Consider the following 60,948-nt stretch of genomic DNA (forward strand, 5'->3'; position numbering starts at 1 on the left):
TTTTTAGCGCCCACTTAGGAGGGAATGGTAATTCCCTCAATCAATTGTTATACAATAACTTGGTACACCCGACCTCAATAATTAAACAACAAATATTTTGAACAATTTATTCGATAAACATTCTTCTCTTCGTGACGTAAATTTTTGTCCTTTTTGTCATTTCAAGTTGCAAGGGATCTGTTCTATATTATACATTGTAAGTAAAGATCGACAAGATTTGGGTAGTTTACCTTTAACGGTTTAAATTTCCTGTGCAAGCAAGTATTTAAGGATAGTAGAGCTCAGATCGATTAGCAGCATCTACCTCCCCAAAAGCCTGGACCACTTGCCCCACACCAAGAGTTGAAGGGTCCGTTGTAGGGTCCAAAACAAGGATCGTAGAATCCACTCGGTCCACTTCCGCCGCAGGGACACAGGGCGGCACAAGGATAGCAAGGGAAGCTGCACATGTTGATTTACTTTGTCCTATATAAAGGTAGATTATTCTCTAGTTTTTATGACAAAAATAAAATCTATCTTACGGTACTCGCTTGGCACTGAAAAATATAAATTTAATTTTGATTATATCGTCCCGTTACCGTCCGAAGAGTTCGAATTTCAATGTTCAACTAATCTGGATATGTTGGTGGGACAGCAACGTAAAATATTTGGCTCGATTTAAATTCCAAGGCCTCCTTTTTTCTGGAGATAAATATTTTCGACACGAACTACATATTTTCATTTAGAGTACATAGTAGGCGCTGATTTAGCTGATCTATGAGTTTCGGTCGATATATGCACATTGTAAGAGAACCTTTCGTTTAGACAACATCTGTTTTGTTTTGTCTTGGATTTTTCCAAAGTTAAATTTTTGTGTAAGATGTAAAACATCAAATTTTGTGAAAATCCTAATTCCAATGATGGAAAAAATGTAAATACTATTTTTTGTTTGTTTTTAAGTTCATTCTAAATCGTCTTTTTTCAAGGATCTTCGACACACACCCAAATGGCTTGCTTGCACTCCGCGGACTTGACGATACAAAATAACAATTTACATCCGATTTGTACACCGTTTGCACAATTTGTCAGCACAACTTTAAATAAGACCCAATACTAACGACTTGTTCATACTCCCAAAATCCTGGTAAGTATTGTTTTGGCTAATCAGTTGCCATTAATTAAGTCTTTTCTTCTCAGGTTGCCCATACGTTGGAATTAGGAAATCGCCTTTATCGCATATTAATAATACAAGGCTATTACAAACTACAGTATGTTTTAGTTATACCCGAATAAGTCATATCAATTAACCAATTTTCATCGCAGCTTCAAGTTAAATAGGCCGTCTCTCCCAGTGGTATAATCTCGCGGTCACATCACTACGTGAAATACGATACAGCTTAGCGAAATGTCAATTTATTTCTAGTTTACAAATAACTAATGTGTATGTATGCAGTATCTGTTCACATTTTATTGGGTTTCAATAACACTAAATACAAACTTATTGTTAATTAAAACATTTCTGTAATATACTTAAAAATGTGTTTGATTCCAACTTTTTTCCTGAGATCTACGGGACCTACAAAAATATTTTATAGGGCAGACTATGCCTTTGGTTTGATTTAGGATTATAAATTAAAGAACATTTCCTGTTGGTATACTAAGTGTAAGTGATAGGGAAATAAATGCATAAATATGTATGATATATATTTATGTAATATATATTTAATATATATTCAGTTTTGACTATATTTGAAATGTTGACTTAGACCAGACAATTTTACTTAGTCGGCACACTTGCTTTGAATCTTAACCGTTTCAGAGAACTGGAATATCCTCGTCTTTGTATATCTAGAAAAATTCGAATGGCGCATTCTTTTTTTTCCAATTCAACAGTTTATAAATTTGTAATGTGCATGTGCAGTTCAATAGAGTTGTCCCCTCTGTTGCAAAGCAAATATGGCTGTTTAATGGACTTGAAAGTATACCATTTTCGTAATCCGGCACTTTGCGGAAATAATGGTATTGTGGTAATTTAACCATGTGCTAAAAGTCAGTGCTTTATGAAGGACAAACTGGGTGATAAAATGAACGGTGCACACGCGTATCAATTAAAGCTTCTTCAGGATTACAAAGTTGAGAACTTCCTCAGCTAAAATACTTCTCAAAACAATTAATCTCAATTATTTTCCCAGCATTTCGTATGCAGCTCGGGTGAAAGGTTGGGAATTTAAGCTCCGCATTGATGGGTTCCGTTTAGAATGTCCAGGGATTGTCAGCAAATCAGGTGCAAAACGTGATGTGCTTTCGATAAAGTGCACATAAAATAAGGAATACAAAGCAAGGATGGAAGTGAGGTAAGGAATGGTGAGGTTGGGTAAAAAAAAAAACTTTTAATGCGCTTAGGCGACGAGCGATACACGAACGCTGAATGGTAAATGTAGCAAGGTAAACAAAATCAAAGCCGCAAGAATGGTCCAGCACTTAAAGACTGCTAGCCCCACCCACATTCCTCGGGGGCTCCCTATAAAAAAAAGGCGAGCGGATGCGTGAGAAAGTTTTCCGAGTTCCGAACAACACGGCCCTCAAGGAAATCACGTCTGGGACAGTACTGATGATGATAGTCAAGGTTGGTTAAAGAATGGCAGGGACCAGACCCAAGGATTTGCTCAGTTGTCGGCCCACCCAAAATGGTTGGGGACTCTCAATAGTCGGTGTTAATAGGGTACTAATTAATGGACCCATTATTGAACCCTTTCAGCAGAGTTACACTTTTTATGTATTATTCACAAGGCAGAAGAATTTGGAACAAGTTGCCTTTGACATTGTAATTATATGCTTCAAAAGAAATGAGCGGCTAAATCTTATTTTTATTCGGAACGACACTTCGACCGGTTTAAAACATAAAAATTTATACGTAAAAAATTTTAAGTTACATTATGGCTTTGCATAAAATTGATGGTGCTGCAAATATTTCGAAACATTTAAGTCACTGGCGCAATGGTAAGTAAATGATTTTCAGTTACCACCTTCTTGAATGAGAGCCTCGTTGGTTAATGAATTACTATTAAAACTCGGGATATTTGCAACGTTTTAATAAAAATAAAGTAGTTTTATGGAAGACGGCCCTAATCAAAGATTTCTCTAACAAGAGATATGCGTTTTTTTCGTTAACTTTTATTTTTAAAGAGTTTGTTGAGGCTCAGATTCTCAGTTTTTATTGTGAGTAATTTGCACGAAGTAGATTATCGATATATGTGCGCCGGCCGCTGATGTACACTGCATGTGTTGCGCCAGCTTTTTCCTAGGCCAACTTAATGGGGGACTGCCAATAGGAGTTTTAAGTCGAGAAAAAGAGCTTGTAGAATTAAATTCCGAGATAAACTATAGGGATCGCATTATTAATTATCTTATAATAAAAGAATTTATTTTCTTTTGTAGTGGCTGTTTTCATGTGTCGACAATCAAGAAATGCTCACGTAGCTGAGCACCCTTTGACATCGGAGAAAGAAGTCCCTACCGAGACAGCCAAAAAGGTGACTGAATCTTTGGTGTGGTCGAAAAACTCGCCGGTGAGCCTGCTGGTGGAAAGTGGCCGAAAACCTCAGCACAATAGGACCCTCGAGTTGAAGAAGGCAGCTGCCCAGCTCAGCAGGAGCAATGAGACCCTCAAGGCGCACTACATAAAGAAGCGAAATGATCGTGTTGCTGAAGAACTATTGGCCAAGGAGCCGCAGACGGCCCAAAAGCTGGCCAATTTGATGAGCCTCAATATCGCAATGGTGGAGACGAAGCGCCCGAGATCTTCAAGTGCGCCACCTAGGCGTATGGAAACAAATCATTCCACGGGATCTATCGATTTCAAGCCGCAAAGCAACCAGAGTGTACGTTGGCAATATAAGAAACTCTCCAAGGAGGCCAACAGTTCCGATGAGGCGGGTTTAAAAGATGCTAAGGATCGTCAAAAATCCCCCTTGAAAAACGCTCAAAAACAGGCTGTACAGCCGCAGGTGGCTGAGCAACCAAAACAAAAAGCATCTGAGGTAGACACAAAGCCAAAGAAAACTGATAAAATTACCAGGACCGTGAATAAATTGAAAATAGGTAAGACTTGGCATTATCCTTTATGAGAAATTATCTTAAATCTTTTATTAACAGGTTCCATTACTAATCCGAACTCGGAAGACAAGCCAGATTGGCAAAAGAGTCTGCATAAACCGACAGAGGCTCCTCAAGAACCGATTCCTAAAAATTTAAATTCCCTGGCTAAGTGGAAAATAGGTAAGCTTAGTGTTAAAAGAATTGAATGATAATTAACTGATGAATTTACAGGTTCCAGATCTATCCCTCGTCTTGACTTATAGTGCTTGGATTTAATTGTTCTCCATATGTTAAATATGAAAGCGAATTTCAAATCACGTTAAGTTTTGTCCTATTCCCATTTCAAACATGTTAAGCAAACATTACGTTTTGAGAACATCATTTGACAATTAAATACACTAACAATAAACTGAAATAAAAATGAATTAAATAGAAAAGATGAGCACATCCTTGACATTTATTATTATTTGACAAATAAGGTAATAAATTGCAATGGGAATAAAATCTTCAAATTTTCTATTCGTTTTTATAAGGTCTAGTTTTTAAAAATACCACTTGCAAATTACATTGTGCATTTTGTATATTTTGATTTTGGTAAAAGAATAAATATATATATTTTTAATTACTCTATGAGCTGCCTTGTCTAATTAGTATACTTTAAGGAAATTAAATGATTTATGGTTTCTAAGCAATTAATAGGACATTAAAGTACCATGCTCCACTTATCCTTATCCAAATATTCAAGTATTTAGAGAGCACTTTTTGCCATTGTCACTGTCACACGAGTACACTTTTACCAAGGCTGGGCTAAAAATTAATTAAAACTTTACCTCGATGATCTGACAGTCAATTAAAGTTTACGCAATACACTCGACAACAAGTCAACAGCAAAAGGGGGGAGTTCATAGCCCACATCTGTCTACAAGAAGCAATGTGGACCAAATGAAATGTTAAACGCGCCATTAAACGCGACCCAAGAGAACTACTAAAGACGGCACCGAGATGGCCCGTTTATTGGCCAAAAGCAAACAAGGGTAAACAACTGGAGAGCAAATGCCAAATGCGGCGGAACAGAACACACTAGACCAGACCGACGGGACAGCACAGATAGTCCAGCGAAAACAAGAGCCATCTCAGGGCGAATAAATAATAACACACCGAGTGGGGGAGCCCTCCAAAGGCACCAGGTCCTGTGGCCAGGATGCGGACTGTTTGTCCTGGACTTGAGCAGTCGCTGGTGGCTCAGGAGCAGGAAAACAATTAACAATCTCCGTTTGTCGTAATTGACTCAAATAAGCGCAAACAATAAATAAAACAGCAACTGTGGCAGCAGCAGCAGTTGGAGTGAAGAGGAAAAGCGCTGACAGGAGCACTAAATGTCTTTGTTTGACCAAGGATAACCTGTATTCGTATATTACACTTTGTGTTAGTATGGTGGATTTAAAAACCAAGCACAATTTGGCTTTAAGAATAAGACGAACAGTTAATTAGATTATTTCCAAAGTAATCTAATTTTAAGCCATATTAGGGTGTGATATAAAAGTTAAATTTATTTAAGCATCATGAGGCTTATTAAGCTTTTGACGGCAAGAATTATCTTGCTTAAAATTGACTTTTATTTTACACCAAATAATAATACATTAATAATGGAACATTTTAATTATTATTATAATACCTTCTTTGTTTTGTTTAATGTACATAGATGGCGCCAGTGCGCGCGAGTATTATTGAAGCGAGCGCCATCTACACATTAATATACTGGCATTGACCCCACTAACCATGTTTACCTTAATTTCTTAATAACTTTTTAGGTAAATGCTGTTTTAAAAATTGTTATTAATTTCACTTTATTTTAATCAGGCCTGAATAAACTAAATCATTTTTTCTGGTATCAAAGAAAGAATAGTTATTTTAATACTAGTTGAATACGGCTTATACTTTTCGTCATCTCCTGCTCCACTTATTTCGCAGACATGCTTTTTTTGACTTTGCGTTGACGTTTGACCCCTTAGTACTTCCAGTACAGTACATACTCCTCATATCCGATACACATTTGCCTGCAGCGGAATCATCAAAGCAGCCGAGCTTCATTTTTTTGCTTATCCGCATTTCTTCTCCCTTTTCTGATGTCATGCCTTTCACTTCGATTGTTTGTCCAGCTTGTCCAGTGTCGGAGAGTCAGCTGGTCATTCCAGGATCGAAATGCGCCTCCTTCCCCAAGTAGAACTATTTTACATGCTATATATAAAAAAGAACCACCCCCTTTCAGCAAATACTTCCTCTTCAATGTTTTATTATACCCGTTACTCGTAGAGTAAAAGGGTATACTAGATTCGTCGGAAAGTATGTAACAGGCAGAAGGAAGCGTTTCCGACCCCATAAAGTATATATATTCTTGATCAGGATCACTAGCCGAGTCGATCTAGCCATGTCCGTCTGTCCGTCTGTCCGTCTGTCCGTCTGTCCGTCTGTCCGTCTGTCCGTCTGTCCGTATGAACGCTGAGATCTTGGAAACTATAAGAGTTACAATACTGGGATTAGGCATGCAGATTCCTGAGATTCCTGCGCAGCGCAAGTTTGTTTCAAAAGAGTGCCACGCCCACTCTAACGCCCACAAACCGCCCAAAACTGTGGCTCCTACAGTTTTGATGCTAGAACAAAAATTTTAACTGAAATGTATTGTTCTCATCAATACCTACCGACTGACCTAAAAAAAGTTTGCCACGCCCACTTTAACGCCCACAAACCGCCCACAAACTTCAAAAAATCGTAATTATGAACGCGGATATCTCGGAAAATATCAAAGATAGAGAAACGAGATTTCAGATTTAGATTCCGTAGGCTTGAGCGCAGCGCAAGTTTATTACGCGAATATGCCACGCCCACTCCAACGCCCACAAACCGCCCAAGTCTGTGGCGCCCACAATTTTCATGGTAGATAAAAAATTTAAACTGAAATGTATTGGTCTCGTCAATACCTATCGATTGATTTAAAAAAAACTTTGCCACGCCCACTCTAACGCCCACAACGCTTAAATCTGTCTACCGCCGGTAGGTGGCGCATTTGCTGCTTGCATATCTCCATTTTCCTTTGGTCCCTTTAGCTGAGTAACGGGTATCTGATAGTCGAGGTACTCGACTATAGCGTTCTTCCTTGTTTTTTATTACTTATGTTTTGGAGTTGGGCGGCATTGTTTGTTCACAATGATATGAGTTTAATGTAGGGTTCTTAGCCTAAGTGGAAAGTGATGGATGTCGAAAACATTTGAAGCATACAAATATATATTGGGAGAAAATGCGATTTATTGTAATGAAGTTTGTAAGGGAAGTTGAACAACCTTTGTGGTGCAACTGCATTATAATTTCTTTAACAAAAGATTATCTTTGTTAATTTTGAATATATAAATTAAAGAAAACTGAATTGATTAAATTCAGATAAGTACACAAAAATCGTCTCCTTTCGTTTTACAAGTATTTTGTGGAACTCGTAAATTTTTAAGATGGGGATAGAATTTAACCATGTTACTTTCTTTAAAGTGCGTATAAGGCACATTTAAATTGATGGATTCGCACTCAGAAAAGTAAAATAGAAACCTTGCACATTCTTTTTTAAATTCCATCAACCACATCGCTATCAAAGTTCGCGAATTTGAGATATTTTTGAGTGCAGGTCTCTCAAAGGGACAGAGCCAACTACTTGCAGAGTGATGGCGCCTGCCACTTGGTGGCTTTGGCCCTGTCCCCGGCTGAATAAATGGAGGAGAGTGTGTTTGCCGCAAATAAATTTGATTTGCATGTGCAAATGAACGTGGAATTGAATTTTCTTATGCATGAAATGTGCGCATAATTGGTCTTTGGCACTCTTCGCAGGAGCAGCTGGCATCCTTTCACGCCTAGACAAGTGCCCCAGTTTGAGGCCATGTTCCATCGTGCCTGCTTATGTATAAATTTAAATGCACGCATAATCGAATTGCATTACAAGGGGTAATATTTAGCTGATTGGTAAAAGGGGTATTACAATAGTTTTAATTAATGTTATTTTATATAACTTCAGTCAGGATATGTAAGATAAATGTTGATAAAGTTCTCAAATAGATCGTAAAATGTATTATTTTTATTTTATTTATAAAATCGATTATGGAGACGGTCAACCAATACAAATCATCTGCCTCTATAAAAAATTATTTATATAAAAAAGATAAGTATGAACTAGATTAAGAAATTTTAAAATTTAGGATAAAGAAAATATACCAACTTAACAATTTAGTATGGAACACCTTAACGATTCGGCTCAAAACCAAGATGTTAAAAAATGGAAGTGAGTGGAAAACTCTCCAAGCTGTTGATATTGTAAATCGAGTACTTTCCTTATTTTCAAATACTTAAAAGCATTTTCTGGTCGCTGCCATTTTAGTGCCGCATTTTTTCTCCATTCCAGTACTTCCGTTGAAACTCTTGGTCAAAAGCGATCATTAGCATTTCTTGGCGGGGGAATTAAGTTCCGCAGATATTGCCTCAAGTGGCCTAGCTAAATTTTCCCTTTATCTCTGGCTCCTCTCCTTTCCAAGAAACATATTTTGGGTGCCAGTTTTCTGTTTGCACACGAACTTCCACCGCAGGGCTAATGTGATTTTTATTGGATTTATAAACTTAAGGGTCAACTTCCAGTCTTGCCAACCGGAGGTGGTCTTTCAAATTTGCATACTTCATTCGTTTTAAAAGTTTGAAAATCCGTTTTAGGTTTGTGATTTAAATACTAAGTTAAACTCTGCGATGAAATTTAAGTTTATTATTTGCTTGAAGTATATATAAGATAATAAAATAATACACTATAAAATTGACCCAAATTGGGGGTGGGGGTTTCTGGGTTATACTTATGTTGTCAAAAATACCCTTATAATATTACAAAAGTAAATGTAAGCCCCGCATTTTTTCAATTTCAATGCAATAATCTTGCAATTCAAAGCAAGTCCTCGAAACTATATCCATTGACCTTGTTTGCTAGACCCCATCATCATTTGCCGCCATCAAAGGGCACGGATGACTTCCCATCCCATTTCCATAGGCACTTGGTGAAGGACTGGACCTATAGAACTAATGATGACATATCGATTGCTATGTCCACGAGTCTGACTTCAATATCCAGACATTTTTGGACTCGGCAATGGGGAGATCTAAGAAAATGTAATGAATGCCCGGGGATGCGACTTTTGCTGACGCCGATTTGTTTTGGAACGGACCACTACTGCAAACGGAAATCATTAAAAATTTCCGGCATATTTGGCAGCACCAATGATTGTTGAAAAAAAAAAGAAAAACAAGAAGTTGGAAAAAATGCAATAACCACAAAAGCTTTTCGGAGTTTCGGGTTCCTCGAACTTCTTTCGGGGCAAAGTTTTCAACTACGCGCCCGCAAACCAAATCGGTTTTAGCTCTTTACCAACTTAGGAAGCCTTGGCTGCTGTCGGTTCCCTCATACTTATCCTTATCTTTATCCCTATCCTTATTCCCACTGTTGCTGCTCTTTTGCCGTTCCGGAATCCATTCTTGTTTTGGTCTTTAGCGCGTTAGCCCGGTTAACAAAAGGGCGCTGAATATTTCCACAACTCAATCGAATTTCACCCCAACCAATTTGCACGCAAATCATTTTATCGGCCACAACGGAACTTGTAGAAGCCTCAGAGTCATCGCCACCTCCAGCATCTTGATTCGATTGATGTTTTTCTACACTGAAAGAAAAAAGTATTAAGTCCAGGGATTTCATACTCAATTTAAATATTTGTCGCTATGTTTTTCATCCATTGCTGTTTTTATTTACTTTAAATATGTTAATATTTTTATTAGATAATTTTTATAAAATTACATAATATTACATTTTTTTTTTATGACTTAAAATATTTAAAGTAAATAAGACTAACGTCACAACTTATATCTAATTCCTATTCAGATATTTTTTTTTTACTGTTCCCCTTTTTTTATGAGTGTATACTTTTCCTTCTGGGTCATAACCTTACAATGGGTATTTCGCGCTTGAAAATTTCATAGAAACAATTCGAACATATTGGCACTTTCGAGCGACGAAAGTGGATTTAATCTAAGATATATGTGTTTCTATGAAAATATAGCTTATCCTGTAATCTTAAGGATGTAGCTTGAACGCTTGACTTCTATATGATTATTTAAAGTCTGTGAATCTTGTACAGTTACGGTGAATTGGGGTGTGCCCGCTCCTGTGGAGTTTGGCAAAGCATGTATTGTTGTTTTTTTATGGCTTGACATCTTCGCTTCATTCAAACAGAAATTTGTTTTTTCTTTTTTTTTCTATTATATATTCTATAAGTAAAACAGACAAAAAAGGGGACTTGACAATTTATCATTTATGAAGATGTTACTGGCTACTTATCCGATAAGCTGCGAACTCATAAAACTTTTCCACTTTTGTGGACCATCTCTAAAAAGTCTTTTCTATGATACCATTACAGAATTTACATATTTATTTAATGCTTGATGCGTACACAGCACAGCACGAACCATTTTGACTTTGGAGTTATAAAAAGTATCTGCATTATATTTTAAATTTAGGCGCCCAAGGTTGTGTACTACAGCTACATTCAGAGAAAAAACAGTATATTAACACATTAGTTTCTCGTTATTCCTAATTATTATTTATGATCATATGATCATATAGCTGCCATCTGAATGAATTCTAATACATAATTTAATTTTAATGATTGGGGGTCCGAAATTATATCCCTTATATAATTTAATAATAATTTCTTTTTATTTCTACAAACTATTTAATGATGATAATTTTAAAATGAATGGGGATCCATGCTGTACGGAATTTTATCCCTTTACCATCTGGGTACCCCCTTGGTAATTGCCAAATACCAACTGAGCGCAGGAGTACCACATGACCCCGATTGGTGGAAAAGAATGACTGAAGAATTCGGGCACAATGACAAACAATCGAAAACTTTCGAAGCCCAGGGGGATGGAGTTGGGCCAACATGAGGGATTGATGACCACAGAACCGTCCCGATTCCATTCCAACTTTAATGACTGTGCGGTGGCGCATAAAGTACAAGGCAAAGTACAATATTGAGTGCAATCCCGCCCACACTCACATGCGATATAGGGAGGGAAAACTTTCGGCCATCGGTTGTAAAACTTCACACGCTCAGTGGGCTTCGCCGAGGCAGAAAACTTGAACTTTTAATTTGTTCTAAAGTAAATTTTACACAGAAACTCAAACTCTTATTGGTAGGTGGTCGGCTCGGCTTCTGGCCTTTTGGACACGCTCTTAGCCTGCGCGACACGCTCACATGAAATGACAACTGCCTTCACCTAGATTAGGAAGGTAAAAATATTTTCAGCAAGAAAGTACTTTAAATTTTACGAACGAACGATCTTAATTCTAAGATTTCGTCGGGCGAAGATGTCAATTTCAGTTTCTAACGTGGTCGAACTTTTTAAGGCTTTTGGAATCGGAACCTCCAGCTCTTCTCTTTTGAAAATATTTTTTAACTTTTGCCTTGAATTCCGTTCCGCTTTTTTCGAATTAAACTCTTTCGTGATTACCGGTAAAAATATTTATATTTTATTTCAAAACTATTATTTTGTAATTATAAATCTTATATTCGGATCCAAAAAATTATGGTTAATATGCCCTAATATATGTTTTCAGCTCCTGTGTCCCAAAAATAGCACAAGATGTTTAGTTTCATGCTCAGCATAAACACCGTGTCCTACTCAGCATATCCTTTAGATGCATAGCTTCAGGAAACTTTACGCACTACGCAAGTTAATGCTTACAGACGAAAAAGAGGAAAATAGTGATAAGCATATATGGGCAGATGTGCGGGATAACCCCTCACCATTGTATCCGACATTTTTACGATGTTACTGTGTAACTATGAAATACAGCCGGAGGTGAAACAAATTATAATATGGTTGTGCGTTAGATATGAATCACTTCTCAGTCCCGACCTAGCTGTGGGCACTTCGGGAGAAGATGCGCTGGGTGACCGTGTCGTATACTTGATATTTAGTGGGGAACCTCCTCATAATATTTACCCACTCGACTTTATAGTCTGGACTCTTCCATTTCTTTGCCTTGTGTTATCACTGACAATTTAGCTGAAGCAGAATTAGAAGAAAAAAATGAAAAAAAGGGACTCGAGCGCCAAACGAAGTGTAATCTGATTGCATTTGGCAGCGGCACAAAGCGAATGAGGATGAGGATGATGAGGCACATACCTATAGATGGGGTGTCGTGTCCTGGTGACTGCCAAAGGCGTTTCTCTTAATCAAACGTCGCTCTTTGTGTCAGCGCGATTTTCACGTTGCCCACTTCCAGGTGTCTATTGCTTGGTTCCACGCCTTGGGCGACACTCAATGAGTCCGTCAGTCATTTAGTCAGCGGGGCAATCGCTGAGATTGATTATGTCTGCTCTAATCTGGCAAATGTAATCAACATAATTCCGCCCTATCTGTGTATCACCTTTAGGCGCGGTAAGGAGGTACACCTACAAAAAATGAATCAGAATTCTCGTTCTTATACAATATCGTATCATTTTGAGCCTATAAAACTTTGCTATCCATTTTTAAAGGGTGAGAAATCAAGAAATAACAATATCTTTTTTACATTATTCAATGGTAACAATGATACGTGTAAATTAATCTGACAATGTAATCAACATAATTCTGTCCTATTTGTATATCACCTTTAAAGAATTAATAGATGGAAATATAAAGGAGATTCTGACATTTGTTTTCCTCTGCAGGAAAGTTTAATATTAAATATTCCTAATATCAAATTTTGGGGCAAAGAGTGATTATTAAAAATAAAATTCACGGCATTTATCCGAAACCAATTTGTTTTTTTAAAGCCTTGGTATGCATTAATTTTAGTTTAAGAAATACTATCCCGGTGCACTTCGTAACTACGTTGCCGTCCACAGTGATATAACATTCTACTTTATTCACGTTCGCATATTCTGGTAAGTTTTTGAAACGATTAAGCTTGATGAAGGTCTATTATATATTGAAGGTTACTTAAACTTAATAAAACTTACTATTTTTCTAAATTGTTCTTAAAAGAATACCTAACCTACTTTGTTTTATGACTAGTAGTTCTTTTGGTATTTTACCACAGGTGTTCATGGAAGTCGTGAGTTTTGGTCACCAAGGAAACGCGACCAAAACAAAGACCAACCCCTAGAACTGTCAATTTTTTAGAAACATATTCACTTTAATGCCGCGAACACAGAACTTTATAGGAACTGATTGATAAAAATGGCTTCAAAAAGCAGTGCCAATGAGAACCAAGGATTAGGAGAAGCTGGAGCGGATGCAGAGGCAGTTCCTCCTCCTCCTCCAACGGCTGCGGGCAGGCCCAGACCGCCCACATCGCAGCTATTTTCGGTGAGTCTAGCCTAAAATTTGATTTTTGTTCCTTTAGTATAATGAATCTAATTTAGAGGGGCAATCTGGTTAGTAGTCGGACAGGAGGAGGTGATAAATCAGGTCTGGCCAGACCATCGACAGCAGTCCGGGCTGTTGGCTATGCCGCCAATAGCGGGTCTGCTGGTCAAAGGTTTGACCAGTTTTTCCTGGAGAAGGCCAAGCAGCAAACTCTTTCCTCTGCAAACGCTGTGGATGCCGCCAAGGAAGTGAAGTAAGTATAAACCAAAATTTTACTATGAACGATTAGGTAAGTATTAATCCTTAAGAAGGTTATGTTTAACAGCCAATTGTATAAGATGTCTAAGGAGTAAAAAAGACCTAAACAAAAAATCAAATAATAATAATATTATTATTATGTTATAGAACGAATTGTACAAAGTATTACGTGGTATTTTGGTGTGGAATGACATAAAGATATATTTTTCCTTTCCCCGGATAAAAGTAGCTATCCATTCTACAAAACTTTTAAGAAGTTCCTTACGGTCATAATGAATCTGTTGTCAGCCACGGGGTTACTAAGTATCAGGGAGAATTATGGAGTTAATATTGCAGAATATAGCATTGACTCAGGATTACAGAATTGTTTTTTAGATTGTGAGCTCAGGCGGCAACCACAAGGTTTAAAAACTCTCTGACAACTTATAACTCTCTTATGATAAAAACTATATTTTCACATAATGTAACTGCTTAATAATTACAGTCCTCAGATCAAATATAAGAACCTGGAGGGCAAGATTGTGAAGCTCTTGGAATCGTCCATTGTGTTGGCCTGGCAAAGCACTGCAGCTCGATCTAGCGGAGATCTGAACTCTGAGGCAAAATCGGCATTGGCCGAGTCCTTAAATAAGGCCAAGGAAGCCTTCTCCTTAGACCGAACCCTGCATCGATTTCGGGACCAGCAGGGCGAGAATGTATACCACAACTTTGATTTGACTTATGCGGTGAGAGGGACTAAGATGATCACTTAAAATCCCAATTGAAAATGTCGATTACAGGTTTTCTTCAATCTAGCGGAGCAATACGAACGCAATGATTTGCACATCGAGGCCCTCAACACTTACAGCATCATGACCAAGAACAAGATGTTTCCGCATGTTAACCAGCTGAAGATCAATATGGGTAATATTTACTACAATATGGGTATATACCAGAAGGCGGTCAAAATGTACCGCATGGCCCTCGATTCGGTGCCAAAGAACTTAAGCCAGTTGCGGCTGAAGATCCGTGAGAACATTGGAATCCTCTTTGTCCGCATGGGTTCCTATTCGGATGCGGCTTCCAGCTTTGAATTCATCATGTCGGAGCGGGCGGACATCAAGAGTGGCATCCACCTGCTGCTTTGCTATTACGCCATGGGCGACGTGGAGAAGATTAAGACGGCCTTTCGAAGTCTTTGCGATGTCCAGCCCGGAGAAACGGAAACCGATCTGGGGAGTGAGAGCAATATTATCAAGCTGCAACAGCAGACCGATCAGGGTAGTCAAGTTGGGGATCCCGATATGGACAAGTCCTCAGACCACCAAGAAAGTGGAGGCGCGGATGTGGCAGTAATCGATGCAGAGGGTGGCGGAAGCTACGAAAAAGTCCAGGAGTCAGTTAAGTTTTCGGCCAAGGCAAAGCAACGTTCAGTTCTCCAAGCTCTTAAGAAAGACGACCTAGCCGTGTACACCAGTCAACGTCGAAATTCCGAAAAACGATCCATCACAATGATTGTAGATCTGATCTCACCCTTAATCGAAGAGAATTATAATGATGGTGAGCAATTGTGGACACCATTATCATAGGATATGTTTTTGATTCTGTTTTAAAATTTAAATCTCTATAACCCATTTTTAGGATACAATTGGTGCATTGAGATCATCAAGACCTCTAATCTGGCATGGCTGGCAAACGAGCTGGAACTGAACAAGGCCCTAGTTTATCTTCGACAAAATGACGTAAATCAAGCCATTGAAACGCTGCAAATGTACGATCGCAAAAGTCAGGGATCTATGACGGCCAGCGCTCTGACCAACCTAAGTTTCATTTACATAAGTGTAAGTTGTGCATATGGGAAAAACAAAATCTGCCCCTCATCTTATTATCAAGGGATTTCACATTTGGGACCTATATATTTACTAGAGTAAAGTCATCCGTAAATGATTGTGGTGAACAGTGGCAAGTAGTTATTATTAATTGCGTTATAATTATCAAAACTTTAAGTGTGATTTATGCTTTATGATTCATAATAGAGAGACCGACTTATCAGTTCTATTCATAAGGACTCAAGATCATTAAAATTATCTTTCAGCTGGGCAACCTGGAGATGGCCACACAGTGTCTTAACCAGCTTCAGGAAATCGGAGCGCTGGAAAACAACGCCCTAGCTCTGATCAATGCCAGCATAGTGGACCTCCGGAAGCAGAACTTCACCTCAGCCCGCGATCGTTTGGAGCGAGCACTGCAACTCCAGCCTACGAACTTTGAGGCCAACTACAATCTCGGCCTGGTGGCATTGGCACAGCAGGATTTCGAGCTGGCTGAGGAGCGTTTCGAGTTGCTGAAGGCCCAGCTAATGATGCCCCATTCAGTGCAGCACAGCCATGTGTTCTATCAGCTTGCCAAGTTGCAGGAACGCCGGTTGGGTGGTGGGTTCCAGGGAAACGCATCGCCGGGGGCTGCATTGCAGGCCTACCTCCAGGTGCTCGGCATCTCTGCCTCGGACATCGATTCGCGCCTGTTCGAGAAGGTAGGTTCGCTCTATGAGCAGATTCAGGACCACCAGGAGGCCAATCAGTACTACCACGAAGCGTATCGCATAAACATGAGCGACATCAATATCGCCAGTAGCATTGGCTCCTACTACATCAAGCTGCAGGCCACGGAAAAGGCGCTGTATTACTACGAACGGGCGGTTTTGGCTGATCCTAACGATCCCAATCTGATGCTACGTATTGCCAGCTGCTTTCGTAACTCCTATCTGCCGCCCAAGCAGTATCTGGGTATGTTCCAGAAGATCCATGCTCGCTTTCCGGACAACCTCACGTGCGTACGGGCCCTGATGCAAGTGACCAAGTCGCTGGGTCTGGGAGATTTGCACGAGCGGTACGGCCTGGAATATGCACGCTTACAAAAGCAGCAGCAGGAACGTCAGAACGAGCACCGATACCAGCAACAGCGCCTCTCCTCAGCGGCCTCGAATAGCAGCCGCCTGCGAAGTAAGTTGATGAACATTACTCTGAAAGGAATAATATATTACTCAGTATATATTTGAGCTCATATATTTTCTATCTTATCCTGTAGCCATCAGGCAGTCCAATGAGGAACGCTTGCAGGAGAACAGCGACATATCCAAAGGCATGACCTATACGCAGAGTCCAGCCACGTATTCAGGTAAAGTTGTGTCACCCTATTAGAGATCTTCTGTAAGCTAACTTTGGTTTGCTTACAGTTCAGCAGTTCGATCCTTTGGGACCTCCTGCAGAACGTCCTCGAACTGGCAGAGCACAGCAGAGCAGAGACGATTCAGATGATGATGCGGAAATGAATGCTGAAAGCTTGTTGCCCATTTAAAAACATCCTTTTAACTTATTGTTATATCAAGGGACAAGTCTGTACAATTAATAAACCATTAGCGAGCAAGTAACTCTGTTTAATCCACGATTGAAAGATTTTTTTAAGGTAGCAAAATTAAGATTGTTTAAACCTTTTGTATATGGTTACGAAGATTCCCTCAAATGTCTTCCGAATCACATCACTGAATCTCGACTGACAATAATCGAAATTCTCAACTATCCCTCAATCGATCTGAAAATCCGTCTTTAATCCATTTAAACCTAACATATTTAGTTTGGTTTTGAATATTTTTATCTTTATTACGCTCTCAAGGCCAGTAATACATACATTTTTGTGTTCTGATATTATAAGATTTGAAAATTTAAAATTTCGACAGCTTGGATTGAAAATTATCGCCTTGGTATCGTCAAATGGCGTATAGTACGTAACCACCATCATAACCTTGTCCTCGCTCGATTTCACCTTATTTGAATGACACGCTAGTAAAATTTAAGTGATTGGTTTATGGAGTAAAATATGTGCTTCTATTGCAATTTTAAAATTTAGTGTTCTGTTCTTATCAAGAAAATTCGGTCAAATCGACAAATCAAAAATAATTTCATTTCACAATACAAAGTTTTGACAGTTACAGACACATTAACAGCATTATAGATCGTACTTTTTGATATTCTTTACCCAACATTATGCTTGCTGATTTTCTATTTCCCTCTTTCTCTCGTTCCTAGACAAAACAAACCACTTCAACTTCTACAAATCAAAAGGAACAAAACAAAATGGATCGTTTCTCATATTCACAGACAGCTTCCAATTATCAAAATCAATCTTAATTTTCTCTCTAACGATTTGCCTTCCGTTCTCCTTCAATTCCATTCCTAACCTGCCCCAAAATAAGCTGATGCCCTTCTCTTAGAAGCTCATGTAGCCACGGGAGGTGGAGCGACGCCTAGCACACAGATAAGAGATTAGAACGACCAGAATAAGTGCAGCCAGGGCAATTCCAACGGCAATGGGCACTACGTCAGACGTCTCAGAGCTATCGCAGTCGTGCACGGTTGAGAATCCAGTGGCGTTGGTGGCCCGGAACGCCTCCACCTGGACTTGACTGACGCTGATCCATCCAATCAATTCCTTAGCATCGATGGTCTCGGTCAGATTCAACTTCTGAACTCGTGTGCAATGGTATGACATCTTTTCGGGAGTCTTGAACTCTCCATCGCTCCTATGAATTAGCTGAAGCGTTTGATTTTCTGCAATATCAAGATTACTTAAGTTATCTTTTTATACAAAAATGTATAATCTACATACCCTTGGCATCGGGGAAGTCCTCAGCAAGCAAGGTCAGATGGATTTGAATGGAGGAGAGCACAGTGGTGTCGTTCTTCTTGTCGAAATACATCAGCAGCGATTGCTTGGAAGTATTGGGTCCCCAAATCAGATGAACATTCTGGATGGTCGGTCTGTCGCACTCTTTGTCTTCAACTGTGGCGTTGCTGGGGATGTTGTAAAGACCGTGGGTAAGGTTTCCATCTGAAGAAAAAATAAGTATTTTTCTTTAGTCAGGTTTCTCTGCACATAGTTCTGTCTGCAAGAATGTAAGACAACAATAATGTCTTGGAGACAGAACATTTTTTATAGTTAGGTTACAAGCTTTGAAAAACATTCTTTGAAAACGCTGTTTGGACTTAAAGTAACGTTAAATATGCTTAAATTCTAAATGTTTCCTTACTCTTATCCTCGTAGGTGAAGTTAAGCTGGGCTGCCATTTGGAGCATAATGCAGGAGGCATTCCAAGTGCCCACGGAGGGCGCCGGAAAAGGTTGAGGAGCATGGGTCGTGGTTGGCGCTGGTGCTGGTGTGGTCGTCGTCTTTGGTGGCTCAGTGGAGGTTGTGGGGGTGGTCGGCGGGATCGTCGATGTTGAACTGGTGGTGATTGGCTTCTCTGTAGTTGTAGAAGTCGTTGTTGTTGAGGTGGATGCGGTTGTGCTGTTGGTTGATGGGTGTTCCGAAGTCGTTTCAGGAGTCTTGAAACCCGGCAAACCAATCAATGTTTGGGAGAGCACTGAAAAAAAAGGGTTACGAATTTTAAAATTTTATGTCTGTTTAATAAATTAGATTTTTTGCAAATAAACCCTTTGAAACTAGAGGCAGCTTTAAAAACTGTCTATTCTAATGGAAACGATAATTTTAGATCTTCCGAACTAAATCTGGAATATGTGTAACGATCTGCTATCATTGCATAACCTATGTTTCATTTTAACGAATCTCTTAACCAGTAACCATGAGTGTGAGTCATATTGCACTGAATGAATAATTTATTTCCGTTTTCACAGAGTGATAAGGATAGAATCGAATGATATGTGCGGTGAGCAGCACAAGTTGTCACCAGTTGCAGATGTGTATATATGCTGACAATATTAAAGTGAATATACGAGTTAAGTTGAGAATGGAATGTCATTCCGTACCATGGTTGCGTTGCTCGATTGATGATAAAGTTAACAAAAGAAGGCACTTTTCCAGCCACAAAGTTCAGTTTTATCTATGTAGCTTTTCTGCTTTTCTTTTTACTACTCGTATTTCAAAAACAAATCAAAGTCCAACGTGTTGTTGTTTCCCCATCGGTATAAGTGAGTCATACACTAATTGAAGCAGTGTTTTACTTTATATACCTATTCATTTTTCACATGGAATCTGTTTTAAGCTCAGCATTCAATGTGCGGTCACGGATCCACCCACGGCCCCCCGTTCTAGTTCAATGCCGTTTGGTAATGCAGTCCAGAGAGATGACCTTTAAATGCAAGTTAAGCAAGCACACAGCACAGACTGAGGAAAGCAGACAGAAGACAGCAGACAAGGGGCGTGTCGCGCCTTAGACATGTAATACACTTTTCCGGCGAAGAGGGAAAAATGCTGGGAAAATAAATCGCATGTGGTAATAAGATTTATTCTCCACTGCCATGCAGGAAGAGTGCAAGTGTTGGTTTTTTAGAAGGAACAGAGGAATCCGATAGTATAGGACATAGTTCACACTTTTTTCGTTCGTTGTATGTACTTTATTATTTCAATTTTCCCGTGAAGGTCAAGTTTTGAAAGTCATTTGATTTTTTATGGATAAGCATGTGTGATTGCAGTGGCTGGATGGACTTAGTAGTTAACCAAATGGTTAATATTATATATATAATCGCTTAAATGAATCATAGTGTTGTCATCTTTTCAGTTTCAGGCTTAGGTCTACAGTTTTTGTTGATGGATTCTAACCCCCTGATAAGTTTTGCGGTCTTTAATTTAATTATTTTGCACAACATGTTGTTGGTGTTCCTAAAACTTTCCGATTCTATTGGTATCAGCAAGACTATCGCACATGTAAACTAATGTGTGCCACATGCGGGATCTACATACATTATAGACGTACCTAAGTAGTTGTGAAATCAAATGCAAATACCCCGGCCTATGGAGATTAGGAGTGGAAAAATAGCAGCCATGCCCAGACCGCAAGAACTAGAAATCGGAGACTGCAAATGACATCAACCAGAAGCGGAGTAGTGCCAGTACCAGGGGGTAATACCGTCCACAAAAGACGCCCCCATGGGCGATAAGCGGAGAACAATGGGCCAGCGAGTTGGGCAAATAAATAACAATTTAGAAGCTGCCGAGAATCAAGTGTAATTATATAGCTGACGAAGGGAGGCGAAGGCAGAGCGATGATAAATAGAATGGGCCTGCATGGCGATGGCGGGATGTATGGGATGTATGGCTTTATCTAGCTATTCTCGGGATGCAGTATGCACTAGTCGGTGCCAAAAGAGGGGTGGGGAAGGGACCTGGGGGCCGTAACAACGGTAAGAGCCACCATTTTGAACCCACTAGAACCCGAACCCATAGGTATGTGTACATATGTGGGTACGAAGGAAGGTTCAAAAACGCGGATAAAACTGAATAACTGCAGTTACATTCCATTCCCTTTGTTCGCGACTCTCCGAAACTCTTTTTCGCTCGTACTCCCCTTGCCTTTTTATTTTATTTAAACCTTTTTTTTTGCAGATAAAACACTACAATCGGTCTGGCCCCAGCTGGTTACGTGAGCGCGAGCGAGACGGCAAGCGTGGGGCGACGAGTAAACGACAAATATAAATAATTTGCGATGAATAAGCACATTGAACAAAGGCCTCCAGCGCGACGCAGTTTTTTTTTTTTTTTGGCTTGCGAAAATAAAGGGTTTCCATAGTTTTCCCATCACTCACCTGCGCCATTTAGCATCAGCAGGGCCGAGCATAGCAACAATTTGCTGGCGAACATATTGAATGCCGATCTGTTTAAGGTCGTGCTGCGTTTTTCCAATCCAATCTGCTCAGTTCACTCCGCTGGCGAAACTTCTGCTTGTTGTTGCTTCGTCCGAGTTAGTTTTTATTTTCCCCTTTTTTCCTTCAGCTCTGGTGAATAGTGTGGCCAGGCTGCTAGATAGATAAATCCAAACAACCGAACGTAATAACACGGCCAATTTGTTATCGATAACGTTAGCAGCGCACAGGGTGTTCCATGAATAGTTGACAAGCGGAACCTTTGAATTTAGGTCAGCTGTTTTCCAGCAGTCCCATAGAAACTCAATTGTCAGAAACTTTGAAGCTGTTGATTCTTTGGAAACCTGAGTTCCAAACAGCTCCGACCTCTTAAAATTTCAAGTTTTTCTAAATCCATAAATTTTGGTGTTGTGATTACGAATAATATCGACCAACTTAAAAATTAATAATATTTGCTTATCTTCCAAAATTTAACATGATTAAAAAAGTTGTAAATCACGTTCAAATACACATTTTATGTTTTTCATTACCTTTAAGAAAAAAATAAGTTAAATAACGTTAGAATTGAAATAGTTTAGCCGAACTGGCATCCCTGAACCTTAATCGATATTTCACATAATGGCAACTTCGTTAATGTTGTGCAGTATTGCCACCTTGGTGGAATTACTTTTACTTTTAAAATTACCGTTATATAGAAATCGAGAGTGACACAAAATTTAAAAAGGTTCACAACTTCGGTTTGAAATATTTAATAATAAAGGTGACAGTTTTGCATATCATTTTGGCATAGCGAAAGAAATAGTATTTGCGTTTTCTTCGAAGAAGAAGAAGCTTTAACCTTACTAAGTGTAATTGCCCCCATAATATAAAGAACCCAGGCATATCGAAAGTTAGCCCATGTGCATTAAATTTGGAAGACAGAAATTTTCGGAACATCAAAATCATAAGGCAAACAGATTTTAATTATTTTGTTTTGAACAACTTTAATCCTAAACTATGGAATTTTACAAGAGCTTAATAACCTTATAATAGCCAGTTGTTTAATTGAAGATAATTGTACTTATATTGCAAATAGCATGCGTGTTGAACGTGGCAAACGAGTAATTACTCAATCCAAGACGCCGGCGCGTTCAAAGTGCGGTAGCGAATAGCGGAGGGTCTCCGCCAGTCGGCGTGACTCGAACATCTGACGAAACTTTTGCTTGGCGAAGTCGGCGTCCTTGAAGCTCTCCAGATTGTTGTCGGCGGTCTGGGTCTTATCCTGGCTGATAGTGGGGAAGATGCCATAGCTGGCGAAGAAGCCGTAGGCCTCGCGGCGGTGAACCTCCTCCAGGATCTGGTCGTAGCTGGGTACTGGGACGCCCAAATCAAGATCGAGCAGTGTCTTGGCCAGTCGATCGTGGTAGCAGCGCAGCAGATGGGGTCGCCTATGACGCAGTACCTCCAGGGAGAGGCTGGTGTAGAAGAAATAGTTCAGGTCAATGCCCGGACTGCCCCACACGCTCAGCTGAAAGTCGATGAGGATGAGGTCCTGCGGACGCTTTGCTGCGTCGTACTTAAACAGCATATTGTTGACCCACAGGTCACCGTGGTTCAGTACCTTGATCTCCTTCTCCAACGGCGCCTGACTACGTACCAAATTAGCCCGGTGGTTCTCCATGTACTTGCCGATCTTTCCGGCGATCCGTTCAAAACCAGGCCACGAGTTCACCAGTCTGTGCAACTCCTTGCCATTGCCCGAGAAGAACTGCATCAGAAAACTGTCTTTTTCAAGTCCTCGCGGCGATAGCATGCCATCGGTATAGGTATCGAAGATGTGGGGATCCTGTGTTGTCCAAAATTGTTTGATTAAGTATAGATAGACTATCTCCCTTTAAAACAACTCACCAGAACCGCCAGGGCCATTGAAGTGGCGTGAAACTCCGCCAAGTGCTCCATGACCAGTTGGCAGTGATCCTCGTTCAAGCCTTCCTCTCGGGAGGCCATCACAAAGCCCAGCTGGCCCAGATCTTCGAAGACAAGTGTGTTCTCAGGTTGTTTTATGCACTGGTAAAGTCTGCGGATAAGAAATGTATCAGTATAGTTATGTGTTTCTTATCGGAAGAATCAATTAAGTAGGAGTAGTTCCCTATATTACTATACTCTTTTAAATATTTGTATACATTTTAGAAACACTGTTTTGGCATTACCTCACTAATAAAAATATTAATTGCTACAAAAATAATTTAAAATTGAACTACAATTTTCATAGCTTAACGAAAATTAATAGAAAATATTTATTCTTTGAGTTATTCATTATTCATTATTTCATTTTTACAAATCCCAATATTTTTAAAGCACCTATTTTTATACATTTTAGATCAATTGCCGTTAATTTAGAAAACTGACTTCCTGTTTGAGATAAAAGGATTTAAAATTTTTTTTTACCGTTAAAATTCTTTATGTATATAAAAAATATCCTTCAATGTGGGAGAAATACATGTCTACTTTATGAAAATGTCACGCCTTTGTAAGCTTTTTTATAAGCATTTCTTAATTTTGGTACAATTTTTAGATACACTTTTAGAAGTACACATTAAATATTCCTTTTATTATCCTAAGTTACCACTCACTTTGGCCCGAATCGCCGTTTGCACTGCATCATGAGCTCCAGCCGGGGCAGAACTTCGTAATACGTGATCTTCTCCTTCAGGTACACTTGCAGATCATTAATAAACTCCACTGAATCTAGGTGGGGAATGCTCTTCACAATAAACACGATCTCCTGCTCCGGATGATCAGGACGCTTAAAGGATACTTTCGCTCGGTAAATCTGACTGCAGTAGTTTTCGCCCGTGCTGCTGCCTAGTCGAATATGTATGGATAGCAATTTCACTCGCGCGGTTCGTAGAGCCGTCTCTAGAACTTCCTCGAAGAAGGGGGCGTCCAGGTGTTTGGGTGGAGCAACCACGTCCGCGTCGAACGTAACGCTACACATTTTGGGATCGTTTGAAAAGTAGCAAGCGTGCGATCCGCAATTTATACACGTGTCGCCGGAGCTCTGGCTATGATGTGACTTGAACCCAGCAGCGCAATTAATTATAGTTATGTATATCCAGTCATATGTAGCATTAATTTTTATATAACTATATACCTCTTTAATAGGCGACAACGAGATGTCTAATTTTTCGATATTTTTCAACACGCAAGGCTGAGACGTCGATCTTTTTGGGCGTATTTAGCTACTAACTTGATTTCCTGAATTCTGTTTGCATCTGCTTTCCATATTGTTTGATGGATTCCACCTGCAGCGATGGACAGCTAATTATCTTATCACGTTCCGATTCGAATTTGCATTACCACAACTCGTTCTTGATAACGTAATGCTTCTCAGTCAAGTGTCAATCCAAAGTTAATTATTCGCTTGCGTAATACTCATAATCGTTGTAGAAAATAAATAAAAAAAAGAAACGTACCCAAAAATACACAACAAATAAAAACACAATCTGTGTTTGTTTTTTGTTTATTTGGAATTACTTAATTCCATATCAACATAATATTTTTATTGAATTCAGTAAAATTTTTCAAACATTTCATTTTTCGTTACTCGTACATGACTTTGTTTTTAGGGTTTTTCTTCAAGTTTTATGTAGCTTTTGGTTGTTCTCCTTCTTCCATTTTCCGTTGATGTTCATTTACTTCTTGATGTAAGTTCCATTTAATATTACAGCTTACATATTTTATGACCTTTTAATATTTATATTTTTATAGTTAAACTTAAATAATACAAAAAGCAGTGTTTGTTTTTCGTCTTGTTACCCACATTTTTACTTTTTTTTCTGTGATTTTATAGAGGATTTGTTTAACATTAATTAAAGCAATTTGAATGTTCAGATTTTCTAAAATAGACAACAAAAACAATTTCTTTATCGAATAACTTCCTTTCAGATTTATGATCTTTTCAACTAAAACATGTTATTGTTGTTTTAGTATACATATTTAGTAACTACTATGAATTAGAGCTTTCCTTTTTTTTTGTTTTCTTCGTAAACTAAATTAATTAAGCTTCTGCTAATTTTTCGTGTATGGGATTTTGTTAAATTATTTATTTTATTCTATTGTGTTTGTTGTAAATCAAAAACCATAAATGTATGCATACTTAATTGTAATTTTCCATTGTTTCTTCATTTTGTTTACCATTTATGTATATAACATTTGCATATATTTATATGTATATATATGCTTAGACCTATGTAGCTTAATTTTAATACAGTTTCTTTTTATTTTTCTAGTTCATTTTATTTTTCTAATGCCGCTATTTTTCCCATAATGTTTCGTTTATCTTGTAAGTATTTATACCAATTGCAAATAAAAGAAAAGTCAACAAATTTTCTTTAAATCATTTTCATATTTGTCTTTTTGCCTTGCATCTTTTGGTTTTTTTTTAAACACGCCGCAGTGTTTCTCACTTTTTCTGTGGGAGATCTTAAAAAACTTGCATGTTAAGGAATTCTTTTTGCTGAAGTGGTGGCGGCGGCCTGATTTGCTATTTTTCGTAGCGAAGTTCAATAAGATTATTGGACATATAAATATGTGATTATGTAAAGTCCTTTAAACAATTATTGAAAAACCGTTTTGAAATTTTTTGAACATTAATTGTTGTTGCCTTGCGTTTGTGTCAAGGTTTGGTTGTCGGTTTACATACAAAAATGTCAATTTTAATGGTTTTTTATATTTCTTTACGTTTTATTTTACATACATAAAAAATGGCAGTTTATATATATGCTTGTTAAATATAATTTATTTAAATTGTGTGCTAGTAGTTGCCGCTAGTGAAGAATGGAAAGTCTTTAAAGTAATCTTATTTTTTTCGGAGTAAATGGCAACCGCTGACAGGCGAGACCAATCTGAGACTGAAGAGAATTAACTTTTAATTGAATTTTTGTAAGCTATAGGGTTCAAACATTTACTTGGCAGTTTTCTTCTTTTATGTGTTTATTATATATTTTGTTATGGAAAATATTTATTCGTTTTGTTTACAAGATCTCTTTACCCTAGATAACCTATTAATATTTATCGGCGGTTTACGGGGAACACACTTTGCCGGGACAAAACTAAATAAAACGTCTTCTTCAAGTCTAATTTTGTGCGTGAAAAACTTGAGATGAAAAATAAACATTTAAGTTTAGATGGTTAGCTCAATTCAATTTTAACTCTGCCGGCGGTTACCTGGACATTAACGAATAAGTTCTTTCAAATGATCTCCCAACAGGTATTTGTTTTGTCCAATGACGACAATTTTTGCTGTAATTTCATTATACTACTTAACTAATTACTTTCATTTTATAATTTGTTAAGCTTAGTCTTAGGAAAACATGCACTAGCAAAGATTTTAGAAAACAATTATTTTATTTTATTTTCTCAGAATTCTGCGTGCCTTTGAATTCTTAAGAATTTTCTTCAGAAGTATTCCCTTGATAACTTAAAATGGTTGAAACTAAATTCACTTATTGAGGCCAGATAGAACTTTTTAAAAATGTAGGCGTGTGTGTACCAAATTTGTAATGAAAATGGACAAGGTTTTAGTTTTTCCCATCTCTGGTCCAAACAGAGTCCTTTTAATATTTCGGTTAAAGTTCATTTTATGAAAGTATGTATTCTCTCATAATACATTTATTTGTTTATTTAATTTTCCATTCAAATTCAATTTTGTTATTTATTTTCTGCATTTTGTTCTTGCTTTTTGGCAAAACTTTTTAGCATTTTAATAGGCTCATCACCTTACATTACTCTTAAAAATTACACTAGTTAAAGTGGATGGAAAAAGGGATAATTATTAAGCTTTTGTTATGCCGGCTGCGAGCTTTTTTTTCGAGTATTTTTTTGGGAAAATAGACAGCTTTGTTTTAAGATAGTTGAGGCTCAAATATTTATATTTATATTTATATCATATTCCGAGTCTGGTCATCGGCTTGTCTGTGAGTAAACAAAAAAAATTAATATGGTTCAAATTAATTAAATGGGACTTTCTGTTCGAAAAAGAGGGAGGGACTGCACTATGGTATTTCTTATTATGGGATTCGCTGTAAATTATATGAGATGGAAACGGACTTTTTTATGTAGTTAAAACAACTTGGATTTATTTATATTATTCTTGTGGTGTTGTATACATAATATATTTTTATTTTATATGTTCTTCATCTTTATTGTAACCAGTAACCTCATTACTCTTATTTCAGCTATTTATTCTGTTTGCTTCATTTATATTTCTTGAAATTAGATTCTTTCATGCGATTCACCCAATAATGATCTTGGATTTGGGGTTCTCAATAATAAGTGAAGAGTATTAATTTGAAATATGTCTTGGTTTGCTTTTCAGATTTTCTTCAATTATGCCTTTTTATTAAGATCGCCGCGCCTTAGTTTGTCATTTGCAGATCTTGCTTACTTTTTTATTAAAGAATCTGCAATTTAAGTTGTTCTTTCTTTATAAATGTAGTATTCAAACAATTGAGTGTTATGCCTTTGTAATGTCATTTCTTTTTTCATGCGTAAAAATGCTGCGTTCTGCTTACTTAAAACAAATTTAACAAAATTATATTTCGGAATCCTAAGCAATATATAATGCTTTTTGTTATGGGTGCTGACGAGGAGGGGCTAGAGAAGTGTGGGTATAAAGATATATATATAAACATATATATATATTTGTTTATATGTCCCCCAATTGTACAATTTGTATTTATATATATATATATATTTTGTTAAAATATATTAAAAAATATACATATATATATATACACAAAAATTGTTATTTATAAATAATTTTTAAATGTTCAAGTCATTCGGTTATCATTTAAGTACAATTGATGTTTTGCATTTTAAAGGTTTCTTCGCTGCGCTGTTTGTCGTTTATATGTTTCTTGTGGTTCCTGTTCCAAAAATGACACTAACAAACCGATAAGAATTTCTTAAGAAAATTATTTATTTTTGGTTTTGTTTAAAAGTTTATTACTGATAATTTTTATTTGCTGCCTAAATTATGAACTAAATAAAACTGTCCTAAAAAATAAAGGTTTTTTGTGTGATTCTGTGTGGGGGTGTTCTTTAATTAGCGTTGGGTAGGTTTTTTATTTTGTTTAGCTTTTTTTATTTTGCTTTATAGGGCTAGATTTTTTGTAATCTTTAAGTTTTTCATTTTCTTGTAGCTTCATTTTTTAATTTTGTCTTTGGTTGCTGCTGTATCTCGCATGTTTTTATTGCATTAACTAGTTGTTTATGCACTGCTACATTTTTCTTGTTTCGGTTTTGTGTGTGGGTTTTGTTGCTGGTTTTTCTATACTTCTTTCATTTCTTTTCGGTTCTTTTAATTCAATTTCTCTTTTATTCTTCGATGGCCGTTTCCTTGATACTGACGATCCCTCATGACCGATGTACTTTCCTTAACGCATCTCTTAATCGACCATCAACTCGAAGTGAACGGATCCTCTTCTGTCCGAACGGTCGTGGTTGATGTTGCGGGCCCAAGCTTTACACTCAATGTTGATCAAAACGCCGGCTGAAAGGTAAAGTTCACAAATTACATATTACATAAATAATATTTAATGTCATAAACATTTTCTATAAATTAATTATTATGTTAATGCTACCAGTCAGACTGGTTTAAGTGGATTGTGATTAAATCGACAATTATCTCCAGTCATAAAAGTGTTAATAAAGTTTTTGACCTGTTTGACCTAATAAACCGATTTGGTTCTCCGGCTTCCAGTTAGACAATGTTCTTTTATTAGGTTTTCCCATTGAGGCCTATTTTAATTGTTCGTGACCCATATATAAAAACAATTATATACCGAATGAAGTGCTTAGAAAATGTAAAACAAAGAAAATTAGAAGGACGCACTTCCTCATTCGTTCTAAATTTGTTATTGTACTTTGCCTCAGAAACTTTATTATTAATATTTACTGTACCGTAAAATTTAGGCTATTGTGTGTCGTTTAGACAAAAACAATGGAGTACATACAAGTTGGTTTAATAACCCAATTTGTAGAGGCTTATATGTTAGTTGGACTTCGGAATGTTAAGGGGAAAATGTAATGAACTAAGTTCTTCGACTTCAGTCAAAGTGAAACGTTTTACGAAAATAAAAGTACCGAAAATATTTTTAGATTTTACTTACTTTCAACGGTAAATTGAACAGCGACAATGGGCGGTATGTATCCATGAATATTTTTGAACGGGAAGTAGTAACGAGGGAATCCCATGCGTGGGTAGTAGTCACGGGCTTTAATGTTCTCAACATCGGCAGGATTCTCACCCTCGCACGAGACCCAGACCACATTTGTCTTGAAGAAGAAATAGAAAGAATAAATAAATAATTATTTATAATTTGTTGTATTATAATAATATATTCTCTCCCAACTCACTTCATTGGGACGCAGGCTTTGCTTTTCCTTGATGTGCTGTTTCAGTTCATCGGGCATATGGTCTGGCAAGGTCTTTGAATCGTTGTAAATTTCTGGTACCCAATTGTAAATCTATAGCAATGTTTTCCTCACGTTAAGAAAATTTTATAATTTATCCAGTGCTTGAGGTCGTTTACCTTATTTAACTTTAGGAATATACATGGCCTGGCCACAGGATAGCCGAAGCTCTTCTCAACTGTACATGGGGCGAAGCTTGCGACGTCAATGCCGCAGACTTTGTCATCTTGTGGGGGATTTTCGAAGCTGCAGTTAACTTGATTAGTCTTCTCGAGCTCCTCGTAAGCTAGGGATTATACATAACACGGTTAAAAAACGGCGCCCAATGATGATTTTGGCGAATGATATAGCCTACATTTCTGCATAAATATTTATTACTGTTTAGCAATAAGGTTGCGTATTTGCTTTTGTTAGAACCAAGTTTAACTTACTGTGATCTTATTATTGTCGGATTTCAAAAATCAAAATATTAAAAAAACTACATTTTAAAATCAATATAAATGATATAGCTTCGGATTCCGATGCTAAAATTAATTATTTATTTTTTTATAGGGACAATCCCTAAATATCAATCTCTCAGAAAGGACAACGTCTGTTTTGTTAATTCTTAAAAATTCTGAGTAGTTTTATTATAAGTATTTACTAATGTCGAAGCAAATTTGACTTTCTTTTTGTTTAAAATTTAAACAATTTTTTTTGTAAAAACAAAAATGAATTATTTTTCAAGCTTAAATTGGATTGCAGAAATCCTTCGGTTGGAGATTGCTAAAAATCTAAACAAATTGGTAATCTCTTTAAAAATCAGCTGATTAACCTTTTTTTAATTACCTATTACACCAATAATGTTGTTTTAAGATAAACAAATTGCTTAAAACTAAAAAAATATATTTAAAGAATATTTAAGAAGTATAGTTTTAAGGTTTCATAAAAAGTAGATCAAATAGGATTACTTACATTTCAGGAAACGGGAAGTCTCCTCAACCCAGTAATTATAATTATCCTTCTTGGATGCCTCGTACCAGACTAATGTGCTCTCAACATTCGCCTCTGGGGGCATTGGTCGGAAACCAAGACCTAATGTAAAGAAAAAACGAAAAAGAATAGTTTCCACAATAAGCTCTAACAAATATAATTATTTTTAAATATTCTTCCTGATTTTTAAAGATACTTTTTTCGCACTTTTAACATAAAAATTTTTGATAATGTGTTATATTAATCCAAGTTTTATTGTTACTTTGGAAAATTTTAAAATTAAACCATTGGAGGTAGTTAGTGGTTCTATTACAAACCTGGGTTGGATCCAATAATACCGTTGTCAAGCATCCATTTGGGCTTCTCATTGTCCAACGTTTGGTAAAATACCGTAAAAATGGCAGCAAAGAATCCAGTTAACGCCGCATAAAATATTATGTAGAATAGAAGAATTTTCGCTAAAAAGATTCAGGACAAGAAAAATAGTCAATAATTGCTCAAAAGAGTGTTATTATTTATCGATACATCAATTAAAATGGCTAATTCTCTCAATTGGTATTACAAATGAAATATCAGATTCATGTAGCATAAGGGATGAAATGGACAGTTTATATAATTAAGTTGTGTTTAATTTTAATAGCAAGGTATTACAATAATTATTAGTATTTTAATCATGTGTAGAAAAACGAGGTTGTCAAGTTGAAGACAATTAATTGGGTTAGTGGCAGATCCAAACAATGTAGAACAATTTTTTTCTTTCATATTTTTAGTACCACATTTCATTTAACTTTTGACATAAAGAGATTTGTAAATATGAACATAAATTCTCATTGTAATGCTCACACGGGATGTGCGAAATTAGTGAATTCGATCATGATCTTGATAATTGACGCGAGTCGTTTGTTATCAGCAAGTAGGGGTTAACAAATGTGTCGTGTAAATGTGTTGCATCGTGGGAAAAAATGTTAAGCTTCGAAACATTTCAATTGAAAGTCTACAAACTTTTTAAGCCTTACTTCCTCTTTATCTATGAGAAAAATAAACTGAATGTTTAGGATCAACCATCTGACAGACGGTCAATATAATCAAGTCGATATATATTTATTTCTTTATTTTTTATAAAAGATATATCTTAATTTTATTAATCTTATTAATCAATTGTAATGCCGTTTCCTTAAGGTTTATTATAGATAAAGAAATTATTTGATACTACTTCTTGTACTACTTTAAGATCAACTTAGATATATCTTGTTTGGCAGACTAACTGACTAATAGAATAGAATCACCGACTTATTTTGTTACTTGTACTTATTAAGATGGATCACTTATACCTATTAGCAGTTTAGAAATAGGTGTGAATTTTACTACGAGCAACCTTCGGTTACCAGGTGAAGAGTTGTTGCTCCTATTGATTTGACGGTTAACTTGTGGGCCTCTGTTTGTGTGTGTAAACACCTGACCAGGACAATCTAGAGCGAATTGGGACTGTTACGTGTACGCCAGGTTGGCTCTCCCGCCCGCTTGCGCTCTCATCGGCGCTCTCTGCTTCCAACACTAAACCTCCCCCATCCCCTTCCTCTGATTTCTATATATGTACATTTCTTGAACTTTGACATTTCCACCGAGCTGCACTTTAGACTGCAAAATTGTAACAAGCGAAGAGTAGGCTTACTTCCACCCACCCACCCACCCACCAACCCACCGAACCCACACCCCCCATTACGTGGTGCTCTCTTTCTCTCTCTTTGTGCCCTGTACATTCGGCTTTTTCACTGCTTCTTCATTTTTTATTTTTATATTCTTTATTTGGACCATCATGTTTGGAATTGTTAAGTAAGAGGAAGGCAGGAGATGAGAAAAAATGGGGTTCCTTAAGTTTATTTTGTACATTTCACAGAATGGTCCAAAAAGAATGATTTAAGTTTATCAGAACTTCGAGGAAATGAATAAATTTCCACTTTGTGTGTATCACTAGAGTCTTCGTTCTCATTCGCAATTCTCCAGTTCTTATAGTTTGGGTAGATCGGCTCTACCATATGGATGGTTTTAAACACTTTTCATTAAAAACAATAATTTTTCGCATAAAACCTAACCTAAAAACAACTTTTTTAGGTTTTATGCTTTTGTAAAGTTGTAATCCCCAATTTTTAAGACCATTGTAAAATGAGCAAGTTAACGACTTTTATTTTGTATCTTTCAGTTTACAATTGGACTTTTAGTCCAAAATAACAATATTATTACTACCAAAGATAACATACTTAATAACAAAATAATATATAATTAAAACCGATTTAGAGAAATACTGACGGGAAAGTTAATCTCAAACATTCTATATTGGATTGAAAACGTGTCCTTTCCGCCGTAATACCAAAATTATAACAATACAAGTTATTAAAATTTCCTAAGAATTTAGTTCCTACTTTATGATAGTCCATAAAATGTCGACATTCGATAATAAAAATGGCACGAGTGTAATCTATCGATATAAATAACCATATATATCATATAAATACTCTCTTTTGTGTGCTCTTGATAAAAGACTTCCCCGCTTTGAATTCACGCTTAGCCTTCGTTGTCACTCATTCATGTATATATTCTTTACTATGCTTAATTGCCTTTCAATTAAGTGCATCAAAAGTTTATTAATTTTTAAAGTATAACTAAAAAGATGCATGGTTTTAAGACTAATATTTGAAACTCAAAGTATGCATAAAGTTCATTGATGAAGTCTGACAAAAAAGATGCAATCTTTTAAATTTCAAAGTTTAATATTATGCAAATCTTTTAAGGTTCGATTGCTAATTGTGGTGTTACCCATTTTAAGGTCAACGTTTTTAGCAGATAAGTAATTTTTCGTTTAACTTGTGGTGTATTATTTAGCAGATGGTTTGCTAACTTTCAAGTGTCAGTGTAAATTGCTTTGTTTCCATTTAATTGTTTTACTGATAGCCTCGTCTGCGTTGCAAGTCGATTTCAATAATTGAGTGCTAGATATATAGATATATATATTTTTTGAATTGCTGATATGTTAATTGTGTCAATTGAAAACTGGACTGAGATTTCGTTAGAAAATAAAGAGATTTGTATACATTCATCAATAAATAGTATTTTGTTTTGACAATAGATTTGATTTATTTACTATTGTGTGTATGTTAGGAAACAAATCTTTGGTATACCTTTGATACCTTTAAAAAAAGGTCAATCCAGTCATTGTTTACCTAACAAAAAAGAGAAAAGGGCTTTATTGGCTTAGTTTCATTGAAGAAGCAGAGCCACATTCGGTTTTAAGTGGGTTACACACAGAGGAAAGACGAGACCTTACGCTTTTGCACCTCCCTCTACAAATTGATGCAATGAGGTTAGAATTGATTTTTTCGAGAACTTTATTCAACGAATCTGAATTGCATGTCTCGAAGTGTCATTCACATCGCTAGTCATTAAAGAATAACTGGGTTATAGGCCATTTAGCATATACTAAAATGTTAGATCAATAAAGTTTGTGTGACCAATAAAATCGGAAATACAATTAAAATACAACATTTTAGAGCACTACCATTCTCTTTTTATAACATTAAATAATAATATGGTAATCTTATAATATTTGTTCATATTTTGATAAGCTTTTATAAGCGGCAGTTCCGCCTTTTCGAAATGCACAGTTATCTGAAATTTACCAATCAGAAATAACCAAACCCTTTAAAAAAATATAGTAATAATAATATAGATAATAATTTAAAAAAAAACTAAAAATACAAGGCATTCATATTAGTCTAAGCTTTTTTACAAAGCAGAAGAGGGCAAACATTTTAGTTATATGGTAACTCATTAATAAATTCGAATTTATTCAATGATTATTAAGTTTTATATAGCCGATAAGTAATATTCAGATGTATACGTTTTGAAGGGTTACTATTATGCAATCGATAACGAACTCAGAATGGGATAAGTGACTTAAGTGAATTGTGCACGCATCAGCACACATATTTTGTCATTTGCTCTTTATCGATTTTCATATTACTTAATTCGAAAAAGAACAATAAACTATGTTCCTTATTTGTTACCTAAGTCAATCGGCGCCATAATAAAATTTTTGCAATCTTGATTAAATGGTTTTCCCTACCTATAAGTAATATACATTTTAATTCATGGTGATTCCCATTATATAATCGATAAAGTACTCAAAATGGAAAAAGTGGCTAAATACGTAGTCGTTGGTAGCAAGTAAAGTGAACACCCTTCAGTGTATGTGACAATTGGCACTTTATTGATTTTCATATTTGGTCTAAGTACACCACGTACCAACGCGTTTGGGCGTATACAGTTGCATCACAACAAAAGAGTCTAAAATACTTAAATGTAAAAGTCTGTAATGACCTTTATCAAATATTTTGACGATAAAACGATTGTCTAGTTTTTATCAGAAAGAACTAATCTTGGGCAACCAATTTTTTGATATCTAGCGATAAGTTTCATTATTACCTACAAAGGGTGCAGAAGAACAGGTTTAAATTGCTTTTTATAATAAATGATTATGTAAATATCTTTCTTTAAGCAGTCAAAAAAAAATGCATTACTATAAAAAAAGAGAACATATTTTATATTTTTAAAAATAAGACCAAACATCTAAGTTCTTTTGTTTAATTAGCCATTTGATTGATGATTAGTTTGCGATTTAGTTGGTTTGATGTACTTACCCCAACTGGAACCGGTGCGTCCAAGGCATTGGCTAGTTTCACTGTTCCATAGGAATTTTTTGAAACCCTCCCACTTGCCCATTTTTACCGGCGGTGCATAGTATTCACCAATTTTTTTATCGGCCATTTTTAAGCTTTTGTTTTCTTGGCGCTGTTGATTTCACTTGAATTACTTATTCGTCTTGTCACTCGGGTTGTTGGGGGTGTCTTGTCTATCAAGCGAGTTCTCGTTAAACTATTTGTTACGTGTAGTTCTTTGTAGCTTAGGGTTTAAGTTTAAGTTTATAACGCTTATTGAATATTAATGAATTATATATATATTTTTATTTATATATGTTTTTGGTGTTAATTTTGGTTTTATTATTTTGGGTGAGTTTTTCTTAATCAACTGCTTTGGTACATCATTTTTTTGGTTTTTTTTTTGTTGAATGTTTGTAACAGTATTTTGTTAAGAATTTTGCGCTAAATTTGTATGGTTACTGAAAAATATAAAAAGAAAGTTGGTTTAAAATTTTTATAAATAATTGTTTGCTGAAGAAGACTTGAAGTTTATTTCTGTTAATTTTTTTATATTGATTTTCATTTATGTAAGATTAGCATTATCTTCTTCTTTGCTATTGTATTTTCCTAGTAATGGGCTTGTAAACCAATCAATAGCTGTTTTCACTGCTTATGTAAAATTTTCCTTTCACACACTTGGCATTTGCCATACCAAGCTTTTTTTCCATTTACCAAATTGCTTTTCTTCTTGGCCGCGATTCGGCGCAGGGATACTTTATTCCTAAACAACCATATTTTCAGCTTTGTTAAACGTTTTGACTGTTTATCCAAATTTTTAAATAGTTTTTTTACACTATTTTTTAGACAAATATGAGCTCACTAGCGTAAACCAAATGGAAGTCACCTCTGCCGATTTTAGCCACACGCTCTGCCAACTGTTATGTAATCTCAAGTGTGGAAAAAAGCATCGGCAAGCCAAAACCAAGCAGCTATGGGCATGCGCACAAAAACGAAGGGAGCCAGAAAGCGTTGAAGAGAACGATTCTGGAAGTGTTCCTTGGAAGGTTATTTGTTCCCTTTTCGGGGGGTGGAGATTGGGACTTGGGGTTGGGGCTTGGGGTTGGGGGTTGGGATGGGGATAGGGTTTGGGGTAGGGGTCCTTGCCATGAAAGTTGACAGCTGGGCGCCAGCTTAATGACAGTTTCAAGGGGGGGGTTTGTGGAGTGGGTAGTGTGGTGTGGTATGGTGTGTACCCGCTGGGCTCAGCGTAAATCCGATCCTAGAAACCGCCGGGAATTGGTTTGCAGTTTTTGCAGCAACCGCAATGGCAATGGCAACCCTGTTCGGCTGACGCCCAAGGGTAGGCAACACATTTTTTTTCGCAATCAACGGCGCACAATGGACAATGTCCCGAAACCGCCAGGTCAGATATACTTAAGATGTTGATGCCAGCACGCTTATGGCAGGGACTTGGACTTTTGTCCCGCCCCCCTTTTCTTCTTTTCATGGAAGTGTAGAGCTCACACTCAGAAATTCGCTTGGCTTGACTTACATTTTGTTCTGTAGCTGATGACGCCGCTGCCGACGTCGCTGTCTTTTCGCGGCGCTCATTGCGCAACGCGCCCGACTCGACTCGGCCCCACCGTATAGCTATAGCTATATAGCTTCTATTTCTGTTCCTACGGCTTTGGATGGTGATGGTGGGTGGGTTGGTTGGTTTGGCTGAATGTGACTGTGGATGTGGATGTGGATGTGGATGTGGCTGTGGATGGGAGTGTGAATGTGAGTGCCTAGCCTAGAAAAGGGCAAAGCGCACAAATGTAGGCAACGCACAAACACAAAGCTGGGGATACACAAATAGGCATCATTTCGTTCCCTTTGCGGTGCTTAGTGCATTTTTCCTGGCTATTCGGATCTTCGTTTTCAATACTTAGAAATCGATGGGACTAGCGTTTTTTCAATTCAAGCCAAACGTCCTTGACCCAAAGCTATCTTAATTAAATACCTTTCCTCTTACACTACATTCTAGTCATTCTTATAAATACCATTTCACTTTCACTAAAATATCATTTTAAATAGTTATCAATTTCACTCACTAACTCACTCACACACACGCACACTTCATTTTACTAATTTGATTTGAATTCGCTTTTATTTTAGGGTCCTTCGTTATAGTTGCAGTCGAGCCAGCTAAGAAAAAATCGAATTTCAGTATGTATATAAGTTTTACAAGGATATCTTTCCTGCTGTGTCGCAGTGTCCTCATTGCCCCGAGACGTCGACGTAATCAATGAAAATTTTTTTTCCTTGGCACAACGAGCTTTCTGTGTATTTATAGCAATAATTATATGGGGGCACTTGATTCGATTCGCATACGTTGCGGGTGGGTACTTGGTTTATTTCAATCACTGTCTACCGAACACATCGATAACTTTATTTATTTAATTTTATGCTTGTGGCTTTTCTTTTTTTTTTATGTAACCACCGAGATTTGTGGTGTTTGGAGAATACGTAAGACTGGTATTTGCAATGACACACATACAGAATGGATTTTCTTTCGCCTTCAAACGCTCCCCCTCTACGCAGACTTGTACATAATAGCTCCAGATAATATGGTATATATGCAGATGCATATATGTATATCTATGTGCCGTTAATCCGCCAGCGAATGCGAGTAGCAACCGTCCACAGTTAAAACGCCAATGATAGTGCCATCGTAGCCGCAGCTTGCAGCTGGGCTCTCGGTTTTGATGGGGTTTCGGCTTGGTTCGTTGGGGCTCGTCTAGGTTCGTCTTCGTCTTCGGGTCCGGCCAATTTCGGGGCGCTCTTGAGCGGTATGTGGCGCCCACCGCCCCCATGCGGAAAATCGCCAGCTCTCCTAAGCTTTTCGGAGCTTTCTGCTCAGCTGGAATAGCTAGCTTGGGTGGTCGGATAGCCTGCTGGGTGGCCACCCCCTCGTCTTTCTCCACCTCATCCACGCAGGATGGGCAGGGGGTGGTAGTGGGTGGTGCAGCCAAGCTTTCAGCTACTTTTTCTATTGTGCCTTGCAGTTCGTTCCATCCAGTGGCTGCCAAACCCTGCAATCCGTGCAGGCTATCTGCCTAATGCCTAACTAACTGGGGTGCTTACAGATGTTGCAACATCACGAACATAAATAGGGTCAATCAATTGAATAAGAGCATTGAGTTCAACAGCTTAAATTTGTGTTCTTTAATCAAAAATATCCAAAAATTATAAAGAAGTAATCACAAGTGTATAAGTTCACCACCGAATATCAAGAAGGCGTCTAAGAAATTGGTATGGAAATTGAATAGCTCCTAATCATTCAAGAAATATGAAAAGGTTATTGGGCTCAAAGATTATCACTCATACGTACTGTTGCCTTTGATCAACAATTTATTTGAGTCTAGGTGCCGCAGATTCCAACCAAATTTTGTTTGGATTGTTTTTCCTAATTTTAAGCTTATTAAATAGACATGCTATAAATATATTTTAAAGGTTTTAATAAAATGGTATTATACATTTGTAGTTGTCTTACAAATGTATAATACCATTTTATTAAAACCTTTAAAATATATTTAAATTGAGACAACATCTTTAAACAACATATAATGAATATTTCATGTTTACTAATATGCATTCGTGATTAGAAAATACCAATTCAAAACGAAAATGTTAAGAATAACATAATAGTTCTGAGATAAATTTTAATGATGTTTAATTTTTTGCTAAATCATGTTTCTAAGCTGACCAAATTCGTTGGAAAATTCCCTAAAACGTTTTTTAAAATGTATGATCACAGATCGGATTAATTTTCCCTGGTTGGTAGCATTCTATCCTGTACAATTAAACGGGTATATTTTACATGCAAGAAGGGACTCCAAAATTAGCTTACGCCACAGCTCATATTACCAGAACTTACTAAGTTCTAGAACTATCTCCCCGCAGATAGTTCATGCGCTGTTTTAACGCGAGTCTAACGACACGAATACGGTTCAATCGGCGCAGAAGCTTATCAATAGTCCCAGAGGCGACCGCCAAAGTCGAAGGCGGCAAACTTTCAATTCCAGCGACCGTTTTCAAATGCGGCGAATCCGTTTGGGTCTTGCGCACTCTTGTAAAGAGAAATCTAAGAGAGATACTCTGCGTTAGTTCTGGTAATATAATACTTATTGATTATTTTCTCTTTAACGCGGAGTTTGGGTTGAAGTTCCTTTTGAAACTGATGCCGGTCGTTTTGTCAAGTTATATAAATTGTGAACGCAGCCAAAACTCACTTCAACCACGCGACAGGCCTTGGCTTAACTTCATTTTATTAGAGGAGGGGAAGGGTTTATTCGTATAGTGAGTTTAAAGATTGATTTATGCGGGAGCCCTTATTCTCGTATTATATTTTCTCTCTCTCTTCACTTACGTCACTACTCAGCTGACTGACACCGACTTTGGTGCGACTTTATTTTCACTGGGTATCAAATTAATCATTAAATTACCTTGAGAAAATATCTTCTTTTTGTAAGTACCGGTTAGAGGTGATAAATTTATATTTGATATGAATTAAGATTGGAATACATATTTATAAGGAAGCTTTACGTGATTAAGTACCTAAAGGCAACTAACTAACTAACTTGTCTGAAGATGCTTCCAGCTAATATTTCTGTTTACTCAGATATTTGTAATTTCCGAAATCTTTTTTAAATATTTAAACCAAAACTCAAATATTTTTGTAGGCTTTCCTCTATTTAAATATTGTTAAGTACATATCTACTTTTATAATAAAAATAATTAAGTAACACATTGTGAAAAAGTATTTTTTATTTTCTATAAGGTTTAAACTATTTTTAAGCTATGGTTCCACAGCCTTCAAAATTCACCAGAGAAATAAATAAATTTGTATTGTATTTTTCTATTTATTAGATAGGTAGGGGTTCAGTACAAACATATAACTATGAGCTAGGCAAAACATTAAGTCTTATCATTCTTGGGCTTGGCCCTTCTTTGATTCCATTCTCTTTTCTTAACTGAAAAGTTTTTCTTAGTATTCCACAGTCACACACTTGGTCTTGAGGTACTCGTTGAGCGCCTCCTGACCCAGATCCTTGCCATATCCGCTCTGCTTGAATCCTCCGAAGGGAGCGGCCACATCCGTCTTGTTGTAGACGTTAATGAACACAGTTCCAGCTTCGATGCGATCGGCAAAGCTGAGGGCCTTTCCAATGTCCTTGGTGAAGACCCCACTGGCCAGGCCGTACTCCGTTCGATTGGCCCGCTGCATCAGGGAGTCCACGTCGCTGCCGTTGAACTTGGAGATTATCATGATGGGTCCGAATGACTCCTCTTGGGCAATGTACATGTCGTCGGTGACGTTCGTGAATACCGTGGGTGTGAAGAAGTAACCCTTGAGATCTGGCACCCGACATCCTCCGTACACCAGTTGCGCCCCCTCGGCCACGCCCCTTTGGCAGAAGTCCAGGAGCTTGTCGAAGTGCGCCCTGTGGTTCTGGGGTCCATGGGCCGTGGAGCGGTTCAGCGGATCCCCGATGGTCATGGTACGCAGATCCTTGAGCACCCGTCTCACGAATTCGTCATGGATCCTATCCTCCACGAACAGTCGACCAGCGGCGATGCAGTTCTCTCCCTTGTTAAAGAAGACTGAAGACATGCCCTGGATAAAAAAGAGAGAAGTTATTAGTGATGCATTAATAAGTTTTAATTTTGATATTACTTAAATTTTTGGTCATGGGTTTGCTTGTCAAATATTATAAAATCAATACCGTTTGAAATATATTCACCGAAAGGGCTTTATATCCCTAAAATCTATCATCATCTATTGTTTTCTTTCGAGTTAGCTAATCTTGTTTATCTTCTTGTACAATATTCTTTACAATATATATTTTTAAACAAATTAAACTTTGACTTCAAGGAACTTTAGCGTTAGAAAGAGATACTGGGCTATCATGATTAGGCTTTTTAATGACAGATATAATATACTTTTGTATGTACTTGTATATCCAGAAAATCAATGTTAAACTTTAATTTTCGAGAATTCTTTCTAGGCAAGAAAATTAAGGAAATATTTTCTAAAATTATTAAAAAACGACATGAACTCCCAATTTCTATAACTCAAAGCGACATCTTGAAAATTAATTTGTAATATTTTGTCCCATTTGCAAAGCCCCACTCACGTGTTTGACAGCCTTGTCCATATCGCAGTCGGCAAAGATGATCAGCGGACTCTTGCCTCCCAGCTCCAGGGAGCACTTCTTGAGGTTGGAGTCCGCGCAGGACTTCATGATGTGCTTGCCGATGGGCGTGGAGCCGGTGAAGCCCAGCTTGCGGACCAGCTGATGATCGGCGACCGCCTGTCCCGCATCCGATCCCTTGCCGGGCAGCACGTTGATTACTCCCGGTGGGAATCCAGCCCGCACAGTCAGCTCGGCGAACTTGAGGGCGGTCAGCGGGCAGGTCTGGGCGGGCTTAATCAGACAGGTGTTGCCCGCGGCAATGCAGGCGGCCATCTTCCAGGACAGCATCATCAGGGGGTAGTTCCAGGGCGTGATCAGCCCACATACCCCGATGGGCTCCTTGCGGGTGAAGGTCAGCACATTGTTGGGCCTCGCGGGGTTGACGGGAATGGTGCTGCCCTGGATTTTGTCGCACCAACCGGCAAAGTAGCGCCACGCATCGATGGACATGCCCACGTGAGTCTTCAGGGCCAGTGTGTAGACCGCTCCCGAGTCCACCGACTCAATGGTGGCCAGCTCCTCCTTGTGCTGCTCCATGAGATCGGCCAGGTTGAGCATTAGTTGTCCCCGCTGCCTGGCTGTGATCTGTTTCCATGATCCATAGAAAGCCGTATTGGCAGCCTGCACCGCCTTGTCCACATCGCCGGAGGATGCACAGGCCACCTGGCAGAGCACTTCCTCGTTGGTGGGATTAACAATGTCCAAGGTGCGTTGTCCCTCGGCGTCCACGAACTCGCCGTTAATAAACAGTTGCGTGGGCACTCGGATCTCCCGTTTGTTGGCCTTCAGCGTGAACCCCTCAAAGTCCAGCTGCTGACCACTGGAACCACCGCTTCCCTGGCGCAGAATCTTCACTAGCTGGCTGAAGAACTCTTCGAAGACGGGCGCCATGAAAACCTGCTCGTTCTCTAGAGGCACATCGAATGACTCCTTCACCTCCTCCACCAGACGCACTACATCCATGGAGCCTGCGCCAGCGGCAAAGAAATCCGTGGAGGGTTCAATTTGCTCCTTGAGTATGGCCTGCCAAATCCCCGCCAGCAGAGTTCGCTTGCCCAGCTCATCCTCGGTGAAATCCGTGATGGGCTGCTGCTCAGCCTGCTTGAACCACTCGCTGGCACTGATCACCTTGGAGCCACGCTTAATCCGGCGAATGTTGACGAAGGCCCCATCGGTTCCTTCGATGAGGAGGCCACCACTATGAACCCAGGCCGGCTTGGTCAGACCCTTCAGACGCAGCGCCTGTCCATTGGCCACGGGTCCTGCAGAGTACAGATGGGCACCAAAGAGACGAACCTGCTCCTCTGTGCCATCCTGGTGGACCACAGTGGCCACGGCTCCAGGAACCGAGTCCAGACCTCGCACAAAATTCCAAATCTTCTCTGCAGAGGCTTGCAGATTGATCACCTGATTTTCAGTCTTGAACATGGCCGGATCATAGGTGGCACCCACCTCCGTTTGGGTTATCTTGGGAGCCGTTCCACTGGCCACCATATCCACGGCCACGCCCATGGCCTTCACGCCCTCGGGGTACAGGAAGCGTTTGTAGATGGTATCCAGCGTATCGGTGGGTTCGAGGTTTGTCTGGCGGGTGAGCAGCAGGGGTCCTGTGTCCAGGCCGTCGTCTGCCCAGAAGATACTGAAGCCGGCCACCTCGTCGCCCTCGATGAGGGTCCAGGAGATGGCACTGGCTCCGCGATGACGTGGCAGGATGGAGGGATGGTAGCAGATGCTGCCCAAGGGGGCGCCGTCAATCACCTCCATGGGAATGAACTGGGAGCAGAAGGGCAGGACGTTCAGGGTGGCGCCCACCGACTTGTACTGCTCCAGGACCTCGGGCAGAGCCACGCCCTTGCGACGCCAGCTGGAGAACTTGAAGACGGGAATCTTGTGGGCAGCAGCAGTGGTGGCCAGAATGTCCTCGCGACTGCCCTTGTCGGGAATCGTGAAGACTCCCACTATCTGGACATTCGAACGCTCCAGCAAAAGCTCCAGAACGTCGGCTGCAAAATTGCTTTGTCCAATAATCGCGATTTTGAGTTTTAGCTGAAAGGGGCATTGCAATTAGATTGGTCTCATAACTAGTTCAAGGTAAAGAAATACTTATGTGTATATATACAGTAGAACTTTCACCCATTCCCTCCACAAAAAGATAAGGAATCGTAATAAATTTGTAGAAATAATCCACGTGTATAAATACAGTAGAACTTTTACTACCTCCGTCCGCAAAAAGATTAGGAACCATAATACACCTCTAGAAATAATTCACTTCCATGCATTTACACTATCTATAAAACCAGTAAAACCTCTTGTAGGCACCTCTAGTTAAGGAATTCTATGGAAGTTCAGCTAAATTTGTTGGGCACGATTGCTAAAGAAATCGGTTTAACAAGAATAATGATTTAATCAATTCAGTAATCAATTAATTTAATTCTTAATAAATCGTGTAATCTCTTTAGAAAAGACAAACAAAAATACATTTTAAATTTAAAATAATTAGTAAATGTTTGTAGTATTAGCTTCGATATATAACGTTTTAATAGGATGTGCTTAAAAATTTAAAATAGGATTTATAAAAATACACAAAGTCCAAATCTTAAGAAACGACAAATGACGTACGTACAAAAAGCTGATTTGTTTAACCATCTTCCGCTTTCTTATTCAACTTTAATGGAAATACACTGGCCACTAAGGTACTTTTAAAGATTTAAAGTAGCTTAAAATTTTAAAGTTGAATAACATCAAATTAGTGTTTGCATCTAATATAAATCCGTGTTTTATAAAATTTTTAAATAACGTCTTATTGGTGAGTTACTTTTCAACTGTTTATAAATGTCGTTAGTAATAGCCAAATTAATTACACACTCCACTAAAATGTATACTAACAGCCATGGTTGCAGAGACTTTTTCAGCACTTTGGAAATCAACACTTCTCGTTTACAGTAATTCTTAAAAAGTACAAAGCAAATACTATATCACAACTTTCTCTCGGTTATTTTTGTCGGGCCGGCAACTATCAACTGAAATCGCGTGTACAAAGCGGCTCGTATTTATACCTTGGCAGCACACGAGCAGTCCATTATCGTTATCAACTGATTATAAACCAAAAATAAAAACAAATCCAAAAGCATAGTGACTCTGTTGTTGGCCCACTTTACATATACATCATAATTAAATTATAGAAACATCAGATTTCTTATCAGTAATAACGTAGAAAACCTGCAGCGCAAGCTTTGAGAAATATTGTGTGCATGCCGTTTTTTCATGACCAGAGGGCCGGACCATATTATTTTTCGATTAAAAATAGCCAGGTGTAGGAACAGAGTTCTATAAGTCGAACTCAGAATTTAAGCAGGGAATTTTTTAGCGACTGTAGATCCCCATAAACATCGCTTATTCGGCATAATATTTCCCCTAATGAATACATATATTTTGGTGATCTACAAAAATAATCTATCAACTGGGAGGTGTGTAAAGAACCCTTCCACTATACTCGACTAATACTTTAACTACTTACATGGTTTTAAAGCTCCAATGGAAAGATATTAATTGAGAAGCAAATTAATCTGATCAATTAGCAAATTGTCTGTTATAAATGGCAATTAGTGGTGGCAGGTATTATTCCGGTAAGAGCTATGTATGACAAACAGTTTATTTCCAACCTTACGGCATGCTGTATTCTTTACAACCGTATCTGAAGTACTTTGCCTTACTGGGCCTTGTGCCTTGGTCGGAGAGTTCCCATTCTCAGTTCATACTGAAAATTTACTCGACTTTCCTTATTGTTTTTAATGCTGCCAGTTTCGTGATTTCCATATATTTCCCCCAGACTTCAGAGCCGTTCCTGTCTCTTATAGTCAACATAATCGTTTTTGGAGCTAAGATTTTGTGTGTCATCGTCATTTTGCTGCAGATGATAGTGAATTACGAAGATTACTACGTGTTCTGCATGGAAATTAAGTGTCTGGGACTGAGACTACAGGGGGAACTTAAGATACATGTAGGGGGATTGAGCTGGCAGACGTATGCCAAAGTTATGGGACTCGGAATAGGCTTTTTGGTGACATTAATACCACCGATCTATGTTTCTCTAAACTTAAGCCTCCTCTACTTTTGGTCCTCGCTCTCATCAATCCTTATCATTAGGATGCATTGTGTACTGATGTTGCTTTACGTAGATCTTTTGGGACGCCACGTAAGTCTGCTGGGCAGTCGACTCCGAAACGTTCTCGACTGCCATCTGTTGGGCGCCAATTGCATTCTGGATGGCGACTGCAATCAACTTTGCTCTCTGGAGTTTCTGTTAGCCCTTAAGCAAAGCCATATGGATCTATATCATCTTTTCACCCACTTCAACAACCTCTTTGGCTGGTCCATACTCAGCACCTACGTGGTTCTGTTTACAGACAGCACTGTCAACCTTTACTGGACCCAGCAAGTTCTGGCCGAGGTCTACGACTACCAATATCTTTATGCCACATTTTCAGTTTTTGTGCCCTCATTAACCATTATTTTCGTATTTTGCCGATGTGGGGAGTTTTGCAAAAGACAGGTGAGTGTACAACTAGATATTTATAAATGGTTTAAAATATATTAAAAAGAACTACGTGATAGTTTAATGGTTATAGAAAATACCTAACTTAAATTCTGGTATTTTAAGACTTTTATAAATATTTCCTTTTCCTAGAATGAACTGATTGGAAGTTATTTGAGGAGCTTGTCCAGTCATCCATCGCCAGCCAGAGAACCGGCCTATACTGAACTGCTCTTGGAGTTTATCATGCAAGTGGAACAGAATTGGTTGGCTATTAATGCCGAGGGCTTTATGGAGACTGATAACTCGCTCCTAATGTCGGTGAGTATGGGTTTTAAATTTCGAATCAAGCTCTATTTTGATTCTTTGTTTTTGTTTTCAGCTATTGGCTGCAAAAGTTACCTACTTGATCGTGCTTATGCAGTTTAGTTCCGTGTAGTTGCCCTCAAACTTAAATACATACCTGCTTTATTTTCAAAATATTTTAACTTTCCCTCCGTTAAAAAAATTAGTTTATCTAAGATTATACGGAAATAGAACAGCAAAAACAAAAATGTGATTAGGCGATTTAAACGGTTCATCGGCGCAATGGAAACTTTATGAATGAACTGACATGATAAGGAAGAAAATAAAACATCTGACCACCGAAAAAAGCTCATTAGGTGTAGGGGGTCCAAAATAAGTCTACTGATAAGAATGAATTTCAAAATTTTTGATGCTACTTTGTTAATGTCTAATGTTTATATATATATGGAAATTCAGTAAATCACATTGAGCACGCGTTTAGAAGCTGCTTGGTGCTGAAATTTCGGGGCTTGTCAATAAAAAAGTAATCGTGTTCACGTTTCGCTTGGTAATCCTGATAGCCCATAATCAAAGGTAGCCAAGTGATAACCCGAACGTTTGCCCTCCGTTCAGAACTAGCAAACAAAGCAAACCAGTTTCAATGATGAACCATTTAGCTCCGATCCGGTTTCAAGCAGTTAAATATGTGCCAATTTTGATAGGCACTTGGGGCACTCGTTATAGCCGAAGTCCGTCTAATCGGTCGGCAAGTGTTTTCTACTTTTTATAAATTTCCTAAGATTAACGCTACCTTAGCGGTTCGAACCGGATTTCATATTGAACTTTCCACGCCTTATCATTGTAGGGCAAATAAAAAAACAAGCATTATTTGTGCTTTTAGAATGCTCATCGATTTACTAACAGAAAGTGAGAAACAATAAAAATTAAAAAAAAAAACATTTAAAATACATTTTAATTTATTAATTAGGATCTAGCCTTTACTTAAAGGTAACCTGTGCACTAACACTGAGTTCCTTAACCACAACGTCTCCATCTTCGCTCAAAATCTCAAGGTTGCACTCAATTTGTTCCGTTTTTAAACATTCTGGTTGCACACGATCGATTTCGATTTCGGTTGGTTCTGGGTCCTCAAAATAGTCAATCTTAAAATGTTCAGTCCGAGAAGATTCTTGTGGTGTGAGCTTTTCACTTTCGTTTTGCGATGTTTCACAATGTTCCTCATGGGAAGAATTCTTATCGAATTGAAGTACTTTCTCCAAAGCTTTATCTGGTGCTAAAGTACTTTTCATTTCTCCGCCTTCGCTTATCAAGCATTTTACTTCTGGATTAGAAATCACCTTTTGTTCACAGATTATATTTTTATCTAGGTTTTCTATTTGAACGATGTCTTCACCATTAGAGAAGCTTGAATTTGTATTGTCGATATTTTGTTGATTGGTATGTTCATCCAAAACTGTTAGTATTTCTGCATTTCCAAATTTGTCTTTTTCAAAAACCTCTGTATTTTCCGGAACGGATTCCGAGGTCGTGAGTATGTCTGAAATAATATTTTCATCCTCATCGTCTTCACACTCGTCACTCTCACCGAACTCTTGTTTATTGAACATTTCAATCGTCTCAGGATCAAGAAACTCGTGTAATCTTTCAGCTATTTTGGCCCATTTGGCCCTAGCGCTTATGGACTGCTCAGAAGTAGAAGGTGATTTAATTTCCTTTTGGGTTTCTTGCATAAAAATTCCTGGCATAAGATTATTTGGATGAGAGTAGCTGCTCGAAGTTATGTTTGATTTCTGAGTTTTTGTCGTCGGCGGCTGGATATTTCGTCGAGTGGCTTCTTGTAGGTCGTGAACCATTTTTAGGTCTGCCTCAAATCCCTCAGAGTAGAACGATCTTAGGACTGCCTCGGGAAGTTTAGGCGGCTCTACCACATCTACCTCCTCGCCAGATTCGTAGTCCGTTGAAGCATCAGATTGTATATCGTCGTCTATACTTTTGTTCTGACATGCTCGAGGGATTCTGACGCATTCTTCCACCTGAGATGAGGTGAAGTGATTTGCTTCGTGTTTATCCTGATAACTATCTTCGTTGTCTTTAGATTCTAGGTTGTCATCAGTTTTGTTTTCAGAGTCCCCATTCACCGCCTCTGTAATTTCGCTTTTTTGCTCGAATAGCTTAGATCCACCCAGGGACAAGCTAATCGGACCCAACTCCTGGGGAATGTCTGCCTGTGCTAGCTGGAGCTGACGCTCCCTTTCTTCGTACTCCTTCATACGAATAACCATTTTCTTCAGCAGATCATCTTCCTCCTCTCTCTTCGGAGTACTTGGTATGTTTTCTTCGGAGCTCTCGTTGGAGATCATCGCCTGCAACATCTCGTTTTCCTCACTGGTCAGCTGGTGCTCCGTTGAACCGGCCTTCATGTAGGCCTTAAGTTCGTTGTAGCTTCGCATACACTCGATGGCCGATTCTGCATCATCGGATGCGTTGACTTCATGGAAATCCAGTTTCTGAAAGAATTCGGAGTCAAGGTTACCGAAAGTTGTCATAGCTTCCAGCGAGAAGAATTCGTCTTCAGCGGGGTCGTTCTCTTCCCTACCGTCTTCTGGGGAACCTTGAAGGGCGGTTTCCATTTCTCTTTGCTGCATAGCCTCTATCACCAGATGTTCCTCTGACTTTCGTGGCTTTGGCTTATATGGGGTGGTCCATGGACGCCGAGCTTCCTGATTATGGCCCCCAGGAGTATACTCTTCCTCGGCTGTATCGTAGTCCTCGGACTCAGTGTCACTTATCAAGGCTGGGGGAGGTGGAAGCTCTTCCAGTTCACCAGTATCCTTCTTGACAACCATTAGCCGATTTTCGACCACCTCCAAAGTATCTTCATATTTCTCTCGTTGATTAAAGCACCGGGTAGCGGAGGCTGCCACGCGCCTTTTGAGCTTCTCCTTTTCCTTGGCTATCTGGGCGTCCAAGCTTTCAGCCGTATCCTTGTTGAACTCTGCCAGATTCTTAGACTTCAGCAACTTCTGTGCGGCACGAATTTTCTCCACTCCCGCGGTCGGTTTACGACCCAGCAACAATGGCAATTTTGGATCACCCATGGAAGTAACAAAGTCGGCGAAGGTGTCCAGGCATTCCCTAAGGCTTTTGCCACGCGCTGGGTCCTCCAATTCGGGGGGCACCAACTTTTCCAGTTCCGGTTCCGCGGAGTAACTGAACTCGTCATCGGATTCAATCGGACCAAACTCGAAACTCTTGGGTTTCTTGGCCCGCACTAATTCGTTGAACGTCACCTCAACAATGATATCATCAAGCAAAGAATTGCAAATACCGGCAACGTCAGTTTCTTCAGTGGTAATGGTCTCCTCATACTCCACCGTCGTTTCAATATCATAGGTTTCATTGACATCGTCCTCCAAGTCCTGCAGTAGCTTACGTAGAGCCTCCTCCTCCCCAGCCAATTTTTTATCCATTTGAATGCAAATTTCCTCAGCCTCTTCGGCACTAGTCATATTTGTAATGGGTTTAATGAAGATATCCTCTTGGACAGAAGTTTCAGAGATAGTCAATTGACGCATACACTCTTCCTGGGGCCAGTCTTGGCTTGGCGCATCACACCCACTTCCAAAGACCCGTTTGGGTACATTATCAGTAGCATCATCTAATATCTTGGCGAACAATTGATCTTGCTCATCTTCTGTGACTGTTTCTTTTGAAAGTGTACCATTATCCGTAGTATCGTCTAATGTCTTGGCGAACGCTTGGTCTTGCTTATCATCAGTGACTGATTCTTTCAAGAGTGAATCATTCAAATCTTTTGGAGGTTCCACTCCGGCTTTTGTTTCTTCTCTTAACTTCATCTTCAGACGCCGCTCGTTGGATTGATGTGCGAGAAGTCGAGATTTTACATCATGCTGGGTGGCCGGTTCATCTTCCGATTCAGGGTCTGATTGACTAGTCACTTCCTTTACAGGACCGACCAAATTCTGTGTGGACTGCCTGAGTTCTTCTAGATCCTCCTCCATTTGGCTACCCATTTCCTTCAAGTCATAAGCACACTTATCATTTGCAAAGGCACAATCCAGCTCAAACTCTAGCTGCTCTTTGGTTTTGGGCGTAAAGCGGGGCTCTACATCTTCTTGGTAAAATTCCCTCGGCGTCTTTTTTTCCTCGCAAGAAAGCCTCTCGTCCGGTTTGTAATTGGTAGTGCCTTCACTTAGAATCAAGTCGAGAGGTTCATCGATATCGACATCGATATCAGCTCCAAAGCTTTCGTACATTTCGTCAATAAGTTTACTTTTAAACTCTTTGTTGGTTTGGTCTTCTTCAAGATCATTATTCTGTGCTATAGTTGTAAGAGTTTTGCAAGTGTTTTCCAGATCTTCATCGTTATCAAGCTCAGAACTACTGTCGATCTCGGGTACAATGTCTCCATTTGATTTTATTAGTTCATCTTCTTTAGTGGTATCCTTTCTTTCTGCTTCATTAACACTACGCTGATCAGAAGTGTTTAATGTTAAATCTGTTCCTATGGATGGGTTAACAGTCTCTTCAGGCTTATCATTAACTAAATCCCTGTCGATACGTTCCTTTTCAATATTTAGTTCTTCCAACTTAGCCTCTTCGATTGGAACACGAATTGCCTTGACAACACCCTTATTATCGGTGTGTTCAGTTTTCAGATTGACAACATCTTTATCATCGGTGTGTTCAGTTTTCGTAGCATCCTCTTCCTTCTTGACATTTGTCTCGACTTTCTCTGCATTGTTCATATCGGATTCATAAAGGGACTTTGGACGTCCTTCTAGAGGCTTACGATTACTTATTTTCTCAGCTATATGGTCGTCCTGAGATCCTGCACTTCCATTTTCTTCTGCAGAACTACATGTGCTGCTACTGTGCTCCGAGTTCGGCTGTTCACCCGACACCTCGTCCCACAAATCATCGACACCACCGTTCTCAAGCTCGGCCCTCTTGCGGCTCCTTTCGGCACATGTGTCGTCTTCAGAATCGCTGGACCTCAGTAAAGGATCCTGCTGATCAGGAGGGCGGTGACGATTGCGCATGCGTATGGTAGCTGAGGGATAGAATAGATTAGAAAATCGATTTAATTATCATTGATGTCGACTTACAGTTAACGCTCTCGCGTATTTTTCTGCGTTCAGCCCGGTTCCAACGGTTGTTTTCCTTGCGTTCTCCTTCGTAGCCGTCTTTCTTCCTATAAAAATATTTGGCTTATCGTTAAGTCTTTAATACAATCCTCTTTAATCTGTGTATTTTAACATCACCAATTAATTACTTTTTACCGGAAAAATGGTGTTGTGTAAAATACTTATTTAAAGTTAATCTTAACATATGGATGATATCCATACTCTTCTCTAAAAAATCTTAGGATATGGATGATATCTCAACACATTTTTATAATCTTGGTGAAGTTTATATCACACGGAAAAATGACTAACAGTAGAGTAACCAAAAATGTTACAATATTTTTTTTAGGAAATAGGTCATAGGTCATTATATAGCAACCATTTAAGTAGAAGGTAAAGAAATCTACTAAGTGTACAAAATCTTTGCATATGTTTATAGTCTAAGTGAACTCTTACCAAGCCTCAGCGCACGCCCGATCACGGGGAAACACAGGACGACTATCCAAATAAGTAAGCTCTTTCTGATCGGGATTCATAGTTTCTCATTAAATAACTAAAAGTTTTGCAAATTCAAGAACTTACACAGGCCAGTATCAATGTCTTACGATACTGGGGTAGTCTAGAAACTACGGGGTTTCCTTGCAACACCAAAACCTTCAGACTAGGCATCTGCTCGAACACTTTCACAATCAATATGTCGTCTATTCGGTTGTTCGATAGGTCCAGCACCGACAGAGTTTTACATTGAACCAAGTCTGAAAGGCTCTCACAGTCCTTCAGATAGTTTGATGAAATGTTGAGGGTGTTCAAAACTGGCAAAATATCGGACCCAATGTTTTGAATTTTGCGTATATGATTTGAGCTTAGATTTAAAGTATCTAGCTCTTTGCATGGTTCTAAATTCTCCATCTTTGTGATCAGATTGTTTTGCAGAAAGAGACACTTCAGTTTGGTCAGTTGTTCCAAGCCCTGGATTTCGGAAATCGCATTGCATTCTAGCCACAGGCACTTGAGCTCTGTGTACTCCTCCAAGCACTCGATGCTCTGATAGCCTAAAATGAATATTTATTAAATCATTTCCTTTTTCACTGATGGGACTCTGGAGCACCTACCCTGATAGTGCAAATAGAGTACATCGTTTAGACGTGGTGTCTGATACAGCTTGTCCTTCTTGCAGAGTTCCTTCAGGCCCTTGGACGTCATGCGATTAAGGCCGGTTATCTCTCTGCGAGGAGCCACTACCCCGGTTTTTTCTGACATTTTATTCTGTTTATTTACTCTTTAAAGGAACTGGTCAAAAATATATTATTTTATATTTGATTTGACATTTGTTGACACAGCTGCAGCATAGCACACTTCGTTTGTTTCCTTTTTATCGAACAAACAAATTGTGAAAATACCCCACGTTGTTCATAGCAACTATTATGATCTTCCTTATTTTCTGATTGTTTTTCAATAGAATAGTGCATAAAGCGTAACTAATGGTAACATAAACAAAAGTTGCAATAAGCCGGCCAATAATGCAGATTTCTGTTGCAGATAGTATACATGTGAATATATATATATATATATATATATATCTCAACATGCCGGATCTTACTACTATATTATATAGCTTCCACGGGAAAAATCGGAAAATTAATAGAATAACTGCATAATTAATTACACATTTTATGATTTGAATTTAAATTGTTCATTTATTCAAAGAATTCTCAGTGCTACACATATATTAAAACACAGTTTTAAATACGAATACAAATACATATTAAAAATGTTACTTAATTATTAATATTTAGCTGTAGACTTGTAGACCATTATGTATGTATGTATTGCAAATATGTGTTTCAATTTAAAATAATTTCACAGTGATCGTCTATTTTTAAAGCCTCAAGATTTAGTTGCAAGATACGCTTTATTATTTTACGATATATTGTAATTCGATATCAAAATTGTAAATTCGATTTTTTAAATTTCCATTTTGAGTAAGTTTTTACATATACATTTTTGTTTTCAAGAGTACACTATAGTGGGCTGATTTTCAATAACGCAATACAATTAAAACATCTTAGGGGAGAATGTAATGAATGGAAAATGAAAAAATTATAGTTAATAGATTACATAAGTATAGTTGTGTTTAAAATGTCCTTTTCTTGATATTCTCCCTTAAAACTTTCGTGGGTGGGTTTTAATAATGGTTCCTTCCTTTAATAATAATAGTTATTTTTTTATAACATGGCTTAATGTATCTTCATTCATTACATTTCTGTCTAAGATATATCGTCCCACTAATAGTACACAATTATAATCGGACGTGTCCCAAATATTTTTTTTCCATAATATTTCTGAGAAATCTCCAAAAATCCTTGTAGAAGTTTACAATTTTTCCCAAACAAATTTTTATAATACATCCCATACATACCAAATGCACAGACCAACACAAAAATTTTTCCACAAACAAATTGTCCTTTTTCATAATATCTGGATTCTATTGAGCTAAAACTTGTATAATAATTTTTCTCATCACCCTACGGTCCCAAGTTTGACGACGTCACGGAATAAAAATTGTCTTCAATACCTTACACATGCCATTTAAATTAACCCAAATATTATATCAAAGTAGTGGTGGAAAATCTAAAAAGATAGATTTCGTGGCTCAGTTCTACCGTAAAGAGTAGACTCTTTTTGGCATTACAATTCATTCAAACAAGTATACATTGGTATAAAAATCAAAACTGGTGGCTTTCTTTTCGACGAAGGGTTTTAGGCCCACCCTACTTACGTAGAAACTAATAAGACATATATTCCTTATGTATGTTAAGGATCGTAGATTGATAAAATCGTTACAAGGGCACTTTGAAAAATTATGAAATATTCATAAATGTGATTGTGATTGAGTGATATGGGAATGGAACTACGGTGTTAGAGCTAAATATGCAGGAATGTTTGAAATAACTACAAAACAAATATAATATTATCATTTGCAGGGTGTTGGTCCTCAAATACATTTTCGTAATTCAACTGGGCTTCGGAAAACAAAAAATCAGTAACCATATAACGAAAAACAAAAACTGTGATGAGATTATAAATAACTAGGCAAGAGATTAATTTTGCCTATAATGTATTTTGAATGATGTATTCAAGGAACTAAGGTAAAACATAATATATGCCCTAGTTATAGATATACTAATCAGCCTTCAATGGGCATGTGAAACAGATGATTTTTTTTGTGTGAGTGCTTGTGACTGTGTTCAATTTATACAAGCCAACGTGAAAACTTTGTATGACGGCTACAAACTACTAAAATTGGTGTTCCCGTCTTAAAGGCGACATACGGGATCCTCGCTGCGTAGCCTAAACATGATCGTAGCTCCTGCGAAACGAACGATACAAGCAGCAAGCGAACAGTATGGTGAGCATCTATGGAAAGATTTGTTTTGTTAATATATTGACATCTAAAGTTGCTTACTGCCTTACCTGAATACCCGCTACTGCCAAAACAACGGAGGCCAGTATCAAAGTCTTCGAATCCAAAATATCCAATAGTTTTTGCAAGCATCCCTGCTGGTTTGCATGAACAGATGTGCACTCCTTGGCCTCGCTTAAGTTAATCACTGAGCAGCACGCTGCCGGCAGGGTCTTGTTGGCGAAGTTGTTTTCCCAGTCGTTGGGTCCAAACGTGCCGCAGCAGTCCAGCTCGGTCTGCAGCAGAGTCCAGGCGTCCCGGTAGTCAGCCCGATCCTTGTAGTGATTCATGGTCGTGTTGAACTGACCCTCCATGAGCTGCTGCAGTCCAGTGTGCTTCACATAGCCGGCAAAGCCCAGACCGATCTCGAACAGAAAGATAACTACGGCTAGAATAGCAAAGCTCAGTATCATGCAGCTGCTCTCCTTCAGGGCTCCACAGCATCCCAAGAAGCAGATGACGGCTACGGCGGCACCGACAATCATCAGTATAATGGGAGCGGTCCAGATATGATCGCTCACGAAGTTCGAATAGTGAGCATAGTTCAGTTGCACCATTCCGCCCACCAGGAAGATGAGAAGTCCGGAAAGCTAGGTAAGGTAAGAGGCATGTTTTGTTAGTTTATATATTGTGTATTTTTGAATACGGTTGTATAATAATATTAAGGTAAGTATATTTGTGGAAACGAAGACATTCATTTTAAAGTTTGCCAGCCGCTTTAAGAACGTTTAGGGTTCTCTTGAGTTAAGGCTTATAAAAATGTAATAACATTAGTAATAAGTGGCGTTATAAAATGATTATTTTTCAAAGAATATAATTTTTAAGAAAAAGCCAATCTTTAGCATAATAAAACGAAATATTCTCTTTACTATTTTTTTTAAAGAGCGGTAAGTTATGTATTTTTTATAAAATCGAACTTAAACCTTCAAAGGGCAACACAAAATAATTAGCGAATCATTTTTAAAATATTGGAAATTGGGGAACCTTTTTTTGCATGGTAAATATATAAGGCCGGATTTGTGATGGGCTGTGGAGCATTATATAAACAAACAAGAAATATTTTACTAAATGGCCCACCCAGTGGCTCAATAATGAGTACGTCCAAAGTTTTTCGTTGGGAACTTACCGCAAAAAGAAGGTTGCAGAAGAATGTCAAATATTTGACACATGTCAAGCCGCCGGATGCCATGATGCTCGAAAAAGGTGTTGCTTTGTTACTCGCTGGTTGAGTTTCTTGTAAAGGACTGTAAAGGAAAAAGGGGTTGAAGCCAAATATAATCAATTGGGCAGGACAACGGCGACCGTAAATCAATAAAGTGGTTACCACCAGACGCACACGGTTTCAGAAAGTACGAGTAATTCGAGGTTGGTTCCGACAAAAGCTCTGACCGAGCCAACCACCAAATCAGAGCACACTTAACCGCCATGACTGTCTCTTGGTGCCTCCGGTTTGGGTACACACATATTTTTACGCCCCGAACACCCGTCTGCCTGGGTATTAACTCTGCCTTTAGCAGGTCTGAACCTGCCACTGCCACCCACTCCGCCCCTCGAAGCGAAATGAATGCATCGCTCAGTTGCAAGGCGCATTTTCATTCGTTGGGAGAATTTTGCCATTTTCATTTCGTTTGGCTGCATTGTGTTCGTGTGGCCTAGTTTTCGACGCATTATTATTTGTTATTACATTTTCCTTTAATGGGGTGGGGGGTACCGGCAAAGCCAAAGCGGGGGCGAAAAGCATTCGTTACAAGGACGACCTGCATTAGGACCGGGTAAGCATATAAATCGATAATGTGTTCATGAAGCTAAAAAAATTGAAAATATTTACCAGTTTTCATGTTTTAGTTACATGTTTTCCCAAAGAAAAGTCATTAAAAAGAATACAAAACAGGGGCCTTTTAAATTATGGAATCGTTTCATGATGAACAGAAATCAAGAAGCAATTATCATATCTCATATAAGCGAGTATAATCTTACAAATAACTAATTGATTCTATAAATTTAATTATCATTCGGATAAGGACATATATATAAGAAATCCTTTAAATTTTGTCAAACCCTTTATAGGGCAACTGGTTCAATTCTTTCGATAAAATAGTCCATTAAAACATACAATAAAATTGGTTTGGTTTAGATTTTTACTAATGCTTTTAAGTTATATCTGCAAGGCAGTGCTGATTTATTTTTTGTATCTATAAGACAGCATTCTTTTATTAATTTAACAGCAAAGGCCCACAAATTATATGTTCATCGTTTGATCACAAAATTATGTGCCCACCAACGAGATTGAACTCTTCAATTGGAAAAGGTCGGTTTTCCAATTAGTGTAGTGACACCAGCCTTTTCCGTGCCATAGGCGTAATATCTACTCCATGGCAAAGCATTAAGAATAGAGTGCCACGACAAAATCGATTGTCTTGAAATTGTGTCAACGGTAGCAACTGTGGCTGATTGCCATCGTCCAGTGGGGCGGATTGATTAGGCTAAGCCCAATAAAGAAGTCCAATAAAAAATTCAGCACCTGCACCTGTCGCACAAACGAGAATCAGGAGGAATAGAATACCTATTCACCCACTTGTGTATAAAGTCCAATAAAGTCTCTGTCGAACCTGTGGTCTTAAACCGCTAAATAACCTTTTTATGTATTTAATTAATTCGGGCCAAAATTTATTTGAATCCTGTGCTTATTAAGTAACTTCTATAAGTCAATAAATTTGTAAATTTTATTATAGTAAAACAGAAGTAAGATAAAACAACAATAACATAAAAACTGATTGAAGATCAAAATATAACGATGTGTAATCCAATTACCATAAGTTAAAATGGGTGTATCTAATAGATTTCTGTATTAACTCCCAAACTTGAAATTAAAATGTTCTATTACGCAAGTATTTTCAAAAATTGGGACCCCAAAGTGAAAGTAAATATTAAACATTATTAAATTGATATTATAATAGACCTCACAAATATTTAACATTAATAATATACTAACGGACTCTGGCAATCGAAATTTCATTAAAAACTTATTACAGGAATTTTGTTGAACATTTTAGCAAAACAGTTTTAAGATTGTTTTTAATAGAGGTATTTATAAAAAAGTGAAATTACCACAGTTCCCTCATGTTGCAAAATGGTTATCGGATCTACGGTACTGCTAAATGTTCGATTTTTCGGCACTTAGAAATCCACAGGTCGTCCACATAAAAGGTGATGAAGGTAATTTTGAAATAACTTCTTGTTACGTCTTGGCCACTGTGCCGTGACCGGCTGTTCTAGCTCCCACCCACACACAATCATATCGTATATGGGGTCTTATAAGGGGAATTCCCCTTCCACCAGGAGGAGGACGGGGTCACTGGGCTGGACGTTAACTAGCAGCCCATGTCCGGATGCATGTGTGCATAATGATACACCTGGTTGCGTGCCATCGACTAATTCCGGAATCCCGCCCGTAGGCATGGACGACGGACATAAACGAGGAATTCCCACACCTCACACCGGTTAAACTTTTACTGACCGTTTGCGCTATTTCCGAAATTGGAACGCTTAAGACTAAAATGTAAATGCGAATCCGAACACCAAGGGGTTAACAAACTGCAGTCACACAACAGTGCTTGCATACATACTTACAAATATGCATTTGTTTTGGCTCAAAACACATACATACATACATACATGCTCCCCATTCTAGAATCTAGATCTCAATCTCAGGTAAGAAGACGCAAAAAAGCAAAACAAAAGAGAGCAAAGTGGAGCGGAAGCCGTGAACCTGAAAAAACGAAATAACTGCACATTCGCCCCCATCCCCCGCACTCCCTTTTTGTTTCTATCCCGTCTTTCTACCTGGCATACACACAATTTCCTCGGGAAACCGAAATGGAGTTACCATTTTGTTTAACATCTTTAAAGATCTTATGGTCGCATCTTCGTCTGCAGGTAATTGCTACCGTGATTTTGTATATACCTGTTTTAAATCACAGCACCAATGTTTCGTTTGATTTATCCGCACACCCGCGTTCTTATCGGAACAACAACACTTTCAAGTGGCACTTTGCCTTAGAGCCGCGATGCCAACAACGGTGCTATCGATAGTTCATTGCGTATATCGATATGTGCACAGGAATCACGGTATCGACCATCCCTACTTGCCAAGAGCTTTTTTACGCGGGAAAAAGCTTTTTTTAAATTATCCAAACATTATGAGGTGCAGAAATAGGTTAGCGCTGAATTAGGGTGGATTTATTTTGTGCGGCAGTGTAGAATAGCCTAAAGACAACTGATGTAATTTACATTATACCGTAATTTTTCGATTTTCAATAATTTACTGAGTTGCCATCCAGTCGCAAAAACGTTGGAGCTTCATTTGAGGTTTTCAAAGTGTGGAGGAAAGAACTAAAACCTTATCCTCACTTAAACAGAAATGTACCTATAATTTTTTGATCGTTAAAAATATATCCTTTCAGGAATTTATATTTGCATTCACCATTCTTTGGTCAAGCAAACACCAAGAGCCATACCAAGGAAAAAATGTATTTAACAACTGAATTTATTCTTTGCTTTATTAAATAATCTTTGCTTTGCACCTAAGAGTGTATACAGTTAATTAATAGATAGCATACTTTTTACATTACATTTATAAATATGTATTAATATACTTTCCATTACTTGTACCCAACAAATGCTCATCAAAATAATCCCTTCCTTATTTTATTTACAATACGAGTAATATGTTCTATTTAGTAGGTATTTTGTTACATTAATATTTGCTCATTTGGGATTTCTTTCTATAACATTAATATATTATAATAGACTGTTTCTGCTGGTAAACATTTACATTACACACCTAAGGGGCTTGCTAAACATCTATATTGCAATTTCCATTATGTACGAATAATTTTGTGATTACTTTGCGCAACAGAATTTGACTAGACTAACTCGTGACTCTACCGATTGATGTACATAAATAACAATCCGAATAAGAATATTGCTCTAATCCAGCTCTAATTTCGATAGTTTCCCAACCTTTCCATTACAGAGTTTTCACTTAGCGTTAAGAACCCAAAAGTTCATATACTTATGATTACTTACAAAGCTTTCCCTCGAGGCCGATTTATTCCCCAAAAAGGTAATAAAAAACTATAAAACAAATACAAATTTTAAAAGTAGTGTGAAAAAAATGTGCTGATTTTTAAAAATACAGTTAACATTTTAAGGCTTCAAAAAGGGTCGACAAAAAAATTATAACAAATACATATTTCAAAAGTTTTGAGAAATAAACATTGTTTAAAAATATACCGTTTTTTAAAAATAAAGCTGCATTTAATCTTCTTAAAACATTTTAATATGTTCCATAAACTTAAGAAAAATAAGAAAAAATGTTTGAGATAGAAAAACAACGAATTCAGGTCTTATGTGGCTCACTTGGGAGAATTCAATTCAATTAAAGTGTTCAATCTATGTGTTGCTATACAGGCTAAATATTCCCACCGACTTACCCAAAATTCGAAATCCTGACTAATCAAACATAATCAACAGGCTTAACTCGACACCCGAGAGGAAAGAGCTACCCCAACTACTATTTTTCACTTAATTATTGCTAAGACCCCAGCATCCCCTCCCGTCCCCGCCCCTCACTCACGCACACAACCACCCACTCTCGCTGTATCCTGTATCCCTCGACATTACCACCCACCGAGCACCGTTATTTTATTACTGTTTACCGTCAGAGCGTCACTATC

The 60,948-nt window shown here is 38.1% G+C and overlaps 10 protein-coding genes and 1 long non-coding RNA gene across 16 annotated transcripts; 4 read left to right on the top strand and 7 right to left on the bottom strand.

Moving 5' to 3' along the window:
• Positions 1 to 93: 93 nt before the first annotated feature.
• LOC119547642 (male-specific sperm protein Mst87F) lies at positions 94 to 669 on the bottom strand. Of its 4 annotated transcripts, none has more exons than XM_037854582.1 (3): positions 522 to 669; positions 231 to 465; positions 94 to 177 (listed from the first exon to the last, which is right to left on the bottom strand). In XM_037854582.1, exon 2 carries the CDS (start codon positions 447 to 449, stop codon positions 291 to 293), a length of 159 nt encoding a protein of 52 aa, XP_037710510.1. In that variant the 5' UTR covers positions 450 to 465; positions 522 to 669; the 3' UTR covers positions 94 to 177; positions 231 to 290. The 4 variants fall into 4 exon arrangements, with proteins under 4 accessions (XP_037710510.1, XP_037710509.1, XP_037710512.1 ...); XM_037854581.1 differs by having other exon boundaries at positions 94 to 182; XM_037854584.1 differs by having other exon boundaries at positions 94 to 182; positions 531 to 625.
• A 90-nt stretch (positions 670 to 759) lies between these two features.
• LOC119547644 lies at positions 760 to 1,434 on the top strand. Its single transcript, XR_005219238.1, has 4 exons — positions 760 to 910; positions 966 to 1,123; positions 1,177 to 1,247; positions 1,303 to 1,434. It is a non-coding gene; the product is annotated as an uncharacterized LOC119547644 (long non-coding RNA).
• Positions 1,435 to 2,826: 1,392 nt separating this feature from the next.
• Positions 2,827 to 4,498, top strand: LOC119547600. The gene is made up of 4 exons (XM_037854520.1): positions 2,827 to 2,979; positions 3,418 to 4,080; positions 4,135 to 4,257; positions 4,309 to 4,498. The coding sequence occupies exons 1-4, from the start codon at positions 2,916 to 2,918 to the stop codon at positions 4,338 to 4,340; spliced, it is 882 nt and encodes a 293-aa protein (XP_037710448.1). The 5' UTR covers positions 2,827 to 2,915; the 3' UTR covers positions 4,341 to 4,498.
• Positions 4,499 to 13,374: 8,876 nt separating this feature from the next.
• LOC119547000 (intraflagellar transport protein 88 homolog) lies at positions 13,375 to 17,123 on the top strand. Its single transcript, XM_037853666.1, has 8 exons — positions 13,375 to 13,503; positions 13,560 to 13,756; positions 14,246 to 14,486; positions 14,541 to 15,300; positions 15,382 to 15,581; positions 15,836 to 16,742; positions 16,828 to 16,917; positions 16,976 to 17,123. Exons 1-8 carry the CDS (start codon positions 13,375 to 13,377, stop codon positions 17,095 to 17,097), a joined length of 2,646 nt encoding a protein of 881 aa, XP_037709594.1. The 3' UTR covers positions 17,098 to 17,123.
• A 245-nt stretch (positions 17,124 to 17,368) lies between these two features.
• LOC119547001 (lysosome-associated membrane glycoprotein 1) lies at positions 17,369 to 21,544 on the bottom strand. The gene is made up of 4 exons (XM_037853667.1): positions 21,339 to 21,544; positions 18,827 to 19,159; positions 18,406 to 18,627; positions 17,369 to 18,347 (listed from the first exon to the last, which is right to left on the bottom strand). Exons 1-4 carry the CDS (start codon positions 21,391 to 21,393, stop codon positions 18,007 to 18,009), a joined length of 951 nt encoding a protein of 316 aa, XP_037709595.1. The 5' UTR covers positions 21,394 to 21,544; the 3' UTR covers positions 17,369 to 18,006.
• Positions 21,545 to 22,366: 822 nt separating this feature from the next.
• On the bottom strand, positions 22,367 to 24,394 carry LOC119546705. Its single transcript, XM_037853184.1, has 3 exons — positions 24,008 to 24,394; positions 23,283 to 23,451; positions 22,367 to 23,220 (listed from the first exon to the last, which is right to left on the bottom strand). Exons 1-3 carry the CDS (start codon positions 24,370 to 24,372, stop codon positions 22,504 to 22,506), a joined length of 1,251 nt encoding a protein of 416 aa, XP_037709112.1. The 5' UTR covers positions 24,373 to 24,394; the 3' UTR covers positions 22,367 to 22,503.
• A 901-nt stretch (positions 24,395 to 25,295) lies between these two features.
• On the bottom strand, positions 25,296 to 38,220 carry LOC119546057 (sodium/potassium-transporting ATPase subunit beta-2). 3 transcript variants are annotated; one of them, XM_037852123.1, is made up of 9 exons: positions 38,061 to 38,220; positions 35,519 to 35,997; positions 31,142 to 31,282; positions 30,807 to 30,926; positions 30,284 to 30,289; positions 29,972 to 30,138; positions 29,796 to 29,906; positions 29,549 to 29,714; positions 25,296 to 28,929 (listed from the first exon to the last, which is right to left on the bottom strand). In XM_037852123.1, the coding sequence occupies exons 2-9, from the start codon at positions 35,643 to 35,645 to the stop codon at positions 28,826 to 28,828; spliced, it is 942 nt and encodes a 313-aa protein (XP_037708051.1). In that variant the 5' UTR covers positions 35,646 to 35,997; positions 38,061 to 38,220; the 3' UTR covers positions 25,296 to 28,825. The 3 variants fall into 3 exon arrangements, with proteins under 3 accessions (XP_037708051.1, XP_037708052.1, XP_037708053.1); XM_037852124.1 differs by lacking the exon at positions 38,061 to 38,220 and adding an exon at positions 36,251 to 36,392; XM_037852125.1 differs by lacking the exon at positions 30,284 to 30,289 and having other exon boundaries at positions 38,061 to 38,219.
• Positions 38,221 to 40,405: 2,185 nt separating this feature from the next.
• Positions 40,406 to 44,774, bottom strand: LOC119547344 (cytosolic 10-formyltetrahydrofolate dehydrogenase). Its single transcript, XM_037854156.1, has 3 exons — positions 44,647 to 44,774; positions 41,701 to 43,806; positions 40,406 to 41,180 (listed from the first exon to the last, which is right to left on the bottom strand). The coding sequence occupies exons 1-3, from the start codon at positions 44,650 to 44,652 to the stop codon at positions 40,551 to 40,553; spliced, it is 2,742 nt and encodes a 913-aa protein (XP_037710084.1). The 5' UTR covers positions 44,653 to 44,774; the 3' UTR covers positions 40,406 to 40,550.
• Positions 44,775 to 45,301: 527 nt separating this feature from the next.
• Positions 45,302 to 46,910, top strand: LOC119547640 (putative gustatory receptor 39b). The gene is made up of 3 exons (XM_037854579.1): positions 45,302 to 46,312; positions 46,448 to 46,615; positions 46,677 to 46,910. Exons 1-3 carry the CDS (start codon positions 45,431 to 45,433, stop codon positions 46,731 to 46,733), a joined length of 1,107 nt encoding a protein of 368 aa, XP_037710507.1. The 5' UTR covers positions 45,302 to 45,430; the 3' UTR covers positions 46,734 to 46,910.
• A 566-nt stretch (positions 46,911 to 47,476) lies between these two features.
• Positions 47,477 to 53,085, bottom strand: LOC119548507 (dynein assembly factor 1, axonemal homolog). Its single transcript, XM_037855787.1, has 5 exons — positions 52,860 to 53,085; positions 52,330 to 52,799; positions 52,204 to 52,268; positions 51,730 to 51,815; positions 47,477 to 51,674 (listed from the first exon to the last, which is right to left on the bottom strand). The coding sequence occupies exons 1-5, from the start codon at positions 53,005 to 53,007 to the stop codon at positions 47,578 to 47,580; spliced, it is 4,866 nt and encodes a 1,621-aa protein (XP_037711715.1). The 5' UTR covers positions 53,008 to 53,085; the 3' UTR covers positions 47,477 to 47,577.
• Positions 53,086 to 54,821: 1,736 nt separating this feature from the next.
• On the bottom strand, positions 54,822 to 59,277 carry LOC119548159 (CD63 antigen). The gene is made up of 4 exons (XM_037855262.1): positions 59,175 to 59,277; positions 56,337 to 56,454; positions 55,222 to 55,800; positions 54,822 to 55,164 (listed from the first exon to the last, which is right to left on the bottom strand). Exons 2-4 carry the CDS (start codon positions 56,397 to 56,399, stop codon positions 55,099 to 55,101), a joined length of 708 nt encoding a protein of 235 aa, XP_037711190.1. The 5' UTR covers positions 56,400 to 56,454; positions 59,175 to 59,277; the 3' UTR covers positions 54,822 to 55,098.
• Between the last annotated feature and the right edge of the window lie 1,671 nt (positions 59,278 to 60,948).

This window comes from Drosophila subpulchrella, chromosome 2L (genome assembly GCF_014743375.2).
Source record: "Drosophila subpulchrella strain 33 F10 #4 breed RU33 chromosome 2L, RU_Dsub_v1.1 Primary Assembly, whole genome shotgun sequence".
NCBI lineage: Eukaryota > Metazoa > Arthropoda > Insecta > Diptera > Drosophilidae > Drosophila > Drosophila subpulchrella.

Bases quoted from the DNA above. Each gene is read 5' to 3' on its own strand.
- LOC119547642 (XM_037854582.1), bottom strand. From the start codon at position 449: ATGTGCAGCTTCCCTTGCTATCCTTGTGCCGCCCTGTGTCCCTGCGGC.
- LOC119546705 (XM_037853184.1), bottom strand. From the start codon at position 24,372: ATGTGTAGCGTTACGTTCGACGCGGACGTGGTTGCTCCACCCAAACAC. The intron at 23,452-24,007 runs GTGAGTGGTAAC...TCTTATCCGCAG, and splicing joins AAACGGCGATTCGGGCCAAA to ACTTTACCAGTGCATAAAAC. The intron at 23,221-23,282 runs GTGAGTTGTTTT...TGGACAACACAG, and splicing joins CAATGGCCCTGGCGGTTCTG to GATCCCCACATCTTCGATAC.
- LOC119547344 (XM_037854156.1), bottom strand. The intron at 41,181-41,700 runs GTGAGTGGGGCT...TTTTTTATCCAG, and splicing joins TGGACAAGGCTGTCAAACAC to GGCATGTCTTCAGTCTTCTT.
- LOC119547001 (XM_037853667.1), bottom strand. From the start codon at position 21,393: ATGTTCGCCAGCAAATTGTTGCTATGCTCGGCCCTGCTGATGCTAAAT. The intron at 19,160-21,338 runs GTGAGTGATGGG...CTTTTTTTTCAG, and splicing joins GCTGATGCTAAATGGCGCAG to TGCTCTCCCAAACATTGATT. The intron at 18,348-18,405 runs GTATGTAGATTA...TTGATATTGCAG, and splicing joins GGACTTCCCCGATGCCAAGG to AAAATCAAACGCTTCAGCTA.
- LOC119547600 (XM_037854520.1), top strand. From the start codon at position 2,916: ATGGCTTTGCATAAAATTGATGGTGCTGCAAATATTTCGAAACATTTA. The intron at 2,980-3,417 runs GTAAGTAAATGA...TTTCTTTTGTAG, and splicing joins TTTAAGTCACTGGCGCAATG to TGGCTGTTTTCATGTGTCGA. The intron at 4,081-4,134 runs GTAAGACTTGGC...TTTTATTAACAG, and splicing joins CGTGAATAAATTGAAAATAG to GTTCCATTACTAATCCGAAC.
- LOC119548159 (XM_037855262.1), bottom strand. From the start codon at position 56,399: ATGGCATCCGGCGGCTTGACATGTGTCAAATATTTGACATTCTTCTGC. The intron at 55,801-56,336 runs GTAAGTTCCCAA...TACCTTACCTAG, and splicing joins TCTGCAACCTTCTTTTTGCG to CTTTCCGGACTTCTCATCTT. The intron at 55,165-55,221 runs GTAAGGCAGTAA...ATCTTTCCATAG, and splicing joins TGGCAGTAGCGGGTATTCAG to ATGCTCACCATACTGTTCGC.
- LOC119547640 (XM_037854579.1), top strand. From the start codon at position 45,431: ATGCTGTATTCTTTACAACCGTATCTGAAGTACTTTGCCTTACTGGGC. The intron at 46,313-46,447 runs GTGAGTGTACAA...TCCTTTTCCTAG, and splicing joins GGGAGTTTTGCAAAAGACAG to AATGAACTGATTGGAAGTTA. The intron at 46,616-46,676 runs GTGAGTATGGGT...TTTTGTTTTCAG, and splicing joins ATAACTCGCTCCTAATGTCG to CTATTGGCTGCAAAAGTTAC.
- LOC119547000 (XM_037853666.1), top strand. From the start codon at position 13,375: ATGGCTTCAAAAAGCAGTGCCAATGAGAACCAAGGATTAGGAGAAGCT. The intron at 13,757-14,245 runs GTAAGTATAAAC...TAATAATTACAG, and splicing joins GATGCCGCCAAGGAAGTGAA to TCCTCAGATCAAATATAAGA. The intron at 15,582-15,835 runs GTAAGTTGTGCA...ATTATCTTTCAG, and splicing joins TAAGTTTCATTTACATAAGT to CTGGGCAACCTGGAGATGGC.
- LOC119548507 (XM_037855787.1), bottom strand. From the start codon at position 53,007: ATGTCAGAAAAAACCGGGGTAGTGGCTCCTCGCAGAGAGATAACCGGC. The intron at 52,269-52,329 runs GTAAGTTCTTGA...AATCCCGATCAG, and splicing joins AGACATTGATACTGGCCTGT to AAAGAGCTTACTTATTTGGA. The intron at 51,675-51,729 runs GTAAGTCGACAT...TCTATCCCTCAG, and splicing joins AATACGCGAGAGCGTTAACT to CTACCATACGCATGCGCAAT.
- LOC119546057 (XM_037852123.1), bottom strand. From the start codon at position 35,645: ATGGCCGATAAAAAAATTGGTGAATACTATGCACCGCCGGTAAAAATG. The intron at 29,907-29,971 runs GTAAACGACCTC...ACATTGCTATAG, and splicing joins TATTCCTAAAGTTAAATAAG to ATTTACAATTGGGTACCAGA. The intron at 29,715-29,795 runs GTGAGTTGGGAG...TTCTTCTTCAAG, and splicing joins AAAGCCTGCGTCCCAATGAA to ACAAATGTGGTCTGGGTCTC.